We start from the raw sequence: 72,089 nt of genomic DNA on the forward strand, positions 1-72,089 counted from the left end.
AGGAGGTAGGGGCTGGTGAGGTTGGGCAGAGATATACAAGCCTTGTGGGGCATATTGATCCATAAACTTGAAAGGTTGAGCTCCACTCAGCAGCAGCCTGGGCAGGATGAATAGTGATGTGCAGATATTTGCAGTGATGGACACTAACATGTAGCTTCTCTTTCTCCTGGAGTCAATCTAGTGATCTACTGCTAATAGTACCTTTGGCTTGACCAGAATGAATTGTATTGGTGCCTCTGGATAGGAATCCTATCAAGTATATCATCAAAGCATCCCACAGCAGTCATAAGCTTTGCTCCATGAGAATAATACACCAAGGCAGCTATGCCACCTAGTGATGCTTGCATGTACTGTTCTCATCCGGAAGAAAGTGGGAGAGGCTTCGGGGAGGCCTGGCATTTGCTATTTCTGGCCAACACTCCTCCGTGCAAAAAAGTCTGAAGTCTCCGTCTTGGCTTCAAAACATTCCTTGTGGCTTCATTAACCATTCCCTGCGAAACTCAGAGGATATGAGTGACTTTGTGCTAAGTGGGAGTAGCCCAACTCTATAACACTAATTACCAAAGAATATACACTAGACACGCACGCCTATTTCAGATTCCTTGCAAGAGGTCTACTGAATAGCTAGAAATCTAGAAGTCTGGATGACAAAGCCTCATGCATAATGCTTTTCATCCTTCAAAATACAGCCTACTGTAGCAGTACCACTAACACTGCTTTCAAATAGTGGTTCTAGTATCATATGTCGCTATTATAATAAGCTATGACTGTGTGTTTTCCATAAAGAAGGAAAACATCAGTCCAGGAGAGAAATGGAGGGTGAATGACATTTATCAGATTGCAGTTTCTGAAAACGGATTTGCTTCACTAGATCAAAGACAGCTCGTTTCTACACATCATCACCGATTCTGTGGGAACCATTCCAGATATTCTGAATGTTGTGTTGAGACTGGGTAGTTGGTTCCCACACTGATTGTTTCTACCCTATATTATATCTCCGTTCCCTCTCGATTGTCTTGATACAGTTCATCAGGAAGACGAAAGCACAAAAGGTGTACAAAAAGCCCAACAGGGAAGAGAGAGGCTAAATGAAGACTTCAGGCAGCATGCCATGAACAGCTGGTTATGTTGTGCCCTGTACAAGAGTGTGCAGCCTGTATCCTACTACCTACCTGTGTACCTGGTACAGGATTACAGAAGGGACACCTTTTTCTAATTCACTAAAAGTGCTTTTCGGGGATAAATGTAGCATGGTATAAAGTGTCCTAAAGAAAAATAAATCTCATATTTATGCTCATTAATTTCATATGATTAAAGATTTAACCAGGTACATCATTCCTGCTTCTGTCCCTGGAACGACCAATGCCTGTGTTGTCAGGAAGAGACAGATCTGATTGGAACTACTCAATCACTTGGTCCTGGGTCACTTGGTTTTCACCCAAAGCCAATAATCTCGACTCCCAATACTTTAAAATGCTCATCGCATTGTACTGTTACTGTTTGCATACAGCTGTCAGCTGCGAAAACATTCTTTTTTGGACACAAAAATCTGGCTTTTGCCCCTCTTCCCCCAAGACTCGAAGGTGGCCTACTGACTCACGCTGAGAAAAAGGACAAAGGTCTTCTTTGCTCCTTCCCTGTCCAGATGTAATTAGGCCTTGCCCAGGTGACCCCTCAGCAGCAGAGAAAGCTCAGGGAGAGGGTTCATCATTGTGAACGCGGCTTCACGACGGCCACCACGCGGGCTCTGAGCAGCTACAAACGGGCGGACGCCAGGACGGTCCTCTTGATTCCCCTGGCTCTGAAGCTGGCGTCCAGGGAAGAGCTGAGACTGGGAGAGAGAGGCAGAGCCCCAGCAACAGAGATGGGATGTGTGGTCTTTGAGAACGCCTCTCGAAAATAAAATTCTTGCTTCTTCCTTTTTGAGGGGCTGCAGTGAGACAACACAGCTGACGGTTATTTTTGTAGCCAGAAAACAAGTAGAGTAAGAGTCAGGCATGTGTTCAGACAAATGTGCTCCTTGAAGGCGCTACTCAGAATCGACACCGTGGTGAACCAGGGTTAGTCTTCATTTGTTCCTTTAATGGTCCCAAAGCATGATATACCTATGGCATTCTCGGAGGAGTGTTTCCTTCAGAAAATGCAACACTTAAGGAAAAGAGGGAATGGGAGACAGCTTACTTCTATATTTTCTTTGTTTCCTGCAAGGCTATTTCTTTAAAAGAAATCCTTTCAAAGTACAATAGACTACATTACATTTTTATCCCAAAGCTGCCGGGTGGTAGGTGTGAGTTGGAAATCTGCCATTTGTTTCAAGCAACCACTTGGGTTGAGCATGAAGGGGGAAAAAAGAAAGCGAAAGGAATGGTGACAAATAAATGGAAAGGTTTAAGGATGGACTTAGCCAGGATCTTCATACTTAGTTGTTGCTTTTACATGTATGTGGTTTCTCCTGAAGACAAGAAGACACATATTGTCAAGTATTTTCTTTCTGCAAGAAAAAGGCAGGAAGCAAAAATAACCATCAGCTGTGTTGTCTCCCTGTACCCCCTCAAAACACTTGAAAAGAACTTTTATTTTCCAGACAAATATTCTCCCATAGATGCAAGAGAGTTCATCTTTATTTCTTACCACAGCCATACTCTTTCTAAAATGTCTCAAATGATGTCTGGTGTCTTTCCACAGAGATGGAAATTAGGAGGAATGGAGACGATGAAGCCGGAGTACAGCATCAGGATTGGAACCTGCAGCCCTTGTATTTCTCATCCCACTGAAGCAAAGAAACACCTGGCCTTCTGATTTAGGCTTCAAGCAATACTCAGCGTCCCAATAAAGCCCCTTCAATGAGTATTTTTATATTTCCTACCGTTAACCATATTATTTTTTGTTTTTTTTGCAGGGAAAGATTCCCCCTAAGCTAACATCTGTTACCAATCTTCCTCTTTTTTTTCTTCCCCAAAGCCCCAGCACATTGTCGTATATTCTAGTTGTGAGTCCTTCTAGTTTTTCTGTGTGAGCTGCCGCCACAGCGTGGCAACTGACAGATGGGTGGTATGGTTCTGAGACCGGGAAACGAACCCAGGCCACCCAGGTGGTGAAAGTGCCGAGCTTTAACCTCTAGACCATCAGGGCTGGCTCTAACCGTGTTATTTTAAATACTCTATTTTTGAGGAGCTTGAGGCCTGTGAGCAAATGACACGACCAAACAACGCACTGTTTATGAAAAAGGCTCAATTCTCCAGGCTCTACTAATGAAGTAATGGTTGGCCCTCCTTCAACTTTCCTGCGTTTGAAACACTGTCTTGCACTTATCTGAGATCTCCCACAGGGCGGCTAACGATGCCACCTTGACCATCCAAAGCCACCTCTTCTTTTTCCCAGTTGTTTCTCTTTTTTAAATTTGAAGTCTGAATTCCCCCTTTCTGTAGCAAAGTTTAGTATTAATATTAATAAGCTTTATGGGATGGTTTCTGTTCAGATTTTTCCTCACCCTGCATTACAGCAGTTCCTGAAGTAAGCACGGCTTCTCTGGGCAACCTGGGCCACGGTGGGGATTAATATTTATTTTTGTGGCTGATGTTTACAGAGTACCTGAAGCTATTCAGTGGAAAATTACTTCATTTCCCAAAGAAAACAGATTTGCCTACTTCTCGTACCATCTCCTGGCAATGCCTGTGCAGGTGTTTCAGCTTCTTAAGGTGTTTCAGATGTTCAGGTCATCTGCAGGGCCATTCTTAGGCCCACCATATCAAATAATTTTAGAAAGAAAGAGGCTGCTTCAAAGATTCCAGCTGGTTTTTGAAAGCAATATTTACAGAAAGTACACAGGCAGAGAAGGTTGATCATCCTGAACTTTTATCACACATCAAAATCTCCTTTCTATATTTTTAGAACCATCTTAATGAAAGTGTACAACAGCATGGCTAATGTCTATAGGCAACAAACAGAATCATTAGGTTTTGAGGAATGTTTTCAGAAAAAGTGGCCTTAAATAATTAACCACATGGCACTCTTCCTCCCTTCTTCACCCAGGAGAGTAAATGTCTCTTGACAGGTAATATTCCTTTATGTGAGACTCTAACTCCAGATTGTTCAAGTTAATTGCATTGTTATTGAAAAGCACACTTTAATTACATACAATGTCTTAGAAAATTATGATGTTTATAAGTAATAAACAACTCAAATATTCAATTAATCAGTTATCAACTCAAATGCATAAAAAGATCCATATACTACTTCTATTGTTTAAAAAAAACAAAGGAAAAGACATATTAAGAATGAAAGCAAGTAAAAAAATAAAAGAACTAATTAAGAACATATGGAACTAGGAAACAACATCAATAGTGGACACCAGTTAGGGACTGTGTATTATTAATTTGCTGGCTCCTACATTCCATGCTCTTAAATGGGCTTTCTGATTTAGCCTAAATCCTACGGTAGGTATTAACATCCTTACATCAAATGAAGAAACTGAGGTTCACAGAGGTTAAGTATCTTGTTCAAGGGCCAAAGCTCTGAAGTAGAAGAACGAGAACTCCTGTCTGGGTCTCTCTGAAGCCAACGTTCCTCCCACTATTCACAAGGCCTCTCAAACGGAAAAAAGGAAAAAGGGAAGAATTGAAGCCTGAGCCATCCAAGATGACAAAATCCAGGATTATCCAAAGACAGTGAATTAACCATATTCTGAGTAAATATGTGTTTTCCAGCCATTGGATCAACTATGATGTGATTCAAACTGGCTTTTATGAAAGCCAAAGATACCAGATGGACCGTCTTTCAATCTGGTGTTTTTGTCATCTAAACATGGTCCTAGAAATCAAAACAAATAGAAACATAAAAACCATTTTTTAAAAATATGGGCAATCTCTATGCTAGAATAAAGGCAAAGAATGAAAAATAGTTACCAAAACCAGTCCAAGAGTAGACTGGGCCTATTTTACTGTTAAAAAAGGCAGACACCCACCAGGTTTCCTTCTGCCAATAGTCACCATCCCTACTTGTGCTGAGTGGAGATAAAAATACCCCGATGCGGTTGTCCAAAGGGCTTCTGACAGTATTCGGCCTGTTCAGCCTTTGCATCTGCCTTCCCTCTTGTCCCCTGATGCTTTTTAGCTGTGCCATGAAAAGGTGATGCCTTTAATGATCTACACTTGACAAGACTTGAAATTAACCTTTTAGTGAATCTTTCACATTCAATGCGAAACAACAGAACCAGCGGTGATGTGACATTTTTGGTAGGTGAGCACATCAAAGGCGCCTGCCTCTGACGATCTCCCTGAACACCCAAGGGTATCTCAGGCTGCCAGGTCTCTTTAGACTCGACAAGCGAAGGAAGAGAGAGGGAGGAAGCATGAGCAAGCTCACTAGATACTCCACAGAAAATGAAGGTATTTCAACCCACTTCGCATTCAGTCTTACGCATTTCATTACACCTAGCTTTTTAATATTCAAGTATACAAGAAAAACACAGGATAAAAGACAAAGAATATTATTTCTGACTGCCAAGCCCTCAAATGCAGAAATACCTGAACACGTGACTTGTAGCCCCTACACACTCAACCTTGATCTTTCTGCCAGCATTTCTCAGAATGATTGTGTTGCATAGTTTCTGTTGGGAAGGCAAGCGCCTTCAGCATTTCTTTAGATGTCATGAAGCATTTTTAAACTGAAAGCACATGAAATTTGGAGTCAGCTCGTAACGCCGTCATGTAATAATGAAAGTAACAACAAATAATTATGCTCATCTCCAAGGTACCCACCTTCTTGCACCCCCATACGCAGTATCTAATGGCCCCCTCTGAGGCGTATACATCTGTAGAAACACCTCTAGTTTCTTGTCCCCTTCTACTTTCCTTAAAACAGAGAACTCAGGGAGGAGAAATCATACAAAAAATATCGGTCTTTGTACAAGGCCACCTTTAGGACTCATCACTTACACTTGAGAGTCTAGCCTAGATTCACTAAACAGCAGGGATTAAGCTAACAGTAGATGACTGACTTGGGACTCCAGAGTTCCTGAAATTTCTTTCTTCATTCAGGGATCTATCCTTCTGGAGAAAACAGTTGTTAAAATAGACCTCTATGGATAGGGAAGTTAAACTGAACAAAGTTTAAGAAGAGATTTAACAACAGATTCAGTGGGACTAGGGGTTCCGTGGGCCATTCATACATGAGTATGGTTGGCCACTGATTGGATAGGGAGTTTTCCATTGTTCAGTTCTACCCCCTTATCTAAAGAAGTCAGGGAGGCCTCAGGGAAGAGGAAGGACTTCAGTCAGACCATGGTGAGGTATCTGGATGCCCTAGTAGAGAGCAGAACAAGAGCAAAGGAGGAGACAAGAACATAAAAGGCACGACGTGAGACTGAGAGGAAAAAGTATTGGCTGGAAGGTCACATTTAGAGAGGGGAGATGAGGTCAGAAAGGCAGGGTGCGGCCAAACTGGAGAAGGTCAGGCTAAGGTTTGAAGTTCATCCCCACAGCCATGGGGAGCTTTTAGTCATCCTAAGCACCCCTTACCCATTTGCTGAATTAGTGAACGTGAAGGAGACAAAAGTTCAGGAGGAAGGCAATATATTAAGGAACATTCATCTTGTCACAGGGTCCAGGGTGGAGTTGAAGAGAGTCAGTTCAGGGGCAAAGAAATCAGCTTAGGAAGCAAGGAAAATACAGGTGGGAGGTAGTAAGGCCCTTGGTTCAGACAGTGGCAGAAGAAAGCTAGGAAGGTACTTTGAGGACTGTCAGCAAGGTTATAGACTAGTTGAATATCTTAGGGTGAGTTGGGAAAGAGGACAAAATTACTGATAACCAGTTCTCTATGCTGAAGTGACCAGAAGAACGATGACAGCATTGACAGAGACAGGGAATTCAAGGGCACTTTGTCTCAACCTCCAGGATCTATCACTGTATTTTAACCAGATAAAACACATTGTATTCTAATTAGCTGGTATTGCCCATTGGACTATAAACTAGGCAAGGACAAAGCCTGCATCTCACTTGCCTTCATATGTCTCAAGCTCCTGAAGCACAACACGTAACACAAAGAGATGGTCAATAAATAGCCAGTGGACAGGGAGGCTCCATTTTGGAGGAAGATGAGGTAGTTGGTTGGAAAGTCGAGTGAATTTATGGTGATAATTTATAGTCATTCATTTATTATAACATTTCCATAGATGTGACTAATGTTGAAACTTGGGAGAGAGGTCATCTTTGGTTTCTTCCTTGAATACCAACCCTCTCCCCCCAATAATATACAGTTACTCCTGCATCTTTCTTCTTAATGTCTGTCAGTTACATCCTTTCCTTTCCAATAGGCAGGTGAATGTTACAGCTATGAGGATGGATCAGTGTCCTAGAGAGAGAGCAGAGACAAGACAAAAAAAGCCAGTAACTGAACCTCAGGGGTTCAGGATGAAGTGCTTCCATCTTGGCAGCAGGAGGAGAAAGAGAAACATAATTCTCAGTTGCTTTAATAGAGTCAGAACCACCAAGATCCTTGCCTACTGAAGGAAACATAAAATGCAGGCAGTCTGAGCCATCGGCAGATGATCTTATAGATGCTCAATGCATACCTTAGAGTGATGTTTACTCAACTGTAAATAATGATATTTAATTGTCACTCTTTGAAGGATAGTTCACTTTATGTTCCCTGTCTACCAAAGAGTTATTCGAATGCACCTATTTATTACAAGACCATTGTATGAGCAATTACATGTGTTTCTGGAGGAACAGAGGTTTGCAAAAATCTTCCCTACTCCATTCAAAATCTGCTTTGAGGTACACCATTGTGATTTATATCAACAAAACCGTTCCTTGCATGGGGAAATTAGAGCCCAGGATTTCCTACTGTTTATCGGCTATAATAAAAGATTCTTCTTCTCAATTTTCTTTACCTATCCTGTCCCTAAGTAGGGATCAGCCTAAAAGCTGGGACAAGGACAGATGGTAGCGAGGAGAAAAACTAAAGTAGATTCGAAGCTCTAGTTTTGGCAGCCAACAGCTCTAATCAAGAAAGGGGATTTGGTTACTTTGGATAAAATAACTCATAAAATGTAAAAGATGGATCAAAACATAGTTCCATATTTAAAAAAACACGCCTTTCTGGTAAGTGTCACCCAATGATTAGTTCCATGGAAGCAGAAGGGTGTCTATATTATCTGATTAATCCTCATCGCCTAGAGCAAGGTGTGGCTCCAGAGAGGTACTCGGTCAATACATGGTGAGTAGATTGTCAACTAACTCCTTGTGGGGAGAGACAGATTTCACATTTCCCAGGCTGACCCACCACACCTGGCATCATGCTGTGCAAAAGTGAGCACCTGATAATCATGTTCCCTGGTCCTCTGGCATCCAGACTCTGGTCTCCCATATACTCTTCGCTCACCGTCACCTCCCCAATATGCCAGCTAAAGTCGATGCACTGGAGGAGCCGGCTTCTCCCTGGCCTGGTCCCATGTGGTTGCCATGACAACACACCCTAAGAGCAGGCACTTGACAAGGGCCTTCCCGGTACACCTCAGGACAGGACGGAGTGTGGGAGGCCCCGAGGCCCACAGCAGGGGATGAAGTGAGGAGATCCCATCCACAGTTGGTAGCACCTCTCTTGGCCACAGAACACTGTCAGCTGCTCAGTGAAACTGGGGACTCCATCATTGGAGTTTCCGCTTTCTCACCCCAAAGAACACATGGGAAAATTAGCTTGCGATGTGTCAGGGGTCACATCACCTAACTCTTTTTATTAAAACAAGCAAAATGGCTAGAATCTGGCGTCAAAGAGAATTTAAAATATCCAGCCTGAAATTAAAAGCAGGTAACCCCAAAGTCTTTATGAGGGACTCTTCCCCCTGGAATTTGGCATCAAATAGCATGGCAGGAAGTGCTGATGTGGAGGTAATGCTGGTGCAGGTGGTAGGCATATCTGTCGAGCGCTGATGTGAGGCAGGGATAGTGCCAGTGCCTGTTAGTGGCACAGGGTAGACAAGCTTCTGGCCTCATCCCTCATCCTAAAGTGTAATTCCCAAATTTTAAGTTTTCTTATGCACAAGCCCTAAAGCCCTTTATGATTTACTCATCCCTACGTATACTGAAAATAATTCAGATTTACACAGCCTTTCTCTAATTGCAAGAGTTAAGAGGAAATTTCAACTACTGCTTTAGTTGTTGGGCAGAAGGGGCTTGGAAAGAATAGGCTATTATGCATCATTGTATCAGCACCCTGCCTATAGGAAGTGCTCAATAAATGTTAATGAGTTGACTAGAAATACTGGAGGTGAAGCCAGCACCCCCACCCAAGGGGCACTGCCACCTCTCCACTAGGTCTTCTCAGCAACTTATGCCTGACAGTGCACAAGAGTAATACCACGCCTTCAACAGGGACAAAGGCACATGCCCACACACAGGGCTTTTGCCATTCTGTTGGGCCAAACTACAGAACTAAGGAGATGGCCTTGGGCCATGCTTTCCATTTCTTGTTTCTTTCCAAACCCCCCTGTTCTCAGATGCCTTCTCCTTCCCTGCACTGCTGCTCTCTGGATTCTGCATTTCCTTTGGAACTCACAAAGCCCCCTTTACCTTCTGAGAGTACCCCATCTCTCCCCATTTAGGTGATGAGCTCCAGGAGGGCCATGCAGTGGCTCCTAGCCAGTAATGCTGATGAGTCCAGTCCCCACACCCCAAGCAAGTGGCCCAGACACTAATGAAAGAAGAAAAGTATTCACTTCTGCTCCCTTGGCTGGAACAAGGGCATTTCTCTGGATTGGTGTTTCCCTGGAGAGGCCTCTGAGAACCCTGAAAATCAGGTCTGGCCAAAAAGATAAAAAATTATAACCAAGCACAGTGTGGAAGCTGACCAAAATCAACACAGAGCAGTGAGCAGCGAGGAGGGGCACTCCCTGCTTGGATGGAGTCAGGGAAGAGGTCTCAGAGGAGAGAACCTTGAGTGGAGTGTTGAAAAACAGGAGGAGTAAGCCCAGTAGAGAAGATCAGGGAGGGTGTTTCAGGCAGAGGGAAGAGCCTGGATAAAGGCTTGGCACGTTTGTGACTACTGCTTCTCAGATGAGCAGCCTCAAGGAGTCCCTGGGCAGTATTTGCATTGCACGTGTATATTAATTTACTCATTCAGCGTCCACATGGCATTCGTATCTGGAGTGATGATAGTGGTTACACCCTGGCCTGTCCCAAATGCACAGGGATGTGACAGGAGCTCTGTGTCTACAGGGAAATGCAGTCTCCATCCCTGTGTGTGGGGATTCACATGCTGACTATCAAGGTCCAGGGACATGCTCCCTACAAAAAGCCTGGGATGAACTATGTGGTAGGATAAGGCCTTCCACTTCATGTGAACTCTTTCTCCATACTTGATTTTTCTAACTTATTCCAGTCATCTGAAAATGATAGAATTTACAGTTTGAGTACATTACCTGAGACTAGGATCCACAGCACAAACGGATTGTAATGTAAGGTGCGAGGAATGGGGCACTCAGAGCCCACATGTTCACCAGTGTGCTTGCTGACCTGAGGACACAGCTGCAAGCACCATGCTGGCCTCACAAAGCCCACAAATCAAGACCCATCATTCAATAGCATCACCCATGACAAAGCCTCCCCTTAGAGACTACATCATGTTAGATGCCTCCACATTGTGGAGCTGCTGTTGTTCCTAACTAAAAATTCAGGCTCCAGAAAATACACATTCTCTTCATCTTGAGTTATTTCATAAAAATGAAGCTTGTAAAAAAGATGGGGCAGAGGGCAGGGAGGCAGACAGAAGACAGCCACTGCCAAGTGAGAACACGCTTGAGTGTTTAAGCTCTATCAATGTAACTTGATAAACCAAAAAGTGTGTCATCTAGAACCTGGTGTACAGTAAATGTTGAATATGCTTTATCTTTTATTCTCTAAATGTCAAGAGTAATTCAGATAAAGTTACCTTACCTTGTGTCTGTACAAAAGGAATTTTTGTACAGCCATGTGTCACTTAACGGCAGGGATACCTTCTGCGAAATGCATCGTTAGGCCATTTCGTTGCCGTGCAAATATCACAGAGTGTACTTACACAAACCTAGATGGTATAGCCTACTATACATCTAGGCTATAGGGTACTAATCTTATGGGGCCACCGTCGTATATGCAGTCCATCGTTGACTGAAACGTTGTTATGCAGCACATGATGGTACATCAACATAATCAACTAACAGTCTAATAAAATATAAAATAACATCCTGGAATCAGACTGGCCTGGTTGAAATCTTTGGTCTCCTATTTACTAGCTGTATTTCCTTGGAAAGATTCTTGAGAGTTTCTAAAGCCTTATTCTCCTCATCTTTAAAATGGGGATATTTACTTACCTCCACAGTTCTGCTGAATTAGATGGTTAATGCGCATAAAGTGTTTAGTGCACTGCCTGGCACGTGGTATGTGCTCAATAAATATTAACTATCGTGATTATAAAAGAATAAGAACATGAAATGACAGCCAGCTTTTCAACTTAAAAATCCCAGGTGATTCCAATCCAGTTTCCAGTGAAAAATGAGCCAGTGTTGCAAAATAAAATAAGAGCATGTTTGGCTTAGCTATGGACAACAGAACACACTGGGGAAGCCAAGTTCTAGTCTTGGTCCTGAACTACCTTTCTGGGAAGGCTTGGACACATCACTTCACATTGCTGGGCCTCCCACTCGCTTCAGAACAAGGCTTTGGTGGAGTTAGTGCTGGATAATGTCTCAAGCTCCTTCCAGCCGTAACATTCTGGAGTCCACCTCCAGGGCAGCTGTGATGGCAAAGGTCAGCACAGTACATTTTATAAACCATAATTAGAGGACAGAGTGATGGGGCCTATTGGCTGCATTATGTAATTAGCCCTCTGCCTCAAGGGAGGGAGTGTCTGTGTGCAATTATGCAATCACATTCTGAGAGAAAGGCACCAACTCACATCAAAGCACTGAGAAGAACAACTATGATTCATCTGAGCCACAGTTCCCACCTAAGAAGGTTGTCCAGGTAATTTCAGTTTGTACCTTCTTAGCACCAAATATTTGAATAGTTCTTTGTTTTTACAATTCCTTGCAATATAAAGGGCACATTGACATGGCCCATTCTTACTGGCTTTCTATTAGACTGGTGAGCTACATCTCATTATACCTGGGCTGTAACCTGGCACTCCCACACAGCCTAAAATCCTAGTGCCAACTTCAGGGTTTTCAAACTTTCAAGTACATGAAAGTCACCTAGAGAGCTTGTTCAAAATACAGATCCTCTCCCCTCCATACTGATCCTACAGGTCTATTGTAGAGCCTAGGGATGTGCTGTTTTAACAAATTCCTCTGATGTCAGTGGTCCATGCTGTGAAAACCACTCTCCAAGATTCATTGTGGAGAGCTTTGGGGAGACCATGTGGATGGCTGAGCGACCACCATTACCTGAACTGAGGCTTCTGTGCTTCCCCTAGTCATCAGGCAGCCAGAAAAACTAATGCACGATCCACCCATTCCCTTTCCTGGAAGAGAAGTAGAATTCTCGAATTTCTAAGATGTAAGCCCACTTTAGAGCAATAAGCATTCCCCAAATTCCCCACCCCAGCCCTTGTCCCCTCATACCTAATGCTGCCTCAATGCTTGCCCTGAGCCAGTTACTCACTCGTCCTGGTCTCCCCCTCCAGAGACTAAAAAACAATCACTCAATGTTCCCAGTCCATCAAGCGTGGAGAATCTGAGTTCAAAGCAATTAAGTAAACAACGTACTTAAGGCTCCCGGATGTTTCACAAATCAACAGTAGGATTATCATTCAAAGCTCAGCTCAAATGTCACTTCTTCCAGAAAGGCTTCTTTGAAGGCAGTCTCGCCCCCCAGAATCTGTTTTTGATTTCCCTCCTAGGTGATAACATAACATCCCTAGGAAAACCTTCACCACAGGTAGCAGGTATCATAATGCACCATAACTGTTCCAGACTGTGAGCTCCTTACAGGTAGGTGCCATATCTATATCAACTTTACATCCTCAGGTCCCCTCTGCCTAGCCTGGTTCACTGTTAATGATCTGGGCTGAACTGCCATTTCCCCAAGAAAGCCTTCCCTGACCCAAGTCCCTCCTCACTACAGATGCTCATGCCACCATCTTCCTCTCCTTTGCAACGCTTAATGCACCTGCCATTTTCCACATGTTTTAGTGACTGGTTGACCAATGTCTTGGTCCCTGACGAGTTCCATGAAGGCAACAAAGAGGATTAACAGAAAGAAAGTACTCAAAAAATCTCTCGTGAACAAATGAATGGCTTCAGGAGTCAACAATGTCAGCCTCCGAGAGGCTGGTGAGAGAATATGGGGCAGAGCTGGATACCTGGATGTTCTACCTCTGACAGGTTGTTTGATCTTGGTTGCTTCCTGCTCTTGCATTCAAGGAATCCAGTATAAACCCCATGCTGGTATAAGTGTGACTGCAAAATTGGGAGAGACAGGGCCTCTCAGAACATAAGAATGGTATACGAAGACCTTGTTGTCATTGCATAATCCATTTTCTTCATGCAAGACTCTGGTCCTAGTTCTTTAGTCTGACTATATTTCATATTCTCCAATGACTTCTCTGCTCTACCCTAAAAGTAGAGAATTTCTCTCTCTACCATGGTTGGTGTTCCCTTCAAAGTTGGCTGCAACATGAAGTATCTTAGTAGGAAGTGAACAATCGAATCAATGCTCCTGTTCCGGAGTAGGATTAGGGCCTTTCACTTGTACTTTCCTGTCTGAGAAATTTACTAAGTCTAGTGTCTTTTGATTGTAAGGACTCATTTTGCAGGAGTTTATTGGCTCTCATCTACACTCCAAGCGCAACACGAGCTACCCACTTTTACCCATCGTCCATCAGCTTTTAATAGAAGTTAATGATTCCATAGTGGTAGACAGACACAGTGGAACCAGAAATGGAAAGGAATACGCAACATGTTCATTATCTCTAATAAAATTTCAGAACAAAAACTTGAGGATGTTAAGTATTTACTAGAAAATTAAAGTTTCACCAGGAGAAACTGGTTGTTTGCTTTGTTTTTTTGGAGCAAACGATCAAGATCTGGGCAGCCTAGGACCTATATGATGGCAAGAAGAGAAGGCATATTTCTCAAGAATACAGAACATGGTTTCAAGAAGTTCCAGGTCTCTTTAGAATCAAGTAGGTGAATACGTGGTTTTTCAAGTCGGAGGGCCCAAACCATCCTTCTTCTAGATTCATGTGCTATGAAAGGAAAGGGTTAATAAGGCCAAAAAAAAAAAAAAAAAAAAAAAAGTGACTAAGATAGGCCTTAGTCCACTGCAGCACTGACATTTTGGGCTGTTGCGTTTAGGCACACTTGTGGGAGGAAATGAGTGCACAGCTCAATTTCAATGTAAAAAGGCAAAGATTTAGCCCACAAGCCTCTTGCTCTCCCTAATTAATTTCTGACATGTTATCTATACATCAGTCTCAATTTGTAAACTTTAATTTTTAACTTGTACAATTTGGTTTAAATGTGCCTGTCAAATTTTATTATCATTAATTATAATAAAAACAAAATACTGATGATGTTGTTGATGACCACGAGGGTGATGGTAGCCATTTGTGAAATATTTTACTAAATCTCAATAATTTTGGAAAGCATTCCACATACACATCTAATTTAATAATTGTAAAGCTACTTTAAGATTACTTTCTCTATTTTCAGATAAGAAAATAAGAAATCAGAATGATTAGGTAAAATGCCTAATCAGACAAACAAATGGCAGAACAAGGATTTGAACACTGGTGTTCTTATCCAGCACACCATGGTGCCAGCCTCAAAATATATACTGCTGCCATGTTTGGGGGACATGTGTAGGTTCCTACTGTCCTACCCTCTGTGATCTGATAGCTCTTCATTCCATCCATTCTCAACTTCCTAAATAAAAGGTACTAGATAAATTTGCCTTCGTGTGGTATATCTCAAATCCCTGAGCTACATTACCCCTCTCTGAACCTTCCTTGGTTTTGTCAGATTGTTCTTAAGGCATATTGGTCCAGCTATAGATTATATTATGAATGGCCAGAGATACGCTTCTGATTTTGATTCCAGCATCCCTTATGATTATCTCCAATCTTTGGTCTGCCTTTTTGACCATAACCACATTTCAGTCAGTCTTCTGAGAACTGTCTGCAATGATTTGTAAACCCATTTACTGGGTTATCACCTATAATTCTGGCTGCTCATCTCCAAGTGCAATTTGAGTTATTTCTTCTATATGCTTTGTTCAATCAGAAGCTCTTCTGCCTTTTTTTAGCATACTTCGCTAATGACAGCTTAGTGTTTCACTGTTAGAAAGATCCAGAAGTTTCACTACACACCAATTATACAAAAGTGTTAAACTGGATCAGCCCTAACCAATGCCTAAGGGCCTGTATTGTTTCTAGTTCTCCATTCAGAGAAATGACATTGTATATCTACCCGTTGTTTCCTGTCTCTAAGATAGTCTCCACCCCTGAGACTGTTTCAACTCTGATATCATGTTCATTAACAATTGTAGCGGGAGGAAATATCTGGAAAAATTCACTATGTCAATTGTATTTATTTGCCAAATTCTCATGATAATTGTTCAATTGTTCCACGTTCTTTGACAAGTCTAAGGACTTGACTTCAACTTCAGAATACATAATTGTGCTGTGCGTCTAAGTCTACACAAGCAAGGCAGAGTAGATGGCTGCACAGTTGTCCCATAAATCTGAGCCATCCATTTATTCAATACAGACTACTCTGGGAAGAAGAGGATTGCTTTGCCCACCTCAAGAGTCTCAGCCATTGAGCAGGACCACATTCACGCATGCATCATTCTGTGCAGTCCTATTCTTTGGTTTAGCTTATTCAGCTCTAGATCTGCGGCCCATCACCCAATGAAATAGCAAAATTTTATTGGGCATACAAGCAGTTAAAGCCATTCCTCCATTGGGTAAGATGAAGAAACAAGTACTCTTAAAAAAACAAAGAGAAACTAGTCTGATAATGAAAAACCACTGAAAGCAATTTACAAACCATGCCCCGACAGTATATAAACTCTTAATATACTATACATAATTCAGGGTCGGTATTTGATTCCTCCCTTCTAATCATACATCTTTCTAGCAGCAATGAGCAATAGAGACTGACACCTCAATTTCTTTTTCTCTCTGTTTCAGAAGGATATACAGTAGCAAACACAGCTATGCATTGAATGAAGCTAATGGCTTATATTGTTTATTCAATAGAACGTCTCTGATAATTTTTTTAAAAGTTAATCAAGAAGTCATAAAACCAAATATTCACAGAATCCAAGCATTTGTGTAAAACTTAAATTTGTTGTTGCTTGCCCTTAAATAAACAAACTACGTGATCGCCACAAATAAAAGGGAACTTAAGTGGTAAAACTACTATTTCCTTAAAAACAATGCAAGCCAAGAAAAAAGTTTTGGAAAATAAAATTGGGTGGAGGATATAATAAATGGGGAGCTGTGGTTTCCCAAAGGAGAGAAAAGCAAAAAGAAATTTCAGAAAGGATAACAAATTAGTTTAGCAAAGTCACAATGAGAGAGGGCAGACAAAAATAAAAGCGAAGGATGTAGCATCCAAGGGAAGAGGAAGGGGCGAGTGGAAACAGCTGGAATTGTTCAGCTGTGTCAACATTCGGCTGTTTCACAGATTGACTAGCAAAGTGTCATCTGAAACCAATTACATTCCCAAAACCCCACGGACCCAGTTCATAACATTGATTAATCCACATTGTGAAAAAGTCCCCAAGCAAAACTAGAACAGCTGTCAGCCCTTGGAGCTCAAAAAACAGCAATTGCTTAGGAAAAAAAAAGAAGAAAAGCTCCTCTTGAAATTTTAGGGATTTTTCAGAAGGTATGCCTACTGAAATAGAAGATAGATTTAAAACTGGTCCTACCCATGTCTGCTTGAGAACAACTGACTATAATTGGAAAAACATGGATCATGTTAAAATAAACCCAAAGTCCATTACCCAAATCAGAACACAACCACCTCAAAGTTTGGAATATCTTGTGTCTTTTTGCTCCATTCTGGGAATAACATTATGCATTTAAATTTTTTTTAAGTATGTTTATTTTTTTCCTTCTCATTATTTTAAATGCTCTACCCTAACTCCTTTGGGCCAATCAAAATGTAGTTACATTTATGGGCCGGCCCAGTGGCTTAGCAGTTAAGTGCGCGCGCTCCGCTGCTGGCGGCGCGGGTTCAGATCCCGGGCGCGCACCGATGCACCGCTTCCCCAGCCATGCTGAGGCCATGTCCCACATACAGCAACTAGAAGGATGTGCAACTATGACATACAACTATCTACTGGGGTTTTGGGGGAAAAATAAATAAAATTAAAAAAAGAAAATGTAGTTACATTTAATATATTTTCTAATAAAGAAATTTTTTATAGCTTTGGTACATTTCAGAGAGGTAGAAATATACACAAAGTCCTTGATTTGCAAATACCTAACTGAAACATACAAATGGCCACCACACTCCTTTGATATGCCTATCACCTGTACAGGAGCCTGGAAAGGTATTCACAAAGCCTTGGCCTTGCCTCTGAAGCTACTGCAGCTAAACATCCAGCCACCAGCTGCTTCAGAGGAGACCCCAACGCCATATAAGTGGCCATAGAAGCCTCCTTAAGAAGTCTCCATTTCTGTAGATCCTGGCCTGAAATCTCCACCATGAGGCTGAAGAAGTTGTAGGATGGATTTTTCCCATAGAAATAAAATACGTGCTTATTCATTCAGCAAACTCTACATCAAACAGCAAACATCTACATCTGGGTTTCAGCATGTGAATTCTGTATATGAGTAAAACAAAGCTCAGAAAGGTTTAGTGACCTGCCCAGGACCATACAACTAAAGAGCGCTACAGTTTGGACTCAAACTCAAAGCTGATACCTAATTCTGTGTTCTTTCCAGAAAACCATGTTATTACATTATGCTTGACATAGATTTTCCAAGCTAGGTGGGGAGCCCAAAAGCATGAAACTATAGTTCCTATGGGTAAATACATTCCGAGCTTAAAACTGGGTATAAATTGGACTTTCAGCACATAAGCTATTCATACATTCAGATTCCACTCTGCTTTTGCTCCCTCCTCTGTAAATACCCCATTAGTACTCTAATGGTCTCTGCTGAAATGCTACTCGGTAACTCCAAGTTTTATGAAACTGAAGTCTGTCTTTGATACATTGATCATGTTCCCCCACATACTTAAGCTTGCGTCTCATGGCACTAACCAGTACTAGCAGGACCAGATTGTTTCCAATTCTAACCATTCAGAGAAATACAGACCTTGACTCCACTGGTACATCCTCAGATTTGAAAAAGAAAAACCATAACCCACAATTCACTGTGGCAGGCAAAGGAATTCAGGCTTATTCTTCTTTGGATCTCAGAATTAAGATCAATGTTAACAACAGCAACAGGTGACTTCAGATGTGAAGAAATAGTGTTACTAAATACTATTCTACAAACAGGAATAACGTTTTCAGAGCTCTGCAGTAGGTAACATCTGCACTGAGTTTTGAAGGATTTGAGGGGTCTCAACTTGGAGAGATGGGGGTAAGGGGCAGGACACTCAGAGACAGAGCAATAAGAAACAGTCTGTAGACAGATTCTCCAGTTCTTTCTTTTTACTACTTTTGTTAGTCTAGAGGATATTTATAATTATTGTTTTTTAAATGCTCATGATGTCACAGATAAAGAACACCAATTGCTCCCAACAGAACTCTTAACTACAGTACATGTTTATAAGAGCAAATTACTGTTTATATATGGATGGGATTGTAAATGAGGGGAAGAACATTACAAATTATATGTTACTGAAAGAAAGCCAAAACATTTCCATTTCTTTCTTTTCATGAAAAGATATCATTACCTGCATCATGCCACCTTCTTTCAGTCCCCTCAATGGACATTGGGATTGATAAGCCTATAAGAAATACAATAGTAAGTTTATATTTTTATGTTATTATTATAGAACACAGGGTAATACCCAGAGCAATGGGAACAAAATCACTCACATTTCCATATTTCAAGCTACTCTAAGAATAATTAGAGCAGAAAGATTACAACTTAAGTGCTGAATGGAGAGATCATCTGTACACACAGCTATGACCCTCAAATAAATCTATCCTAAAAGATCTGCCACTTAACAAAAAAAAATTGAAACTTAAAAGAACCCAAATGAAGTTTTACGTAACGTAGTCTTTTCTCTGCACGTTTTGATTAACAAAAAGTTACCATAAGCTCCATTGTTTTTATTTTCTTATAAACAATTCTTATTTTATAAAGCCCAGCCCTAATCCCAGAAATAGTATTTTTGTGAACTAATGGAGGGTCATGGTCTATATCTATATCTGTATCTATGTCTATATGTATCTCAGGCTACCACATGACTCTAAGGAGGACTGAAGGATCATAATAATAGTATTTTTCTCATTGGTTCTAATTCTGTTTTGAGGATTAAATGAGTTAGGACATCTAAAGCACTCAGAACAGAGCATGGACAGTAGTAAAAGTGCTGGAATAACGGTAAGTGGTCAAAGTCAGTGTTTCTATTCCATTGGAGTACCAGGAAAAGTGAGTTCTAGGAATTTAGTTCTGGGCAGTCCCAAGGTGGTTTTGTAGCAAATGAAGAAAGGACTTTTTTATAAAGGTGTGGGCTTCCTATCCACATCTCACCACCATCAAATGCATATTTTCTTAACTCATTGCAGAAAAGAATTTGATCAGGAGTAGAAAGTGCAGGTCTGCTCTGAACTACAATTGACAAAGGCCTGGAAACGGTCTCCTCTCCCTTGCTTCTGTGCTGTAAAGGGCTCCTCTGAGCAGTTTGTCAAAATCCATATGCTCAAGGGCTTTTGTTTGATTGTGAGGCAATGTAGACGGCAGTGAGCAGGTGTACCATTTGTTACAACAAGCTTCCTTACTGTTCCTTTTTTATTTAAAACCAAGACACTCAATGACCTTGTGGGATTATTAACAGCTCACATCTCAACAGCATGGACTCTCTCAGGGTGGGAAGGGATATTAAAGGTTGTCTAGGCCCACTTCCTCACAGCACTATCAGTCATTGCTCAGTGGTTCAAATTTCTCAAATGGCACCAACTCCCTAGCAATAGTACCACTGCTTATATTGCAGGTTTGTGACTTGCCTCCATCCAAGGGGGTTTCAATGATATTGGCCTAAGGGATAAAGGGAAATGGACTTGTGGAGTGAGTCAGGAAAACCCTAGAATTGAAATTCTCATCTCAGTTCATCAGGTAAGGTAAATAATAAACAGGAACTGGGCATGTCGCCTTCTCAATCTACTTCCTACGTCAATACAATTATGCTTCACCCATCTTCAGACTAGGGACAGGCAATCCATGGGAGATGTACTTGAAAAAACCGTCGGGATTTTCTGGAGTTACTCAACTTCCTTATGTTTTCCCAACACAAATGCCAACCATTGCCAAATTCAGGGCTAAATTTCCAAAGGCATTCCCTGGTTATCAGACTCATTAGTTTTCCAGACTATCAAGCAGTCCATTTCAATTAACATAAGATACTGTGTCTTAGTTTCTTACCACCAAAGCTTTGCTTTACCACTCATAACCAGGCTTAACCATAAAACATGGGATGACAATGAGGCTCCAATGACTTACTACTTTAGAACAATGCTATCTAAAGAATGGAGCCTAGGTACAAATCAGCAAGGGTGTGTTTACTATTATCATGAGGAGTAAAGGACCCCAGGACCACCCCAGTCAGGCCAACACACTTTGATCTCACTTCTCCTTGGGAACTCTTGAAAGGATAAGTTGCACCTTTAAATGCAGCCTTAGCTGCAGTGCTGGATGTATTTATGCTACCCTTTGCCTGCAAACCTAAAAGAACAAGACTAAAGAATGATAGCAGTGCCAAGCCGGCACAAGATCTGAATAGACATTTTTCCAAAGAAGACATACAGATGATGAAAAGATGTTCAACATCACTAATTATCAGGAAAATGCAAATCAAAACCACAGAAACCAAGCTCATAGATACAGAGAACAGATTGGTGATTGCCAGAGGCAGGCAGGTGAAGGGGGTAAAAAGATACAAACTTCCAGTTAGAAAATTAATAAGTCATGGGGATCTAATTTTCAGCATGGTGATTATAGTTAATAATACCGTATTGCGTATTTGAAAGTTGCTAAGAGGGTAGATCCTAAAAGTTCTTGTCACAAGAAAAAAAATTTGTCATAACGTATGGGGATGGATGTTAACTACACTTATTGTGGTGATCATTTTGCAATACATACAAATATCAAATCATTATGTCGTATACCTGAAATTAATATAATGTTATATGTCAATTATGTCTCAAAAAAAAAGTTATGGCATGAGAAGTAGCAATGCAATTGAAGCCATTCTGTGTGTCAGGATGACTTAACTAAAGTCTTTCTGATGGCTGTTTGGGAGGGGGGAAAAGAACCACTATCCACAAGCCATCCATGAAGGAGTTATATAATTAAAAAACATACATACATTGAGCACCTACTCTATATGAGACCCTGCTGTGAAGCAGCCAAAGATCCACTGAGTGATACAGACATGGAAATAGACATGGGATATGGGCAATCATTCTGTTATGCCAGAAAGAAATCACTGCTTCTAAACTAAACTACAGGAAGCAGATCTGCAGATGGGTCCAAAGAGATTCTTGGCCAGATGCTCTGTCCTTTGGCCTGAAATTGATCCTGATATTGAAATGTGTATAAGGAAACAAACCATGTCTACCAATTCTTTATGATTTATCAAAATCACCTTCCTTCCCCAAAATGACCTTCCTTCCAATAGAAATGGGTAAAAATTCTCATTGTTTTACTGGACTGTTCCAGGGGAAAGTGTCATGAAGGTGGTAGACTCCTGGAAATGTTTCTCAATGGTCTGAGCTCCATCTCCTTTGCTTCAGGTAAGGTTAAGGCCGTGGTTCCGAAGCTGTAGCCTGAAACAAACTCACCGGAAAGCCACGGGATATTTTTAAATTTCCACGGTAACATAGTGACATCTGTCAGACACAGCAGAGACTACTACTATTAAGGTCTTTGAAACTAACTGTTAATAAATGGAACCGCTAGGTATTTCTTCTGGTCTAGGGGGTGAAAAAGTTTCTGAGACACAAAGGCACCATGAGCTGAGTGAGAAAGTCTGGGGACCCTAGGAATTTGTGGGGAGGAGGATCTCTCCATCAGCCCTCAATGCCCTCCTCAAGCAGCAGGCTTAAGAGTGTCTCTGCCCTTCAAGGTCACCTTGAAGGGATCTGCCAAGAGAAACTTAATAGATTTCATCACTGGGTGACATGTCACTTCAGGAAGAAGAGACGGTCCTGCCAAACTGCAGCTACAGGAAGTCTCCAGATGCCCCTCAACCATCTATGTGCCTGGCTCATAATATGTGCTCAATAAAAGTTAGTAGTAGCAGGGAGTGGGGGTGGGGGGGTGATGTTCATCATCATTATCTCCATCTAGACTTAGCTGTTGACTTAAAAAATGCAATCTGTCTGAACCCATTCTTTTCTCATTTTTAGCCCAAGAGCAAACTTTGTAAGGAGCTGTGGAGCTGAACAAAGTTGAGTATGTCAGTCTAAGTAATAATATGCAAAAAAAGTATGACAAACTCAGGTTTTATCCATAGCACTCAGGGCTGCCACAGGTGTTTACACACTAGATACACAGACCACCATGTAGAAGGCACCCTCTCAAATTGTCTAGTAAACCACCTGTACAACCTTATGCAGCCATCCACCGCCATGTGACAGATGAAACATAGTGATGGGTATCTCCAGCCAATAGTCAGGTTCATTACTGGGTGAGTGTTAGCACAGTGCCTCCAGGCAAGTAAAAATAGGAACCCAGACAGCAATGAGGGAACAGGGCCAGAGTTTGGCCACAGTGAGAGAGAGCTCTTAGGAACTCGCTCAGGTATGCTGGGATGGAGGACAGGCTCCAGCCCTGGTAGGTGGCAGAGCATCACAGTTTAAGCAGAAGAGCGGCTGTGGGACCAGGCACACACACAGAGTCTTGAGTGGCTACAGTTTGTAAGCTGGAGGAGTGAGGGGGCAGGGCCAAGACACACTTCAGGGCCCACCTAGTGGTGGGATTAGGATTTCTGACCTGCTGCCAGGTTAGGCCAAAACACTATAACCCTAGTATTTTAAACCTGGCAAACCGGCCCTTTCAACAGGCCCCAACTGGCTGACAAAAGTAAGTCGCAAACACCAGCCACCGTTTGAGGCATTCATCCATAAGCCCCCTCTCACCTCATTTCAATGTGTGCCTCATCCTATTTGATGACCCTCATTCATACTTCCTCTTGATCTTTGCCTTCCCACACCATCTTCTGTTCTGCTCACTCCCTTGGAATTGCCTCAGCACCACTGGCCCAACCAAGCTGGGCTGGCTTGCTACCCACCCCTGCCACTGAGCCCCATCGCTGCCCAGGAGATAGGGCAGAGCCAACCTACCAATGAGGATCCTCAGGGCCTGCTGATAGTCAGGGTACTCAGGGACTGAAGAAAGGAAATACTAAAGTAATACAAAATTGCACACGTATAAATTGTTAGCATTTTCAGAGTGATTGCTTAGCTAATGAGGAAGGAGGGAACTTCTCCCATCCTCTCCAGTGTTTGTACTACAGTGGAGACCTTTTCCCCTAGAGAGTAGGAGCGTTCTCACCTTTGCTCGGAGTCTTGCAGGGATTGCTTCAGACCTGCATCTCTACCCTCCACCCCTTGCTTGCTCCTCCCACAGGACGGGGCATGCCCCCTGTGCTGGGCTGGACCTGGCCAGCACTGGGCCAGGATCACACGGGTAGGACTGCTGTCCTTTCACTCAGGCGTCTAGGCTCACCTCCCTCTGGCATTTGCACTGGGCAGGCCCAACTCAGGTTCCTACCTTTGTGTGGTCATGACCCCCTGACCTTGGTCATGCTTGGGGTTCCAGCTCCTCATGCCTGGGCTAGTTGGGTAACTGGACATAGAGTCTGACCACAAGGTGGAGATGGGAGGCCTCATTCAGGCTGACATGACTCAGCCTCGTGTTCTACTATGTCTTACCACATGGTGTGTGCACATGTATGTGTATGTAAATGCACAGTTTAACAAATTAACAAAGTATTTTGTCTCCATTGAGCTATGATTCTTTTTGGTAGGGCACCTTCAGCAAGGAATCTGAGTGGAGAAGTGATCGAGTTTGGGCAAAATCCCACCCCAACCCCCTATCTCAATTGAGCAGAACATCCTATGAAACAGACAAGGCAGGTATAATGAGCTCTGTGTTTGAGACGGGGAAACTCAGGTCCATCTGAGTTTAGTGAGGTTAATGGATTTTCCCAGAGTCCCAAAGCTACTGGAGCAGAGCTGTGCCCTGATCTGAGTCTTCTACGTCTCAATTTCCTCTCATCACACCACAGCTGCTTCGATTTTTGAGCCAGAATCAGTGCTCTTCTCTGCCTCAACACTCATATTCAGTGGAGAAGACATTCTCCTCGAGGCAAGAATGGTCCGATACCACACCCACACGATCTTGTGGAACTATTTGGCTCCTTGAGCTCCTTAAAACATCCAAAGGAGGGAAGTCATCATGTTATCACCCTGTGGAGGCAGCTGGGGGGCTGTGTCAAAGTTTATCCTCACCTCAAGGAAGCTCAGTCCCCACCCCTCGAGTCTTGCTAGTACCCAAGGTCTCCTCTTCACAGAAGAAAGTCTGTGGAGGTGCTAGACGGCCATGAGGGGTGTAGACGAGTGCTTCTCAAACATGAGCATGCATCAGAATCACCTGGAAGGCTTGTTAAAGCACAGATTGTTGGGTCTGACTCCCACAGTTTCTGAGAGTCGGGCCAAAGAACGTGTATTTCTAACACATTTCCAAATGATATTAATGCTGCAGGTTCAGGGACCTCACTTTGAGAACCACTGATATGGAGTGAGCTGTCTCTTCCCAGGGCCTGGCTTATTGCCCCACACATAGACACTTATTGAGAAATATCGAGGAGAGCATCTGTTGATCATCTTAATGAAAACATTTAAGCAGCTTCAGTCTTCGGCTCTATTTTAGACCCAGTGTGGTATAAATCTGATAAAAATCTCTGCCTTCTAGGAACATATAAGCTAAAGATGGACAAAATTCACATAGACATGCATAGAAAGATAAGACTACCATATTCTGATGATAATAAATCCCCCGGAATAAAACAAAAGGCTTACAATGGAGACTGCAAGGTTCCTTGGGAGGTCTCTGAAGTTTGCATTTTCTAATTTTCAGAGACACCATCATCATGCCGTGGATCACAGAGCAGCTGGTACAACTGTATTTAATCACAGTCCTAAAGTCAGATTGGGCTGCTCTGACCTCCTGACATGTGAGTCCTTGACCCCATGGAGTTGCTCTGACAGGCGGGCGTGGCTGCAGAAGGCAGTTACGGAAATGGGTTTCAATGTGGGGAACTCATGGTATCAAAGATCTGCGAACTGTTCAGCTACACAGAGGAATCATCAGAATAATGATCATTTTTCACTCCACCCACTCCCTTGCTTGTTCAAAGAAAAAAGCTCTTAATTGCTTCTTGAACTACACACAAGTGGGCCGTTGACTGTGACTGTAATTCAGCATGGAGAAGCAAGGAAAACTCTAAAAGAGATTTTGTTGAGGCAATGTCTTCAACGGAGAAAACACTGCAGTGGGATCAGCAGGCACAGGGTACTGCTAAGTAGAATGGGATCGTCTTAAAGAATAGCTCGGATATTGTCAGCAGTTGAAGTTATCTTTAATTGTAGATGATACCAGGTATGATCAAAGGGGGGTATATCTTTAAAGTGTGAAAGGGAGAAAGAGAAGGAAGAAGAACAAATAGAAATCATTTTAGAAGAATATCACATTATGGATGACCTAGCAGATTCAGATTCCTAATAAAGATGACACTGTCTAGGGAGACCAAAGAATTCTGCATTCGGTCATTTGCTATTTACCATCTACCCACGTCCATGTCCCAGGCACACTATTACATCTTGAGAAGTCTGAATCATTTCCTTCAGTCTAGATTGCATGTACCTAGAAAGGGTTATGGACTTGAAGAGGCAGAAACTGTTTGCCCACACTGCCCAGTTCACCGCCATTCCATGCAAAGTCATGGCCACCTCTGCATAGGCAGCATTAGCTGCAGGGACTAGAAAAGGGATGCCCACAACCAAGAAGCCTACAGCCAACTACGTGCCTTCTGTAAATATTTCTCTCCATGTTTATCTAAGGAGGATGCAGACCTTCCAAGGAAACTCCTTTTCAAAAATGTGCCTTCTTACTTCTCTGTGCTGTTAAATCCCTGAAATAAAAATAAATGCCCAGTTCTTCTCTGAAGCCTCCCACCCCACTCCACCCAGAGCAATCTCTTCTTTCCTTTAATGTCTTTTGCACTACCCTGCTAGGTAGTTGTTTCATTTCTGTACCATCGTCTGGCCCTCTCACCTGACTGTCTTACATCCCCTGCCCTGGGGAAAGATTAGAGTGAGGGGTCCCACATCTGTCCTCCACATAGTGCCTATCACATCCTCAATAACACTGAACTGCAACCTTGTTTGTACAGTCAGCCTCAGCAAAGAGATCAAGACCTCTCATACGGGAAAGGGCCTGAGACTCACTTCCTAGTAAAGCAACCACTGGATAATAAGATAAGTAGCTGATGATAATTAGCATCTATTGAGTACTTACTATGTGCCAAGTCCATACTAAGGGCTTTAAGCAGATTCTCTTAGTCTCAACAATAACCCTACAGGGTAGGTACTATCACGATCCTCATTTTACAAAGATGAAGACCGATGTGCAAAAAGAGTAAGTAAACTGCAGAAATCATAGTGATGGTGGTAAATTCATGATTTGAATCCACATTTCTCTGAGTTCAGTGTCCAAGCTCTTATACTCTGTTTACAGCTAGAAACTGTCCCACAACTAGGGTGCATCCTACACAGGGACAATTTGAAGGAGGGTATGGGTTTTCATCTATCTCTTCTATAGAATCTCTATCTATAGAATCAGGACCCCAGTGACTACTACATGTTGGGCAATGAGCTGGTTATTCTTCAGATACTATTTCTAAACCTTAAAACAATACCAAAAGGTGAGCTGTTTTATCCTCTTTTAACAAACAAGAAAACTCCGAGTTCACATGACTGAAAAACGTGCCTATGCTTCCACAGGTGGTAGGTACAGGAGATTAAATTAGAAAGCGCACGTGCATCTCACTCTGCCTTCTTGGCTCCACTTGTCCAAGAGCCCCTGGTTAACCAATTACAGATTTATGACTCTACTCCTCCTAACTAGTGGAAAAAATACTAACTGCAATCCAAGACTATTCTAAGACCATACCCTCAAAGATCTTATATACACTGAGCATCAGAAATGATGCCACCAATTCATTTAGACATTGCCTTCAAATTCTCATATAAAAGGTACTCGCTTTAAAAAAAGCAATAAAATTGAAATGTATTAAAAGATGGATTAAAGAGGTACAAACGACTTCCAGGCATACCTTAGGGATATTGTGGGTTCAGTTCCAGACCACTGCAATAAAGCAAATATCGCAATAAAGTGAGTCACAAATATTTTGGTTTCCCAGTGCATATAAAAGTTATGTTTACACTATACTGTAGTCTGTTAAGTGTGCAATATCATTATGTCTAAAAAAACAATATACATATGTTAATTAAAAATATTTTTGCTAAAAAATACTATTGCTAAAAAGTGCTAACCATCATCTGAGCCTTTGGTGAGTCATAATCTTTTTGCTGGTAGAGGGTCCTGTAAAAAACGCAGTATGCAAAGCCCAGGAAAGCAAAGCATAATAAAATGAGGTATGCCTTACTTCATTACCACATCTTAGATGCAGATCAACATTGTCCATCCAGTTTGTAAAACCTCTTCCATGACATAAGCCTGACTATTCCTCTGGAGGCAGGATAGGCTCTCTCCATCTCCAGCAATTATAATCCCACTTGCATAACCAAGTAGCATACCAGGATTTCAAGGGTCTCTTAATAGTAGCTAAATTTCTTACACCTCAACTAGTTCATCTTTTACTGAGTCACCTACCCAGAATTACGTAAAAAATGCATAAGTCCAAATTTCATTGTTGAATTCCTTCTAAACTCTTGTAATAAACATGGAAAAAGGGAAGGGGAGGTGGAGTAGCCTTTCAGTTGGCAAGTGTTTATTGAGAAGGTATAACGTGCCTGCTGCTTTGTAGGCACAGTAGTGGTACCCAAAGAATAACCCTGTTCCTCATCCTCAAAGAGCTGGCAGAGAGTTGGGGATGGGAGACACTCAGAGAATACAAAATTATCAGGTTCCATGAGCTTCACTCCTTCTGGCCTGGGCACTTCTGGATGGTGGTGGTGCAGAGTCATAATCTGAATCAGACCTGCTTTGAAACCTGGCTCTGCTACTTTATTTACTGTGTAACGGTGAGCAAATTATTTAACCTCTTGAGGACTCAGTTTCCATATCTGTAAATGGAGACAATAATATTTATAATAAGGTGGGAAGGGAATCATGTACATAAATAGGCCAGCATGTGACCAGCACATAGCCAGGCTTATAAAAGTCAAGGATAGCATGCAGTTGAGTGAAAGAAAGCTGGTTCACCCTCCACTTCACAGGCAGCTCAGGAAGCCATCAGCTACTCAGAGCTTTCCTTTCTTACTCCTCCAGGGCTTTGCACTCCTTCACGTGGTTGCAACTTGCACTTCCCTGCCTCTGAACCCCGTACAAACTTCCCTCAGTTAACTTCTATTCATTCTTCTGCCTAACCTAAACCTCCATTCCCATTTCTTCCTGAAACTCCCACTCTACCACAAGAGTGATGACTCATCCCATATGCTCTCAAAGCACCCAAGTTTACCCGTATGTCAGCAACTGTCACTCACCTTTGAGAGTCCTTATTTTCTTGCCTACACCCCCTACCAGAGTGTAAGAAACTGGAAGCCAGGACCACGTACCAGTGCTCTCTCCCCAGCTCCCAGTACAGTGATGGACAGTAGCAGGTGTTCACTAACCATTTGTTTAGAAGATGGATGAATGAACGCAAATAGATACCAGGTCTAAACCTGCATAAATCTGTCCTTAATAAAAAGCACATGGCTCAAATGCGGCATCAAATTCTGCTGTCTGGTCTTATGCCAGTGTCATTAAATCTCTGGATAAGAAGTAGAAATGGTTGTGGTATCACTTTGAGGCCTTTCTACCACGACATCAGCTGCTTGTCCTGCAGACGCTGGGTATAGAGTACATTACGAGGCTTGATTGACTCTCTCGTAAGTAAGTTCGCCATTGCTAGATAATGTGGATGCAATTCAGGTGTTTATTCATGTCTGGCATAAATAAATGTAGACAGAATTCAGGTCAGTGCAACTATTAGTAACAATATCTTCTTGCTCTCCTGGGAGCTGTTGCAGATTTTGGCTTCATCCCCACCCCCGCATAAAGAGACCAGGATAGGATTGCAGCTTCTAGAATTACAACCACTTTGTCAACTTGTCATTTGACTTACTGTCTGGCCAGTGCCTCTCCCTCTGGGTCTGGAGACATTTTGCACAGGAAGAAAGCAATAAAGTGAACAGTCACAGGGCCGATGAATTCTCCAATCTTCCAAGTACCTTGTTCTGTCCCAGAGCACATACATATTTCTGGTAAGCACCATGGAGAACCTCACATCTGTTACCTTCTGCACTGCTGGGCATCAAAGCATTTACCCCCACAAGATGTTTTCTAAAGGCCCACGGGCACTGGGCCATCTTATCCTCACTCCATTGGCGAGCTTCCCTGACTACATGGAAATACCTGAAAAGGCTAACTTTGTTCCTTATTCCTTAAAAATCAGAGTACTCTTAACCTTTAGGGATTTATATTTGGAAAAGGGAAATGAACTATATATCGCTTATAAAAAGGCAGGAAGGTGAGTCAATTTTAAAATTATTTACAAGTTTGGGACCAAAAACACATATATTCAGATACTGAATGTGAACTGATCTGATTAATCATTTCTCAGTGTTTACCCCTTTCCTTGGTTACAGTTTACTTTTCAAAGAAAACTGAGTGGAACGCTTAGCAGGGGATAAAAACCTACTTGATTAATAGAGTAACCAGGATTTACAATCAGTAATTAGTTAGAAGAATTATCCCTGGGAGTAATAACTAGAATTCTAGAAAACTGGGAGACAGAAGACCCACATTTAGATTTCCGCTTTACTACTTACTAATCATTTCCAAAATGTGGTGATAACATACAGTCATTTCACAGTCTTGCTGTGATGATCATATGTAAAACAATTTTCCGAAGCACTGTCCTTCTTAGTAGTAACAGATCTTTCTAGTTCCTCATCAGGATTGAAAGACCAATGCAAATGGGATTTCTCTTTCAGGGAAAGTTACACCAACATATTTTTTTTAATGTTAAATCATGTTTATAAATACATCTCCATCAATTATTTCTTTAGTTTTCTTTTGGCTAGGACACTCTAGAGCCTTAAGAGAAGAGGCAGAATACGAGTAATTTACTTGGTCAGTTTAACATTGAGTCAAAGAATCAAAAAGTGTGTCATTAGAAGAAGCTTAGAGAGCATCTAATTCTAACCCAACCCACTCATTGGACCGATGAGGAAAGGGAGGCAGAGAGAGGCTGGATGAATTTCCCAAGACTACACCGAGAATCACAGAACCAGGTTTAGATGGAAGGGCTTCCGACTTCTTCGATGCTCTGATTCTTCATGCTAAACAAAACCTTCCTTTTCAGCTTTCCACATGAAGCCAGTGTCTGGGACCACAAAAGCGTCCCTCTCAACAAGGTGTGGAATTGCTGTGTCTGGCAGTTGAGGGTGGCGCCCAACTGTTCACTGCAGCATCCTCTCTCTGTATCTCCACAATAGGCAGACAAGACTGATGTCCCTTCGCTGAGACCCAACACGGATTCCCTCTCCGCCACCCTCTCTCAGCATCTGAATAGGTCACATCAGCTTCACTAATAGTGACCATGTTATTAAAACTCCAGGCAGAATCCAAAGGGGAAGACTGAGATTATGAAATGTCTAGTTCCAGTAGAAACCTGTTCCTTTAGCTTACTTGGGCTTAAAGCAGTAGTTCCCCAATAATAAGCCATGCACACCCACGGATGTTCTGGAATAGAGTAATTAATTCCTTAGCCTCTCCAAATCTGAGGCTGGAGATCTCTCTTTGTCCAAAAACCCAAGGTATTTCACAAAATCCTTTGGTGCAGGAAAAGCCCAATTTAAACAGACCCAAATAACCTCAGAATACACTGTTGCCGACACATCTGTTGCAGTATTTGTTTATCTGGAAAAGGATTCTGTAGTGCTCTAATACTAAAGGGGAAAATTAGGAATGGGAAAGAAAGACCCCTGGGCCAGCACCTCCCCCACAAATCTTCTCCCTTATGGGGATTGTTCCCCCCCAGGAAACAAAATAGACTCAGCCTCATCAGACAGGACAAACAGAAGATGAAGTACATAGACCTCTTTTGATTGTCAAGTCCTAAAGCAAGCAGAAGAATGAAGGGAGAATACAAAAATAAAGGATAACTCAAGAGTCATTTCTGTTTGGCTCCGATTGATATTAAGAGCACATGCAAATACCCCAGCCACTCCTGCAGGGAAAGCCAGGGGCTGTTTCCACCTCTTCCTGGTTTAAGCACTGTTTAAGGCCCAGGAATGAGCTGGGCAGAAGCAGGCAAAAGAGTCTCCACCATGGAGATGATTCCAACCTGAAGTGAGAGAATCAGGAGGGTTGAAGGGAGCTCTCTCACCTCAGATTGGCCCCAGGAGGGACTTGAGTTTTCTGCCACACCTCTCAGTGAAGGCAAATAAATTATTTCCTCTCTCTATTTTAGAGTGCTCTGGTCTATTTAGCTCTTGCAGCCTTCACTGGAAGAGCCCAAGATTCTTCTAGACTCCATTTACCATGCTTGTGAGAAGCTGTCAGGCTGAATATTCACCCCACATGGCAAGAACAGACCTTCTAGGTGCCGACCATACGCCAAAGTCAAAGAGTGGGAGAAATTCCACACCCTTTCCGGAAAAAGCAAAACATTACCTTGCTGAGGTCTCTTGTTCAAGTCGAAGGATAATCACAAGAGTTGGATAATGTATTTGACCTTTTCCAGAGGTCCCTAGATATTGGGCAATATCTGACACTTTCCTTTGGGACTTGTTGCATCTTTTTAGAAGCCTGTGTGTGTGTCTCATTTTCTAAATTTCAAGCATTCTCTTGCCAGTTTGAGCTCTCTTGGCAGAACCTTCAAGTGTTCTCAGTAACAGATGCCTGGAGGAGAAGGATGCTAGGAGTTCTGAAACAGAGCAATGCACAGAGTTGGGGAAGCAGCTGCTCTGCTCTAGTCACTGTGTATACAACTTCACCAAAAGTGTTTAGGAAACAGATCATTCTGAAGCCTATACCACCTATTCAAAATTCAGGCCCTTTCAGTTCCACTCATACTTTTTTCCTATGCTGTTTGTTTTCTGCCATGAGTTTTAGCAATCTGTTTATGGTTGTGTGCGTGTGTGCGTGTGTGTTTCCCTCTCCAGCCTGGCTGAATTATCCCCAAGTGACTCTTAATCCTCAACCGTAATTCCCAGTGATTGCACTGACATGATGATAACGGGGGAGCCCATTCTCCTCCTACCCCTCCTCATTCCCTCCCCTCTTGTTGCTAAGCTCAGCCAAGGATGCTCTAGGGAGCTGTTTATTTAAAAGAGGAAGTTCCACAGCCGGGTCACCAGGCTCTTAAATGGAGAGAGGCTGCCCAGGGTAGGAGAAGAGCTCACACTCACAAACCCTTCCATTTCTCCTCCAACCCCAGCGTCTCTCCACTATGGCATGAATGGCGATGTGCAGACATGGGTCCCAAGTCATCACTCTTTCCAAGGCCCTTGGTGTCCCTGCAGTCCACCTAGACTGGCACCATCACCGAACAGAGCTCTGAACCAGGAATCAGACCGTGAGGTCCCTGCCTCCAGCTAGCTGTTCGGTGGTGGACAAGGTTCCTGCTCTCAATTTCCTCAACCATAAAAATGGACTAGACAGATATGACCAGATGGTGAATCAAGCAGTACTATCTCATAGTAAAGCTATGGATAATCATTATCTGAAGACCTTGTTAAAACAGAGTCCTGGGCCCACCTGCAAAGATTCTAATTTAGTAGGTTGGCCATAGGGCCTGAGAATTTGCATTTCTAACATGCTTCCTGATGCTGATGCTGCAGGTCTGAGGTCCACACTTGGAGAACCACTGGCCATCTTCCCCCTCAAATATTCCACTGCTCTATCCCCATACTCAATGGCACCTGAGAGGTCAGAACTATTTGGCGTTGGTCTTATGAAGAATTCCACAAAGGGCTACAAAAGTCACAGGCCTCTCCCCCACTAACACTGTTTTTCTCTTGCCCCCAACTTCTGTTGACTTATTTGCAAAGACAAGCAGCCAAGAGATGGATGATGAGTGCTACTGGCTTAACTGTAAGCTGTCCGCAGTTGCTACACCTGCGAGGGCATCTTGAAAACCATTTGAAATTATAAGACGGAAATGACTTTAAACAGTAAAGAAGGAATAAGAATAAATTATATAGGCTCTACTTGCCTAGGTTGTTATCCTGGGTCCTATTTTTGCCAACTGCATAAATCACCTGGAACAGTGCAATGTAAATTTGGTCGTCTCAGACACTGTTTGGAGAGTCATAAAAAATAACTCCGAAGCAAGAGAAAAAGAAGTATTACAAGGTATACTCTCAGATATTTACCTTGCTCCTAGCCCTATAATCCTTTTTAAACCACAAAACCAGAAACCTTTCTGCCATTCAGCAATCTGATGATCACCCATGAGATATCTGCAAACTCCTGCACATGTCCATTCTCACAGGGTTATATGACCCAGTGTGAAATGGAGAAAGCACTAGACTGGTGATGCTGGGATTATGTCTAAGAAGGAATTCTGTTCTTAGCTCCTGCTTTCAGACTCCTAAATATTCATGCCTACCTGAAATTCTACTGCTCATGCAATAGAATTTGCACTCTACTTCTAATGCAATTGCTCATGCCAAGACAGAGTTTTAAAAGAGAACTTATAGAACATAGAGAAAAGAATTCAGAGTAATGCCACCAGACCAGTGTTTCTCAGATCGTCTCCTTTTGAAAGTTTTTCCTGTAGTGAGCCACTGTTACTAGAAATGCATTATATGCATTAGATGAGCTAAAATCAAATAAATATTAAGAATCATTGGACTAGGATAAAGAACAAGTTTTTTATTTAAATGTTATACTTTAACTTAAAATTTGATTTTGCTACTTTAGAAATTGGCAAATGGAATGGGAGCCAGATAAGAGGTCCATTCCCAAAAGGTCTGAAAAATTTTTTTCATAAATTTCCCAATAGCTTTTTGAAAAATCTGTATTTGTTTGAATCAGGGGTGAGCAAACTACAGCCCGCTGCCTATTTTTGTAAATAAAGTTTTACTGGAACACAGCCACTCTCATTTATGTATTATCTATTGTCTCTGTTCTACAACGGCAGAGTTGAGTAGTTGCTACAGAGAGTGTATGATCCATGATCCACAAAGCCTAAAATATTTACTAACTAGCACTTTACAGAAAAATTCTGCCAAACCCTGGTTTAAATAATAGAAAGGAAATAACGACAGCAATTTAAATCTTAGGATGTGATGTATAACATGTATACTCCAACCAATTACCTTGTAAATTAATTACAAACCTGTTGGATCAAAAGTCCCATCAGCCAATATCAGAATCGATTCCTTTTTGCTAGCTCTCAGTAGTCCTCAAATGTAAAGTAATAATGCTTTGAAATTTACTCAGCTGTTTAACAAACTTTGAGAGCCTATTCTATCCAGAGTGCTAAAATCAATCTAAGTAAAGAAAATTTATACATACCCCATATCCACCAAAAGATAAAAGCAGAGTCACACTAATCACAAATTTCTGCATGTGATTTGAGTCATATAAAAACAACATAAGAGAAACAGGGCAAATTGAGTATTTAGAAGCCATAAGTCTGCAGTTGGCAGATAAAATGCCAACTCAGATAATTACATTTGATTGTCACTAATGTTAATATATGTCGCTAACAGTCGAGCACTGCACACCAGAGGTTAGCTTTACTGCTCACATGCAGATGTTTGCAATACTGAATCTCTGCCATAACCCTGTGGGAATGGCATTTTTTATGTGTTCTGTGGTGAATTTATGGCCGGGGAGCCATAAATGTTATAGTTCTTCAAACCTTTTGCTTGTGGAGATTATCACAGTGCTTGAGAAGTAGAAAGACAGAGATGTCTTCTGTGAGCAGGCCATTTCTAGACCTGCTCAAGGATACAGCCTACGCCAGCTCCTGAAGATCAGGTCGTCTGTATTATCAACGCCACGCAGGTTTGAAATCTCCCACTATCGACTTGGTTCAGTTCAGATCTACAGAGAGTTAGCAAGGCCTATATGTGCCAGGTTCTGGGCTAGGCCCCAAGACAAGGCCCTGAGCCTCAAGGCACTCACATGTTGGCCAGGGTGACAGACCATACATACAGTATGACATGGAAAGTGCTATGATAGAGTTATGCAGAATGCCACGGGAGCCCTGCACAGACCAGAGCAGGGGCAAAGACAAAATCTTATGGAAGTTTGCTTGCAGGAGGTCATGTCTGAACCAAGACCAGAAAGATCAGCACAAGGAACATAAGTCCAGCAAGCTGCGTGTCTATGTGTGTATGTTTGTGTGTGTGTGTTGTTCATGCAAGAAAAAGCATGAACAGAGCCACAGTTGCAAGAAATGGGCTGATTTGTTCCAGAATGTCCATGTGGTTTAGTAACGGTGTAGCATGGAGTGGCAGGGGTTGGGGGACACGACTGTGTCGTGTGGAAAGAGTACGGGCTCGGGAGTGAGATAGATCTTGGTTCAAGCTCTAGCTTTATCACCTACTAGCAGCGTGACCTTGAGTGACTTCCAGAATTTCCAGAACCTTCAGAGTCCTCATTAGTAATATGTACTAAGGTCGGTATGAAGATCAAGAATGGCTCGGTCCTGAGAGCAAAATGGGCTAGTAAACTAACAATAAAGCCACCAGGATGACATACATCCATTCTATAGAGCAAGAAAGGAGCTTTTTTTTATTTTTATTTTTTTTAAAGAATTCTATCGATAGCCTCCTCCATCAGCACTGAACAATGACGGAAGGAGTATTTAAGAGAGGAACTCAAAGGCACAGCAACACTGCTCCAATCTCCCATTTTCCTGTGTCATCATCATGCAGGTGAAAGAAATGCTCTCAGGGAGACGATGAATCACAAATATAATTGACACTGTTCAAAATGGCAGCCTCATGAGCACCTACCTTCCCCAATGTCTAAACCCAACACAAGCTATTTCGCGTCATTTGTCCCCAGCACCGTCGGGGGTGCAAAACAGACTTCCCCTTGAAGTAACACAAAATCCACTGACACACCAGGAGCTACATGACAGATGCAAAGGTTCTTTCAAGACAAATGAATCAGCCCCTGGAGCATAACAAAAGGAATTAACTTAGAATTTTCTGTTAATATGAGCTTTCCCGGTTTCTCTGAGGGAGAATAAAAAGCCCCTAATGATTACGAGTAAATGCCTGTGCTCTGGGAAAAAGTCAAAGATTAGTGGCTATTCTTCACCAAGGCCTTCCTTAATTTTGTGTGAAAGGGAATTCCACAGAAGAATACAGACCTTGCTAACTTGGGAAATCATCCTGTTTCTTGCAACTATGGCTCTGTTCATGCTCTTTCTTGCATGAACAAGACACACACACACACACACACACACACACACACATAGAAAAGAGAATCATCATGTCTGCAGGGTTGAGACTTATATCTTCTATACACGTGGTGCAAGGTGGAAGGGATGCTTTTCACATGTCTGTATACACAGGCCATCCTCGGGGACTTCTAAACAGTGTCCAGGCAGAAGCCCCTGGGGCCCAGGAAGAGAGTCTTGGCATAGCCACAAATGGGGAGGTTGCCCCTAATCAAAAAATTCTCCTTCAAAAGTTTCAGACCCACTTTTTTGGTAGAGGAGGGTAGACCCATCCAGCTGCAACAAAAACCCTCACTGCAGCCTCTGGGCCCCGGAATGAGGATTGGTTTGCAGGGTTCCTCTGTAGCCCACCAGCAATGACCAGCAGCAGGCTCCAAGTAGCCCCTGGGGGAGCCACTGCCTCCTCGCACTGCTGTTAAACACAGCTTTCCAAAGTTGAGTGGTTAAAAAAAATTCCCAATTACCATGCTTATGACCATTCTGAGGGTGGATCTAAATGAGCCACTCAAGGGCAATCCCTAACCAGATGGCCTGGGGGCTGGAATTCTCTCTAGCTCGTGTCCCTACTTTTAACTTTCAAAGCATCAAATGGGGCAAGCCTAGAATCTTCTCCCAAGCGACTTTTCCCCCAAGAGGGGACTCCCCATTCTTGACCTCCAGTAGGTGAGAGAAGGATGAAGGAGTTTTGCCCTAGAATGGGGCAAAGTGGGGAGGGCTCCAGACATGAGCCTGGTTTCTGGGGACTACCCTTTTACCAACTGCTGGGTAAATCACTTTGACCTCATATATTTTAGTCTGTTCACTGAGGAGTTTGGATCAGCTAGATGATCCTAAAGCTTCCTTCCAACTCTAAGTTTGTTCCACGACGCTAAGTGAAAATAACCCAAATCAAGTTGTCCCTAAATGGATATGAATGAGGCAGCTGCCAACACAGTTTCATGTGAAGACTCTGAAAAATACCCAAGCCTCCACTGGGGATCCCTGAAAATCTTGCCACCTCATGACTCCTGGATGAAAGATTGAAAGCTGCTAATATGTACTCACTGTGTAATCTTGGAATGTGTGACCATTAACCCATTATCAGCCATGTAGTCATCTACATGACGTAAGCCATCCAGTAAAACAGTCAAAGGTTAGGTAATTTTTGTTGGGGATAGTACAGGTCTTAAACCTCTAGCCCAGGAAGATGACAGCAGCCACACTCCACATATGGTGAAATGACTATGGAGCACTAGACAAGATGCGACAAGAGACAAGCTACTTAGACACCGAGAATCCCAAATCTCTCCCTGTAAAGCAGGAATCAGTGGTCTCCAGATCATCGTGATCTGCACTGTAATTCGCCTGTTTGACACCTTTTGCCACCCCCAAAATGCTCCCCAAAATTCACTGCCTCGACACACACAGTCATTTGTGAGTCTCAGAACAGCCAACAACAGTGTCCGAAAACCTGCAGTACCATTCAGTCCTTTCTATTACCTAAAACGGTCCACTGTTCCATTTACACAGGCTTTTCTTCAGCAGATTTACAAGGTAACATCTGCTTCAGAAACAGATGTTTATGCCAGAATTCTCTTCTGCTCATTAATGCTTTTCCAGTTAACATCTAACTATCTCACTCATTAGTTCTTAATAATACTTTTTGTATCTGAGCCATGCCAAATACGCGCTCTTTAGAGCTCTGTATTATTGTTGCTTCTGTTGCTGTTGAATTACGCTGCTGAATAAAGGAAAAGTAAAAATAAGCCCCTCTAAGAAGGCTGCTATGTGTCAGAGCTCTATCTTTGTGAACTGAACAAGCTGAAATCAATTAAAAGTGTGTGTTTAGAGAATGAATCTCAGCTGTCTAATTACACCACCTCTGCTTTAGGGCCAAAGTTTGACTCCCTGCCAAATTGCCATCAAAATGGGCGTCCGTTAGCGCTGCTACAAATGCCACAGCCTGTGCGTGATTCGAGGGCTTCTTTAATGATGGAAGCCCGGTGCACTCTGGGGGTTGGTGCACAAAGACTCCCACTGCCCAGGGCAGGCCTCAGCTATGGTGCTCCAACAAAGGACACCACAAAGCCCTCCGGGATGTGGGTCCTGGGACTCAGTAATTTACCCCACCCAGCTTCCTCAGCCTAACAGTCTTAGTAGATTAGATATAGGAAGCGTTCACAGGATGTTCTCTACTGATCCACAAGCAACTTCACATATGGAGAACTACTTCAGGAAAAGCAGAGTCGACACACCTTTGCTGCATGCCTAGTGGTACCCCAGACTGCTAAGTACTGTTGTATCCATCCATTACTAAAAACATAAGGACTGTTTCTATGGATCCATACCCAATAGAAGAAAAAGGACTACGGACGTAATTTTCAGTTTTTCCTGATTTATAATACAATGGCATATATTAACATTTTCTTTGAAACACTTTTCAAGAACACTTTGAAACAAAAACACTTTTAAACTTGGTGGTGGTCCCAAGACTGGCTTTTGTGTTTCAAGAAGCCCAACACTATAGTCAACCAACTGAATAAGCCAAGATATAAATAAGGCTAAAATTGGTCTATATGATAAGGGAAAAGCCAACCCTCCAGGGCACTATGGCCAACACACCATATTGTTTGGGATCCGGAGAAAGAATGCTTAATAAGTCAACAACAATAGTTTCCATGGTTATAACAAATGTATTGTCACCTATATTTTTCAGCTTGGCATGACCAGTCCTATAGGGAAGAGACAATCAAGGGCTGTGGTGATAAGCAAATATGGAACTCATTTAACTTAAAGGTTGGCAAACTGTCCAAAAAAATGAAATAAAATATAAATTTAAGTCTAATCAAGCAAACTTTTAGTTTCCAGACTTCTTGGTAGCCAACATCTATTGGTCCCAAAGAACTCTGCTGCAGCTCCATTATATGCTCTGTTCTTTTTATAGTAGGCTCTTCCCTTTCTGCCGAAGTGGCTGCTTTTCAGCAAAATTACTTGACGAACAGTGCTTTATCAAGTATAAATCAGATATGCTACTCTGGAATCTAAACTCACAAAAAATATGCCCCATAACACTACATAACAATGAAAAATAGAAATACTTCATTATTGCTGCCAAAAGAAATGGAAAAATCTGAATGAAAATGATCGCTGGGTGTGTCTTCCATGAGATTCCACTTAAATAACAGTCTTCATCTACTTAAATCTCTACAATCTGATGGGCTTACACATTGCAAAATGAAATAAAAGCATATTTTAGGAGGAAATTAAAATGTTATGAACTGCCCTGGGTGGTGCTGGCATTGTGTGAAGAATGGCGATTACTGACCACAGTCAAAACCTCTTTCCCCTCCAGTCAACAGACACCATCTGAGGTTCTGAAGCAATGTGCTAAGGGATTTCAAACTGGAGATCTGGCGGCTTCTCCACAGCTCCTCTCTCCAAAAAAACTCCAGAGGAAGCCAGGTGACTGTGTAGGTGAATGCCGAAGTCGGTGCAGACCTACTCTGACATTTTACCCCCAGGCCTTTTGCTGTTTAAACACTCCCCACCTCCAGATCCACTATCCTGCCTCCTTCTTTACTTGCTGTGAACACTGCTGCCTATTCTTCTGGACTTCTCTTCTGAAGAAGTACTACTCTTGCTGTTTTCTCAGACTCTCTCTCTCACATGACTAAGTTCATAATATTTACTCAGCTACCCCACAAAGAGATAAGTGAACAAAAAACAGCAATATTCTTCTAGCTGTAATAGTTTTCTCAAATCCCAACTAGAAAGAAAAGCTTCCTTTCCTATGAGTGGGTTCCCTTCCACATGAATACATCAGGTGCCATAGAGACCATCCTGGACTCAAAGTTTCTTCAAGACACAGCTCAAGGTCTTGCTCCAGGCGGCCATCAGGTATGGGGCTGCCAAGGGCACAAGCCAAACAAATGATGTAGGCACAAAGCCATGTGGTAGATTATCTGGGCATTATCCCCTAAGGCTGGAGACACGGGCCAACAGTGCAATTTTCTCTCCACCACCAAAGACTGTTGATTTTTTTCATCCTCATGTTGGACAGAGCGGAGATGCAGAAAACCATTTGAGAGAGTGACCGACACATAATGAATTCCATGATATGGTGGTGACTACAGGTGGGTCCAAAATAAGTGAGAGTGCTCATCTGGACTTGTGGAATTGTGGCTCTTCTTGAGGAAAGCACATTTCACATCAAATCCTGGGAGGTGGTGACTGTAGCAAAGCTGTTCTCATCATGACTGATAACCTGACAGCCATCTCTGAAGCCAACAAACTGAGAAGGCGAGGAAAGAGCAAGGCATAATCTTTCTCTTGCCCCACAAGGTCTAGAAGTAGTCTATGTGCCATCATCCTTCACTCATGGTCCACAGAGGTCCAGAGCTCCATTAAATAGGGTTTGAGCTGGGACGTACTAAATGAAAATGAATAATGTCTACCATACTCATGGGCCCACAGAGGACAGCAATTACTCCAGAGAGAGAACTACAGACTTCCCTGCTTCCATTGCCAACTCCTATGAGGAACATGATGGCCTGAGATCTTCACTAAGGTTCAACATGGGCCAGGGCTGTGCCTCACCTGTAGGACTTGGGCACAGGAGAGAGCCTCATGCTGATGAACATGGTAGGTCAAAGTGTGACATTCATTGGAAAGACCCAGCTTTTTCTCCTAAGGATAGTGGATCAAGAGACACCCATTCCTGCAGTTACTATTCCTTTAGGTGTTTGAACAAATATACTGAGATTTCCATAGATTCCGAAGAGATCTCCGAATATTGAGAATTCTCGCCGGTGGCAAGATCTATAGATTTTTGGTGGCAATGATTCACCCTCCAGTTACAGGAAGGAAGATCTAGACCATGAAATTGGCCTCAGAGTGATATTTTCCCTCACCCACTCTAATTAAATATGACTACAAGGTACAAACAAGCAGAATCCACGTAGCAGATACTTCAGCTGTTGCCATCTGGTCTATTTTAAGAGATGCCAGTACAGAGCCCAGCTTGTTCTCTGCCCCACCCCTAGGTGATGTCCACCCACTGGCTATAGGACACACCAGGAATACATTCTCAGCAAAGGAGCCTCCTCAGCAATGACAAAGCTCTCTCAAACAAGATGTGATAAGGTCCACAAAATGCTCCCAGCACATCTTGTGCTCACAGCTCTATAGGGAAGACAAAGATGCATCAGGCAAGTGACCAGCCCTCTGGGAGCTTACATTCCAGCAGCAAAGAGAAAACAGCTATATAAATAGCTATTTTAAAAGTGGAAAGAGAGACATGTCATAAAGGGGAGGGATACGTTATTTCCAGTTCAGATAGGAAAGATCAGCGAGGAGAGGGAAATATTCTTTAAACAACTAGTAGGTATCCAGGGCTGGGGTGGATGCTGGGGATACAATGACAAATATGACCCAGTTGCTGACCTTCAGGGGCACAGTCCTCCCAATAGACAGCTAACTACAGTAACTTTAATGTAGAAGAAGAATGGGTATATGTGCAAAGTGCCTCAGGAAGGAGAGAGGAGCTCCCTTGCCTAAGTAAAGAAGGATTCACAAGAGGTGCTATCTGAGCTGGTAATCGAGAGGTGAGCCCACATTTTACCAGGCAGAGAAGAAGATTCCTGGGAGAAGTCACTGCATCTCCTTGAGGGCTCCTATTTTTTCTTTTTCCAACATCAACCTTGACTCTTCAGTGCCCAGCACAGGGCCTGAAACATCATGAGCACTCAATAAAGGTTACTGAATGAGTCAGAGAATTCAGGGATGGATGGACAGATTGCCCTTTGGGTGTAAAGCTGTAATCAGGGGAGTCACTGATCAGGTCCTCGTTTCTGAAAGATTTTTCCAGTGGTCTGGAGAGTGGGAATAAGCTGGCTTGTCCAGGGATAAGCTAGAATGCCCAGGCAGGAGAATGTTGCACAGGATCTGAAGGGCAGGGAAGACTGGGACGAGCAGATATCACACCAGGCAGCTTCCTAAAGTATTTTAGACACTTGTAACAGGGATTTGTTTACCAAAAAGATACTTTTAAAAACATTTATATATTAAAAAAAGACAACACTTTCTAAAAGGCTTACTTTCTGGAAAGAAAGAGCTTTTAATAATATGTACTGATTTTAAAGGAAGCCATATATAAAACACTAACAAAAAGACTTTGCATAAAACTGAACAATGTCGGCAGCTACCCATCTGAGAAATCCTGGCAACTCTGTAAATATCAACTCAGTCTGGGGGCTGGGCCCTGGTGACAAATGCATTTTCCAGTTTCATGGAGAATGAGATAAGACAGCGCCAAGGTTGTGCAAGGATACAAAATCACAGAGTACATAAAGTAGAGGTTTTAAACACTTTTTTTTTTTTTTAAGCAGAACTCTTTCCTTAAAATCTTATGCAAAATTCTGTAGGCAAGTCAGAAAACAAATAAGGATGCTTGTTTGAGATGGAGTTAGTAGGGGCTTGGGGACCCTACAGTCCACTATTTTCTGTCCCCTCCTCACCCTTGGAGGCAGCCCACAGAGGCCCTGAAAAAACACTCAGGCGTCCCCAGGGGCACAAAGTACTCTCCAAACGTCAGGAAAACTTCCAAACTGACCCATCTTTCACACCAAAAAGGCAGTCCTCAGAATGACAAGATATATCCCAAAGGCATCTGGATTGTCCTTTCCCGCTGCTCATTTTATAATCACCAGGAGCTTTGGAATTATAAATCATGGGCCACAAAGAAAAACTCCAAAAGAAGTTGGCCTCCAAGTTCTAGAAGTGAAAGTAGCCAAGACTGGCTCCTCTTGATGAGTCACAGAGCTGGGATTTTGCAGATGAGGAAAGCAAGGCCAGAGGGGGCAGCACCTTCCCCGGCCCACGCCCACATGGGGTAGGTCTGTGGCAGAGCCAGGTCTGAAGGCTCGAGAGGCTTCCACAGGGCTCTGGGGAATGGCTGTGTACACCAGTGTCCCTGACGGAGCCGCAGCCTTCTGAGGAAAAATTGGAACTGGGTTCATTCCGTATGTAGCGCTCTGGTATAAGTACGCAACGCAATGCAGCGTGGGGCAAATCCAAAGACATTTTGTTCTTTAGCTGAGACCGACGAGCTCATTTAGTCGCAACAATTCGCAGTCCACAGAAAATGCTGAATCTCACTTACAGGCATAGTGAAATTCAGGCGAAGACAGCCAAAAAGCACTGGAAGCTATTTTAGACATGCATATTTTAATACCATAAAACTTTATTTTTCTTAACAAAATAGCCCCACAAAATTATCTGTTACAATGAAGGCCCTGTGAGAGAGATTATAATCCCCATTTCTGAGATGGAGAAACTGACATGTGCAGACTCCCAGAGAAGAGGCCAGAGCCAAATCTTCCCGACACACGGCAGCCCGCGGAGCTCACACAAAGAGCTTCCACAGTCAGCAAAACGCAGCCTCCGGGTGTCTAGGGAAGACGGTTCAGAGTCATTAAAAATCGGTGCTGTCCCATCCCAAAAGGACATCTGGATAAATATGCACTGGGGAGACATGACTAGCAGGCTTACCTGAGGAATTTAATCCAAGGTTGCTTTAAATTCCCAGTACTTATGCCCTGGTCTGCAGTTTCCTTGCTGATAGAGTGGCAATTCTTACAAGCACTTCACAGGAGAATTTACCTTACATGTCTTTCTCTCAAACCCTTCCCAGGAAATAAAAATTAAAGCCACTAACTGTATAAACCACCCCATCTAAACAGTCTTTCCCCATTCTTTCTGATTTTCTTTTCCTGATCCCTTTTTAAATGGATTTCACACTCTAAAGGTTGCCAGGCTGACATCCTTGGGGACCAGTCCTATCCATTTATGTGCAGAATCCACAAAAGATGCTCGGCCCTTCTGCACATAGACTCTACGCAGAGGTGGAGGAGGGCGGGAGTGCGGAGACAGCAAGAAAGATGTTAACCCAGCTGCAGGGTTACGAGAACCCGGGGGCTGTCCTGCTGAAAAGCACTGTACACTGTTAAGAGCAGCTCTACTCTTTAACTGGCTTATTAGCAAGTCTTCTTTGGAATAGCAGGGACTATTTTCTAAAACAGCTCATTATGACATTGATTTGAATATGCAGCAATCTCTTGCATATTTGCATAAAATGCAGTGGCTTGAGAAAGAAGCTCATGAAAAACTCCAAACTCTTTCTTACTCAGAGGTTTCTTTCAAGCTCCTTTAGATACCACACAGGCCTCTACAATTTGGTCCTGGCCTATCTCTTCAATCTCACCTTTTCTTCTTTCTCCATCTCCCAACATCCTACATCCCAACTGCACTATTCCTGGTGTTTTTCTTTGTCCCAAAATGTCCTTCTCCAGACCACTCTCCTGCCTTAAAAGCCCAGCCCCTCTTTGGCAAAGCGTTTCCTGACACCCACCAGCAGATGTGATCATTCTCCCTCTAGGTAGCCATGATACCTTGCACACTCCTCTGGTCTAGCTTTCATTCACTGTGTACAATTACTTAGGTAGAGCCAACTCTCCCACCAGATGATGAGCTCCTTGGCAGACCAGGCAATATCTAATTTATCTTTGTGTGGTCTAGAAAACCGTGGAAGCCAAGTGCCAGACACACAATAGGTGGACAAAAATGCATGTTAAAAAAAATGGAGAATGCACTCATTTTGACTCAGCAAAATATACCATTTGAGTGGTATAGTGGTATGTGAGAAGAGTTCATTATAATAGCAAGAAATTGGAAACATTCTAAATAGCTTTCAAAGGGCAAAGTGTAAATAATAGACTATGCAATAATAAATATGAAGCAGATCTTTATGTACTGACATGGACAAAGGGAAATGGAATACCAGTGTGATCAGGGAACCAAGCAAAGAGTTAATGAGGATTTTATCCATAACTAATATGGTCTGTCAAATATTTTTCAGAAGAAGAAACTATATGTTCTGTTTTGCAGAAACCGATGTCCCCGTTTTGCAGATGCTATCTTACAGAGAAACTCACACGCTTGTAGCAAGACCCCTGCAAAATGTTCCAGCTCCAAGCGTCCTAAAGTTACCTGAAACTCATTAGCATCTTAAATTCTGTTCCTTTGAGAGCGTCCAAGCAGCCATGTTCAGATCATGAGATGTATGTAGTAGCACGTTTACCTGCTACACATGTGCCCTGAATAAGCACAGTTGTTACAAATAAACCTGTTATCCTCTGCTCTCTGGTGTATAAAGTCTCCACCTGCACTGAGCTGGGAGAGACACTGCTTTTGGGAAATATCCCAGGTGTTCTCCATTGCTTGAGCAAGCAATAACCCTGTGTCTTCACCTACTTCTGCCTTGGTTGTGCTTTTCAGCTCCACATTCACCAAGAGGGGAACTCGCTGAGTTCAGTTACACCAGGTGAAACATTCTGGACAAATAAACAAGGAAATCTTAGCAATAATTACCTCTGAAAAAGGGGATGATATTGGGGATATGAGGGGGTGATTTTGAATTTTTATACTTTATGTATTTTCTTAAATGTTTGAATTTTTATAAGTATGTATTATGTTTGGAATTTGAAAAATGGATAAAAATGCCCTTCCTTGAAGTAGAATTAAATTCTAAGTTTCCAGGTTAACAATCTTCTCAATCATATCCATCTAAGGAAATGAAACAATCTGTAATGCACCCATTAAGTTGCTTGAAAAGTAAAGACAAATAAAATAATAAAACCATTTTGTTAGTGCTCATAATACGTTTCCCGTCATGCTCTCAGATCAGCTTCTCTCTGGTGCCAGTGCTTTGGAAAACTATTCCCTGCTAGCCTGATATTCAGATTTGAGTTATTTCAACTCAATAAATATTTATTGGACATCTCCCAGGTGGAAGGCACATGTGTACAGCAATAGACGCAAAAGAAAAAGTCAGTAACGTAAGGCCCCGGGCAGCCCAAGGCTCCCATTCTACCAGTGGAGACCAACACCAGAATTTAAAACAAGGCAGAATGTGAAAAGTACTATAAAAAGGAAAAAGCAAACAGGAAGGGGAATAGTTCCAAACAGGAAGACTGTGGAGGATCTTGTGGAATGAGATCGGAGCAGGGTCCAGAAAAACAGGTAAGACTGCCTGACTGGCAGAGAGCAGCGAGGAGAGCGCCTGCCCTGTCTTGTATGCTGTCCTGGCACATGGGAGTTGCGGCTAAACATCCTAACTTTAAAGGGCTTTCTGCACACAAAGTAAATAAAAGGAATTTCAGAGGCCCAGGATAAAATCGAAACCCTTTCCCCCCAATTACAAGGCCCACACGTTGCCACCTTGCCTCTTTCTGCAACCTCAGTTCTGGCCACCTCCTCCTCCCTCCCCTCACCGCAGCCACCCTGCCCTTCCAAGCCCATCCAGCCTCCAGGACTTTCCACTGCTGTTTTCCCTCTGCCTGGAGGGTGAATTTCTTCAAAGCAGGGCCTTTGTCTCCTTTACAATTTCATCCTTACTGCCTAGCACACAGTAGGAGCTCAATAAATATCTGCGGAATAAATAAATGGATAAAATAAAGTTCTAAGCTAGAGTAGAAAAGAACCAGCAAACGAACGAAGAAGTTGTCCTCGGATAACTCCCCTGGATATTTCTTTTTAATTTTAAATAACTCTATCTGGGCTATAAATCACTTCGCCGCCCTAAACCACAAGGGCTATAAGGAGTATTAAGCCTGATACACTGTTACCTTTCACACAGGGTACTGGTGCAGCTCTCTCAAACAGGATCATCTCAGCCCACACAAAAAGCCTTGGTGTTTTAATTCTTACTTCACAGTTGAGAAAACTGATACTCAAGGTAAACAACTTTCTGGGCAGAGAGTCAATAATTGTAGGAACTAAGACTCGAAGCCGAGTCCTCTGCCTCATCTAAATCCTATTTGCTTCTACTAAACCCCAGCTGATATGTTGGGCTTGGAGGAGAATTGCTACTCTATTCTTGACACCAAGCTATAAAGAGCTTCCAGTCTCTGATGATCTAGAAAGACCATCAATGAAATGTATCAACAAGGGAACGTGGTCTGATTGGAGGAAAACCTTCCCCTACAAACAGGAAATACTAAGCAAGTTTTGACAATTACTCCTCATTTGCTTTGCTTTAAAGCAGGCATAACTCCTCTTGATTACTATTATTGGAATGTCTAAACTTTTTAAAACAGTAAGTACCATTTAGGAGCGACTGCTATTTTAACTGTGAATTAAGATCATAAGTCTTTTGTGTAAAATGCAATCGCGTTTTCTACCGAACACTTCCAGAGGTGCAGGGCTGTAATTCCCTTGCAGGCAACGTATGCTTCAGTGAAATATTTCATTTGCAAATTAAGTTAGTTTATGGCAGAAAAGGAAAAGTCATCATCAGACAGACCCAGAAATGGGGCCTTTACCTAGAAGGAGCGATTAGCCGAAACATCTGTGGGGAAAATTTATCTTTCATATATTGTCGATTTTAAAAAGGTGTGAAAATCATTCTAAGACATCTCAAGAACACACCTAATTATGGTTTACCCCAGTGACCATTCATATCTGCCTGTTTACTCAGTTTGAAATGGGAGCTGCAGACATCCTTGAATGAGACGACACCCCACAATATGGGATTCCATGATGCGGTTCCTGTTCACAACTTGCCGGTGCAGGGTTTGGGCAAATTTTGCATAAAGCTGTCTACACATAGGCAGATGCCCCTGTAAATGTGGGTTACAGTTATCTCCAAAAGGACAGTCTATCTTGTCCTCCACCAAATCCCCAGGAGGGAGGCCACGGCTTTCTTGGAACATTACCTCCCTTGTTTAATTTTCTAGATAAATTAGGAAAGATACAAGGAGAATGGGAGGTTAGGGTCATACTTCACAGGCATTCTTAATAGTTATTGGACACTAGGCTGTTAATCAGAAACATGTTGGTTCTTATTTATAAAATGTTCCTTATTACTTCAAAACTGAAACACACACACATCCCCCCTACAAAAACAAAAACAAAAAACTATTTTCATCAAGATTGTGTACCATGTTCAGCTCCGACCATTTTTCTTTCCAGCAAGTTGGATTCATTTCATTTTTAGTGGCAACTCCTTTAGAAAACACTCTTAAACCTGTGTTTTGAGAAATGAAGTTAATAGGCCAGAACTGGTTTATCATGAAATACTCATCAAGTCAGGAAATAAAGTTCACCTTCTACCCCCAGGCGAACAGAAACCCGTTCATAGGACACTCTTAGAGTAACGATCTAAAGGTCATTTTTCTGGAGTTTGTGAAGAGAGTTCTAGAAATAGTAAACTTGGATTCAATACTATTATCACTTGTCATATACATAATTTTAAAAGGCAGGAAATACATTTAATCTATTAAATCCAATAAAGCGCTCAATCATCTTAAATTACAGGCAGAATTCAAAAGAACCCGAGTTACTCCCTTCTCTCTCCCCACCAACACCTAGTTATGAGTGGTCAATTTTTAAATGCCCTCACAATTTGTAACAGCATTTTGAAAAGCTAAAAGAACTGGGGTTCTACGTGAAAGCAGCAGAACGGTTTGCCTTTATCCCCTCCAGGGCACCTGTGGACCATTCATGTGGAATGAGAGCCTCCACTCCCCTAGAGGGTGAGGGGCCCTGACACACATCTGCTCTCCCAGGCTCTGGTTTTCAATATTCCTTATCAGCCACCAGTTATCTGTCACCAGCACATGCCCGCATGTTACAATTAACTAGATCACAACTTATCTTACACTCCTCACAGTTTAGGTTAATGTCTTTCTGATGAGATTTGGGAATGGTTAATCACTTCCTTGGTATGTTGATTCTTACCAGCTTTAATTTCAGCAAATTATACTTCATACGCTACTTGGAATACCAGCACAACAGACTCTGCACCCAGGCCACCTGTCTACCACTCTCTTACAACATTTCTTCCACTTTGGGGAATATTAGCTTATTCTAAGGCTGTCTCTTCCACGGTATCCCCTTGAACACAGGAGATATGCCTTATTCTTGGCTTGTGCATACTCTCCACTCATTAAATGTTTGTAAAATGGACAAGTTAATAGCTAATGAATAACTGCTTAAATTCATCTACATGGAAGCACAAACAGGGACATAGCAACCTGCTATAAGGTATTCAATCATTCATTCTTTTATTCAATCTATTTAAAATCAGTGGAGAAAGGGAAATGAATAAATCAGGCATGGCCCCTGCTCTTTGGATGTTTATGGTAAATGGAGAAGATAGACACCAAGCAAGTAATCACACAAATGAAGATCCAATTGTAAATTGTGACAAAGTGAATGGAAGAAAAGTAAGAGTAAGTAAGGGTAATGAGAGACTATGAGACACTGAAGAAGGGATTATATTTCTTCTGAGACTGGAAGGATGAGTAGGAATTAGCGGAGGAGAGAGAGAATGAGAAGACAATGTTTTCTAGGCATTGGGAACAACATGTGCAAAGGCCCCAAGGTAGCAAAGAGCTTGATGCATTCAAGAAACTGAAAGGTCAGTGTGACTAGAATTCAGCAATAGGCAGGTGAAGCAGGAGTGACTGTGGAAATCTAATCTCTCCTTTTTTCTGAGCGTCCAGTAAATATCCCCCCTTGTAAATAATAAAATCACGCAAAGCTTTGTAAACCTGTTGAAGGGTTTTTAATTCTGTTCTCAGGGTAAAAGAAAGCTTCCAAGCAGAACAGTGACAGAACCAGATTTGCATATCGAAAGGAACATTCTCCCTGTTGTACCCTGGAGGAGGAGAAGGTAGAGAGTAAGAGCAAAAGCAGGAGGCTGGCCAGAGGGCCGCTGGGAGTCAGTGGGCCCTGGGCCAGGGTGGGGACAGTGGGTAGCTTTGGTATGAATGTTGGAAGTAACTCTCAAGGTCTCGGGTGATGGATTCCACCTGGGGATGAGGCAGAGGGACAATGTGCATCTGTGGGTTGATGCATTTTCGAAGCTAACCTAGACCACCAGGGGGGGTGGTAGCAGGCCATCTCCCAAACCATCCCCCAGGCACACACCTGGGACAGGAGCATTGGTTGAGAAGGCAGTGGAACAAGCCCCAGGTTGTTCCCCGGGATCCTAGAACAAGCTGCATATACATTTCTCCCAGCCCTTGTTATAAGGTCCTATACCCTGGTCCAGGTCCTGGCCCCAGTGAGGAAAGTGGTTGCTTAAGAGAATCCATGTACCATCCTTGTCAACAGTTGTCAAACAGTGTGCAGACCTCCATTCTTGGGCTTTCCATATAAGAAGCCCCCTCCTCTTGACATGCTACCGACTTGACATGCTCAGTGCTGCCAATGACTGACTCCGAAATGTCACCCAGACGGTGAAACCTAATCTTTCCCTCTTCCTTGAGAGGCCTATAAACATCCTTCCTCCAAAATAACAAAATAAAAGCCAAGCTTCCCAGTGTGAGTTCTGGCCTTGGCTGCCCCAACTGTCAGGGCCACAGCTGAGGACCTCTGGCGTCCCAAGCTTTTAGTTTCTGCTCTGTATTCCCTCTGCTCCATTCCCCTGACATCCAAAGCTCTTCTTAAAACATCCTTTGATATCCCATTTCCCTTTTATATGGCCCCTACTGTCAAAAGCACAGTTTTGTTTTCTTGCTGGAGCACTGATCCAAATTCTTCTGCTGCACACCCACCCCTTCCTGGTTCTGCTCCTACACCCCCACACCCCAGTGCACAGTCCTCACAGTCCCCCAACTTGCTCTTCTCCAGTGCAGCCTCCTACTCTGAAAGACGCCCCCACCTTTTCTTCTGTTGATAGGAAACAGTCCTCTCCTTTCCTGCCTGACCACTCTTCCCGCCTCCATGACAGTATTTCACAAAATCAGATTCCCCCAGCTAATGGACTGGATGCTTTTCCAAGCTCCAGCAAGAGACCCCATTCCCCTATTTCAGAATCAGTCTGTACTCTGAATCTGACCATCTCTTAACTTTGAATACTCAGTGGGGTTAAAGCTAGACAAAAATTACTGCGTGCCTACTCTATGCCTGGCACAGAGAGATCCGTATAATAGATGTCTCTACTCAAACACCCCCGCATCTCCATGCTCCTAAGTCTTTCCGCTGATTTCAGGTGAGTAACTGGAGGCAGTGTGCGGAGGGGGTCAGGGAGGAGGGAGAGGAGGGGGAGGGGAAGAGGGAGGGGGAGAAGGAGGAGTGAGCAGTGTGCTGGCTAACCACAGGAAGGCACAGAGGGACATGAGCTGCCCTCCCCTGGGGGCGGGCCTGAGGAATATGGCAGTAGAGGACTGACACTAAGCATCATGGGGAGAGGGGGGCATAACCATGATTCCATGGGTAATCAGCCGCCTGATAATGGAAAGTTAACTGGATGCAAACTTGGGGTCATTCATACCCCTGTTGGCCCTCCCTGCTCCCACAATCCTGGTAAATTGAGGGCTGAGAGTGTAAAGACCGCCACTTGCATGATGTAAACCACAAGTTGAAGGCTTTCTCCAGGCCCTCACAGGGAGGGTGGCACACCAGGAAGCAGAGCCTTCCCCATATCCAGCTGACTTTGCAAAACAAACACCACCACAGACACCAGGACTGCAAGAAGGACCACCAAGGCAGCTGTCAGCACCCATACCTTCCGCAGTGTCTGGCTCCGCACTCTGGAGATTCTGCCTGCCACTGTGGGGAGATCTGAAAGACCCAAAGGCAGTGGGTGCAGATGGCTCAGGAATCTATTCTAATTCCCACAGCATTCACACTGTCCTGGCAACTCACCCCCCACAACAGATCCCAGACACCGCAGCCAGCAATGAGCTCTAAGAAGGCAACACCGAGATAATTTGCATGCAGGGGAGAGGCCATTCCTCATGCCTTCTATTTACACAGGCAGAATGTGCCCTGAGACTTGGAGCTAAAGGGCCCTCTGCAAACACCACAAGTTTTTGAAACCAAAGGGGAACAACAACAAACTCAATGAATCAGAGGAAAGAGGAGGAGGTTTCTTCCCCTCCCCTGATGTTCACACTGTGCCAGATATAAAGTAATTCACCAATTTCTTTAATTTCCTTGGAATTCTGAATACCCTGGGTTCATAAAAGTTAATTCTGTGCTAGGAGAAAGATGAATCTTAGATAAACAAGGTTGCATTTGGGAAGGTGGGAAAAGCCACACCTGTTCTAATCTCCCCCTTCCACACAACTCACCTGTCATCTTCCTGCACTTCTTCATTGCAAAACCAGCATTCCTCTCACGGTTGGCTATGCACAAAATATCCTTCTGTTCTCCTAGTCACATCAAAGCACCTTCACGCTATGCAGACAGGTCATCGAGGGAATGAAGAAAATTAACAAACCCACCTAGGTTATTTCTATTAAAATTAGCCCCTCAGCCTGTAGGCTCTGTCAGTTTCCATAGAACACCAACTCTGACAAGTCTGTTGAAAACTCTTAACCTTTCCAGGTTGTGTCAACAGCTTGCAAACACAACAGGAGGATGGCGCCTCTGACTTCTGCCTTTTCTTTTGAAATAGAGGAACTGTCAGGGTTCAGTCACTATCAGCTTTCATGTTTGTCTTCATCTCCCTGCTTATCACCCACTGCCACCTGAGGCAGTGGGTGCATACAGTAAGGAGCATACAACCACCTTACTGGATAAAGACCGACATCTTCCAATTGTCTGTAAGGTCCTGAACAAGATACAGCTCTTGTCTACTTCTCCATCCATATCTTACCCCACTCTCCCCCACTTCATTGTACTCAGCCTCACTGAAGGCTGCCTCCTCAATTCTTCAGACAGGTCAAGTTCCATCTGCCACAGGGCCTTTGCATACACTATTCCTCTACAAAGAGCCTTCTTCTCACTAAGTTAACCCTTTGGGTCTCAACTCAAAAGTCACTCCCTCAGAAAAGGGAAGGCCTCACATTTACCCTCTCATCGCACTTATACATTTATTTTGAAGCACGTTCCACAGTTGGTAATTGTACATAGTATTTATGAGATTATTTAACTAAGGTCTATCTTCTCCACCAGAATAAAAGTTTCATGAGAGCAGGAACAATGTACAATTTGCTCCAACACAGAATTTAGCACATAATATGTGCTTAATAAGTGTTTAATTAGTAATTTTATCACATCATTCCTCTAGTTAAAAATTTTCCAGTGGCTGCCAAGACCTTTCATAGTCTGAAGTTTTTCAGAGTCCTTCATAATCCCACCAAATCATAGGAATTCCAGATTATTTCTTATCAATCCCCTGAAGGTACTTTCTTTTCCTGCCAAGGTCATTGCCTTGATCATTGTACCTCATCTGAAACGGCCTCTTTTCTCCCCGCTGCCTATTCAAACCCAGTCACCCATGAAGGTGTCGTTACACAGGAGGCAGCATAACACAGGGGAAAGAATGCAACTCTGGCCTGGAATCCTAGGTTCAAATTCAGCCTTCACTGCTTACTCTTTGTATGAGCGTGGCCAAGCCAACTGACTGCTCTGAGCTTCTCTCTGATAAAATGGAAAAAGCATTATCTACAAAGCTACTGTGAGAGTTAAGTAAAATGACATTTTCAAGCGGTAAACAGTAGATACTCAGTAACTACTAGCTCCCTTATACAATGTGAAGAAAACACTTCCATTCTTCAAGTTAGACCATCATAAACCAAAGTCCATATGCCTAAGAGCTGACATCCTGTAGAAGCAGCATGTGCCAAGTTCATATACAAAATTAGTTGCCAGGAAAATCAAAGGTTATTTTCATTAGCTGGCATGCAGATCCTCATAATAGGTATATGGGTTCGTTCCCACCAGGGTCAAGTGGATCCTAGAGGTAGGTCTACTCTCCATGGTACCAAAGCAATTCACGTTATAAAGATTTCTTTCTCCAAGTGCCCAGCAAAATTCTAGTTTCTACCAAGGCTTAGCAAGGATGCCAACTTGTTTAATGAGGAGTGTTTAGGCAGCATGTGCTCCATACTCAGCATTCCAGTTAGTACTGTAGAGGATGCAGAAATATTAAACATGGGCCTTTCTCACAAGGTACTAACAGTGTAGCCAGAGAGTGACGAATTTCCTTGATAACGTGAGACAGTACAGAATTCAGTTTTAAAGAGGCTGAGTTCAGTGAAAGAGAAAATCAAAAGAATCATTCATTCATTTAATAAGCATCTAATAAATACCTATCAAACACCAGGCAATGATTTAAAAAAAACAACACATGCCTTCCTGTTAGGAGCTCATAACTCTCACCACCTTTGATCCCTTCCTCCGCATCCATCCAAATCCTGGTCACCCATCACGGCCTTGGTCAAACCACACCTTCCCCATGAAGCCTTCCTTAACCATTCTAGACCAGTTCTACCTTCCCCCAACCTTAACTTTTAATTTTCTATTTTGCGTACCAATTTTACCACCCACTCAGTACTGGCATGGCCTGTGCTGTCAAACAGTCATCCTTTATTACATAACTCATTTCATTTTTTCTCAGTATATATTTTTTCCATCTGGTTATGAACTCTAGGAGGCCATGGGCCCTTGACTCTTCAGCAGCAGATTTAAAGTAAATGTCTTTTCATTTAAATTAAACTAGGTCTTCCTAAGAGCAATTGAAAGTAGAAAGAGAAGATAAGGATGGAAACTAACCTTTATGGAAAACAAGCTATGTGCTGGGTCCTTTCCTCAGACTCATTTAAGTCCTAAAAATCCTAGAAGGTGGTACTGAGTCTTCTTGGAACCCTTGCTCCCCTCCTACACACATCTTCCTGAGCACGGTCACTGAACAGCCAGCATCGGCCCACCTTGGCCCTGGCTACATTCATTTCTCAAGTGGGCGTATATTTAACTGTTTCCAACATCACAGAAGAAATTACTTGCTGTATCCAATGGGCTGGAATCACCTCTGCTCTGCTTGTTCCTAATATACCCATCAACCAAATCTAAATACACAAGAGACCACTGATAGAGAAGAACACAGGCATTTTTGCATGACTGCCTATTTGAACAAATTCACAAAGGCCTCAAAATGCAAGTCAGACCATCTAAGAATATACAGGTTTAAAAATGAGTGGCAGTTTTGCCAGTATGTACAAAACTACAGTACTGTTTTTATTTTTAAAGGAAGTCCACTATTCTCCATTTCCCAAAAAGTTCTTTATTCTTTTGCTCTAACAAAATAAATTATTCCTCACCTTGGGCAAGTTGGTAGGAACGTGAGAAAATTACATTAAATCCAACATCCTTGAGATCAAAATAGATTGGAATAGGGGTTCTCTTTGTTTAAAATAGTTCTTCAAAGAGAAAGCAAAAGAGCTTAAGGGAAGAAAAAGTTGTCAAATACCCTCAAGCACTTTGGAAGCACCTAAGATCTACAAACTATTGATATGTTAATTAAATTTACTTTTATCTAGGATAGTGTTTGCTGGTCATGGTCCCATTACCCTATGGCACTTCTGGCCTCTTGAATAAAATTTCATATCTTGAAAGACATTGGAAAATGCTTCCTTTTCTCTATTTCAGAGTGGCTTCCTCTCCCTTACTATCATTCAGTGAGACTTCAGTCTAGTTTGCTAATATTATAAAGCTGATCAAATCCCAGGGAGAACATACAATTCATTAAGTTCATCCACCATCAGCCTTCTGGCCAGACCAGGAACTAACCACCTCAGAGAAGATAAGGAGAAAGTCAGATTTAATCAGTGAGTGATTAATAGTTGTTTGTTGACTTGCTGCCAGAGTGGGGCCTATCTAGAGTTTAAAATGTCTAGAGAAGGAAAATCCTTTCCAGCCATGATCCTCCACAGTAATCTATTCCAATAATGCAAAGCCCTCACTGCTGAAAATTCTTCCTGCATCCAACATATATTCCCATGGGACAGTTTATCTCCTCTGATTCTATCCCAGGAAAGATGCCTTTTCTGGGGTTCTTGAAATTTATTCCTTGCACCAGTCTCAGTCTTGAACCAATGAGGAAAGAAGGTCATGCAAAATAGGAAACAAAACTTCAAGAGTCAAATTCAAACTTTTAAAAGTGTCTAAGGAATGTATTGTGAGTTTGAAGTGAGTTAATGTTATTTTGTTACGTTAGTTCACGTTTTCTTTTCTCTTAAAATGCTGAGGCCATGCATGATGTTCTCGCTAACAGAATACTTTCTTCTTGAACAGAGGTTGGCAAACTATGACCTGTGGGCAGAATGCCTGCTCTTATAACTAAGCTTTACTGGAACACAGCTATGCTCACTTGTTGACACACTGTCTACGGCTGCTTTCTTGCTGCAGCTGCAGAAGAACTGAGTAGTTGTAACAAAGACCACATTGCCCACAAATCCTAAAATGTTTACTATCTGGCAGTTTACCGAAAAAGTGTGTAGACCTTTGTTACCACCACCACATCACTGTTAAAATGCATAGTATCAAAAATACTAGTCTAATGCCCACAGAGAACACTTTGACTATCTTAAGAGCTGAGGCCAGCTGTTGTGTGATTAATTCAATGGTGGCCATCATGAAGACCTCTAAAGGGCCACAACCACCTTGTCGTATGATCTAATTTGCCATCAGCATCTACAAATCCTCTTTTGCCATCTTATTTGACATTCCTCATCAAAAAATTAGGAATGTGTCAATGCCACCTGTAAAAAGCACTGAACAACGGCATTGTACAAGAATAAAATTAACAGATACTATAAGCACTGTGCTAAGCAGGTTACACATATTATTACAAAACCAGCACGTAAGCTGCACGAGGGCAGGGTCTTGTCTGTTTGGTTCACTGCTGAATCCTCACTGGTTAAACAGTAAGTAGCACATTGTGGTTACTCAATAAATACTTGAAGAATGACAGAAAGTTAGTTCTCACAAAGATGCCACCGAGTTTGTCCTGGTATTAGGCAAAAGGGAGATTTGAAAGCAGGTGGCTTCAATCTCTTAATACCTCACTGCTTGTCTTCATACATGGTTCAATCAGCAAGCCCTCCTCCAGCCCATCTTGTTTTCAATTAAATAAAGACCGTTTGGCAATGGGATAACTAAATCTAACCTGAGTAAATGATAAGCATTATTAGGGGTTGATTTACTTGGTATTATATTAGAAACTACAAATCTAAAAAAAACATAAGATGCTTTTTGCCTATAGCACATGCAGAATAGTATAGTTTTTAAAAACACGAACTCTGGAAGATGGCCCAATATTTGCATCTTGACTCCATCACTTATGTGCTATGTAACCTTGGGCAAGTTATTTAACCACCTAGTGCCTCTGTTTCTCCATCTGTAAATAGAGACGATGATAATATTTAAGAGAGTTGTTGCACAGTTCCAGTGCTTGGCACATAGTAAGTACTAATATATACCTGTGAGTGACTTATGATTATTATTATATTTACTTAATTCTTTGATGGGGAAATAAGAAACTGGCACTTGAGGCAATTAGTGAGTAACACAATACCAGATTTTATAATCCCATGTGTTGGAAGGGCTGATGGTTAGAGAACAGAATCATCCATAAGTCCTAGGAGACTCTTCCTCCAGCACGTCCCTCGGTTAATTTCTACCCATCCTTCATGTCTGAGCTTAAATGTCACTTCCCTGGAGTAACGTTCCCTGACCTCCCATTCTCCGACTGGGTCAGTGTCCACCACACAATCCCCATACTCCTTGCACCCTGCCCTTCCTTTCTATAGATGCATCACTCCTGTCATTACTTGTGTGACAGACTGTCAACGACATGTGTGTAGTTGTTGCTTCTGTGTGCCTAGTTCATTTCTGCACCCCTGCTTCACACACAGGAGACCTCCATAAATGTTTCTGGACTGAATGATTGTACAGTGTGGACCCCGAAGGAAGGAGAGATTACTGTGGGCTTGAAACGTCTGTGGAGAGGTGAGACGAGAAGTAGTGAGAGAGGAAAACAAAGAAAGCTGAATAGTTCACAGGTCCTGATATTTTCCTTTCAGGTAAGAAACAACAGCAATATGTGATTTCCAAAGAAGAATGTATACAGCTTATCCTTAAATCTCAAAACCTCCTTTAAGTGGTTACAGAGGAGGTTGAGCTCAGTTTCTCTCCTGTTGAGTTAGCAGCAGAGATTATTGGAAAGCATCCTGGCTAGCTGGTGCACCGGTTCCTTTCCATATCTCTGAAAATTACCAGAGTGCATTCCTCAAGGGGGAAGAAAATCTTGGGCGATTTTGTTTTCATCCAACATTGATTTGGTGATTGAAGGCAATACTACAAATTAAACTTACACTTCTGCTAATTCAAATATGGTTATTGAGTTGTAACTATTCTTGCCAAGTTCATATACATATAAGTATATAATCTCTTCCTTCTGCTCTCTAATTAGCAATAATTACATTCAGAAATCCTGATTCTCACCTGCACAAGGTATGTGTTCTCCTAAGACTCTCATCTATGTCTTATTTCTCAGGATATTATCAAGTATGCCCATACTCTGGTGAAGGCATAAACCTTATCTTGATTTAGCTATCAGAGATGGAAAATTTAAAAAACTAAGGAAAAAGAATGAGTCTTAATGTGCAATGCAAATGAATGAATTTTATAAAAGGCAAAGATAAAAAAATTATAATCCCTTTGGCATGCCATTGATTAAGAAAATTCTTCCTGAGGACTACAAGTTTTAAATATGCTCTGAACAATCATTTATTCATTCATTCAACTAATGTTTGTTGTGCATTCATTTATTCATTCATTCAGTTTAACTAATTTATCAAGCACCCCCTATGTGTAAGGCTCCTGCCAGGTGTGGGAGGTTGACGTCACTGGATTCAACGTGTACGTGAATAACCGTGCCAATGGAGGCGGAGATGAGGTAACGGCATGATTCAGAGTGTGCTTCATGGACCTCGACTGGTCCTCGACCTGGTCATTAATGGTCTGGGGCAAGAGAAGTACAGGAACTGTAAAGCAAGCCTTTAAAACCTTTCACATAAATTTGACAGTGTAATTTTATGTCTGGTAACCCCAATAATAAAACATTGGGGCTGATATTTTTTAATTGCTTTTTTCTTTTGAATTGTACCTTATATAAGTATCGATCCATGATGGACTGAAGGCAGGGAGTCTTGAGGAGCCTGGCTTGAGGAAAGGAAAGGTAGCATAGAGCTCAGGAGAGAGAGAACGGGAGAAGGACAGCAAGAGTGAACATACTTCCTGCTTCCGGCTTCCGGCTGGGGAAGGGAAGCAGGAAGCAGTGCAAAAAGGCTTCCTGGAGGGAGTGGCACCGAGCAAAGACTAACGGACGGGGCAGGATCTGGAGGCAAAGATAGGAGAAATGGCCTTTCAAGGGAAAGTGAAAGGTTAAGGCCAGGAAGTAAAGGGTTTATACAGGGTACAGTGTGTATTTAAGTCTCTGTAAAGCAAAGGGCAGGTGCATAATAACAATAATGATAGTGGCTAACATTTATAGAATACTCACTGCGAGCCAGGCTCTGTGCTGGGAATATGCTGGGAATTATCTCATTTGTTCCTTCTGACTACCCACAGGGACAGTGATTTGTGAAAACAGTTCCCAGACAGATAAAGGCTACTAAAGGAGAGCTGAGGGAGCACCTTGGGAAAGCAGGAGACAGGCGCCATTCAGACAGAGGAGCACCAACTCTACTGTCTCCTCCTGGATCGGGGTGAGACTGTAAATACGCTCTTTAAACGAAGGACGTAAAATCGTCCTGCAGGTTCCTTTGGGATCCTGACATGAGCCCAAGGATGAATGGGCAGCTGAGCAACAAGCATCAGCTTCCCAGGTCCAGCAAGACCCCAGTTGCTGCAGACCCCTTCTGAGTGACCGAGCTGCCTCTGACCCCTGCTATGAGCAGCCTCTTGCTGGTACGGGTTTGTGCCCCTAATTAAATATAGCCCTGAATCTAGCCTTACAAGAGGTGTGTCCTGCTCCTACCAGTTAGGACACAAATGCTGCACTTGCTTTTCCTAAGTGTGATGTGATTTGTGTAGATGACTCGAACTCAGGCCTGGCTGCCTCAGGAGAGGCAGGAAGTGAAGTGAGCACAATAGGGGGGAGCCAGGAAAGAGATGGAGGTCCTGCCTCCTCGGGGCTCAGGATGCAGACTTGGAGCCTGAAGACAGTAGGGAGCTAATGCAGATGGATGGAGCATAAAAATCATATGGGAGGCCTTCACCTCCACAAAGAACATTCCTTGGCTCAGCAGGACAATGCTGTGGGAAATGATAAAGTTACTCATGTGGGCCTTGGTCACGGTCCTCTTGAGGACAAAAAATGGGCAGAAATTGTCAACAGAGTCAGCTCTTCCTAAACCAGGGGCCTCCGACGCCTGCAGTCATTCCCAAGTCCACGTTTTGCAGCCAGGGTCTTAAAATGTCTAGCTAGGGAGTACCTGCTTTAAAAAAATTAATATATGTATTAAATTATTAAATAATATGTATTTGTAATAAATAAATATAAACAATTTATAACATTAAAAATATATACACACACATATACATACACACACATACACCTCCCTCCATCTTTTCCTGGATTCTGCACAAAAGAACACATATTTGGTCTGGTCTGCTTACCAATTTGTGAGGCACTTCAGCAACTTTTAAGATGTCAAGCACTATCAAGTCAAAGTCCCTGTTATTGTGGTAAAGTGGCCATCGTTGCCAAAGCAAAACTAGAGACAGAGTTAACCGTGGCAGCCACGAAGAGCTGTTCTTTGAGGGCCAAAATCATGATTTTCAATGTTTTTCCATCTGAAATAGGGGAACATTACTCACTCGAGCCCAAAACCGTTTCCTGCCCCATGAAGCTAAATTCCTATGCCAGCAATATGGTCTTAACAGAAGCCCTTAAAACAGAATTGTCACTCCGCAAAGTTCTTATTTCGGCCAACACAGCTTTAGGTTTAAACTTAACTGTGAAACTGAAAATTTGGCTCACCGCAGAGGCAACAGGAGACCTTTTTTTTTTTAAACGCCTGGAGACTGATGTCACTGTTCTGTCTATCCAATGTCACCATTTCCCTCTCTCCAAAACCCAAGTGAACTCTGGAGAAAGTGACAAAGGGCTGAAATTTCAGCTTTATCCCATGGCTAGCACACACTGCCAAAGTCCTTTAGGGCTCAGGTAAGTTTCAGCTTTCACAAACTTTGTGAGGAAAAAGACCAGATAATTTACTCTCTTAGCATCTGTTCTATGAAGGGGGAGAAACAGCTATATTAACAAGATCTTCAGCAGAAAAATGCACTGCTGCTAGGCCTGGTTCTCATACAGATTTCTTCACTGTATCCATATTAACTAAAATGTTTGTTGCTGTAACTAAAAGAAATTGGGCATAACATTTAACTCTGTTGCCTGAAAGAATTTACCAGAGATTCCTCATGTGAAAATTCCGTAGAGGAAAGCTACACCTGGAAAATGGTTTAACAGGATGCTGGCCTGTAACTGTCCCCAGATGAAGTTGATTATATAATCGGCTTTCCAGTGAGGACAGTTATGCCTACACCTTGCTCTTGTCATGGCAATCAGCCCAAGTGGGCTTACTCCTTCTAATTTAGAGCCCTGGCCAATGTTTATGCACACAGACATGGCCCAAGACAACTCTCTGGGTCTTTGTACATTAGCTCTTTTTTTTTTTTTTTGTGAGGAAGATCAGCCCTGAGCTAACATCTGTGCTAATCCTCCTCTTTTTGCTGAGGAAGACCGGCTCTGAGCTAACATCTATTGCCAATCCTCCTCCTCTTTTTTTTTTCCCCCAAAGCCCCAGTAGATAGTTGTATGTCGTAGTTGCACATCCTTCTAGTTGCTGTATGTGGGACGCGGCCTCAGCATGGCCGGAGAAGCAGTGCGTCGGTGTGCACCTGGGATCCGAACCCCGGGCCACCAGTAGCAGAGCGCGCGCACTTAACCGCTAAGCCACGGGGCCGGCCCTGTACATTACCTCTTTGCCCAGAGGGTGTGAGAAGGCCTTTATGACATTGTGGGAGATCAAAATTGGCCACCCTGAAATATATCTCTTCACCTTGATTATTTTCTCTGACGGACATTTGACCTCCCCCAAACTGCCTACAGAATTTAACATAGAAGACCTGTTCTAGGAAGGAGATACTATCATATGATGGCTGTAATAGAATGTAAAATAGATGTTACAATAGGAAAGGCACCAACAGGCCCATCTTATCAAAAATTCTGTCTCTCCCAGGCCACATTCTCTAGGTGGACCTGCAAAGAGTTGCCAGACAAATACTTACATTTATAAGGGAAATCTCCATTTGTAAAGATCTCCCTCTCTGTATTTGGAAGAGGGGGGATGGCCTTATCTGTGGAAACTCTTATCAGTATGGAAGGAGAGAACTTAACTCTGCATACCCTTGATTACTGTAATTTCTGTCTCCCTTCTGTCTCCCTCCCCACCCCCAACATCCTCCTTTGTCTTTAGCTGCAGATAGTATTTAAGATGAGAATCTCTGCCATTTTGTTGAGAAACTCAGTTTCCCTGGTTTCTCCCATGTATACATGTTATTAAACTTGGTATTATTTTCTCCTGCTAACCTCTAATTATTTGCCCAGCCATAAGAACCTTAAGCGAAAGGGTGCAGGGAGATTCCCCCTCTTCCCCGACAACATCAAAATATTATGTAGACTTCCACATCAGAGTTATAATTTTAGCCCATTAAAAATTGTGACAAGTTATTTTAAAGCACTGCTAAATAAATATTTATAAATCCCAAGAGCATCTACATTTATTTGAAAAAGAGGAGTATAGAAGATGTTACATGTGCAGAGCACAGGTACCATTTGGTGGTGGGAGGTATAGGGATTCCTACATGTACCCTAGTGAAGACTCAGAGATCCACGGGGATTCAGCACCCACAGGTTTGGAATCTTGGGTCTGGCCCAATGAAGACACTGCTCTCTTTCATATCTCCAGAATGCATGAAGGATCAGGCTTTCAAGTCTTTTAATTTTGCCCCTGTTACTGGGAGGTGCTCCACTATGAAGGCTTTGTAATGGATATTCCAACAAAATGCAAATACGAGCCACATTCAAGGGCACCATTTAAAATGAAAACCCACACAAGATCTCTCAGCAAACCACTGGCTTTAAAGGGAGCTTGGCTGACTTGAAAGAAAGGACACTTGATCCTCGACATGCCGAGCCACACAGCCTCCTGCCACAGCTCTGCTGGTTCTGACCATGGAATTTCCAAAACAGACTCCCTCCAACAAAGCCAAGAGCACATTTTTGTGGCTTTAGAGTGAAGTGAGGTTTCTCTTTATTAGAGAGAGATGGCATTGCTAAATGGACTCCTTTTCCCTCACATGGTACCAGTCTCACAGAGTTGGCCTCCCCATAGAAGTGCAACAGGAAAGGAAATACCTCAGGTAAGGTTCCACGTGGTTTGGGAGACTTACACTGGCCCCAAATAGCCTTGGGAAGGAGGAAGCAATTTCAGCACCACGTTTCTGAAGCCAAGAGGACCTCGACAATGTGGGCACCAGCACAGAATGATCCAATAATTATTCTGCAAGGAGCACCCAAGGGCCAAAAAGCCAAGAAGTAGCCAATAAGGGGCCTCCTTGATGGAAGAGTCATGAGCTCAGTTCTGCACTGGCAGAGAGGAAAGCGACTTGGGTAGGGCAGAAAAGAGTAAGCCACTTGTAGGAGACAAAAGGTAAATTGGTTGGGCGGCTCAGTGTCAAAAAAAAAGACCCAGCACTAGTGAACAGCATTTGTAGGCCAGGCAATTCAGAGGTGATCCACAGAAATCCACTGTTGGTCCTGCAACATTTTCTCAAAAAACACTGACTTGATGGAAGATGAACCATTTTAGCAACGATGAGCAAGATAAATTGGGAAGACAAGACGACTAGTTACAAATCTGGTAATCATTTGGGTGTGATGTAGATGGCATTAGAATGAAGATAGTGAGTATGGAAACATAAATTAATAGGCACAACTAAGAGATGACCTCCTCCTGAGCAAGTCATCAGACCTACTGCCCAACTGTGGATCCAGTTTTACTATTTTAGGTGTAGACAAAACAGGATAGGGGACAGCCCTGTGCACCACTGGCCTGAAATAGGACCTACTCTTGTTACCGTAGAATAATAGGAGAGCAGCAGTTGAAGGACCCCCACTTTCTTCTTCTCCTAATGACCTCACAGCACAGTTACCTATCCCTGGACACTGCATTCCTGGATGTCAGATACCAAGCAGCCATTCCTTTGAGGTGAACTGATATGACACAATAGTAAAATAGAGAAATCACATTGGGCCAGCCAGGTGGCATATTGATTAAGTTTGCACGCTCTGCTTCAGCGTCCCAGGGTTCACAGGTTTGGATCCTGGGCGCGGACTTACACCGCTCATCAAGCCATGCTGTGGCAGCATCCCACATCCAAAATAGAGGAAGATGGGCACAGACATTAGCCTCAGGGACAATCTTCCTCACAAAAAAAAAAAAAAAAAAAGAGAAAGCACCTGTATGATTACAAATATCATTGAAACATGAGATTTTGAAATAAAGCTCAAACAATGTGCTCATTTCATGACGGAGGCGGTGGAGGCTGAGTGAACGGATGCGGTCTTCCCCAGGCTCCGCGAGGTGGACTTGGTGGTGCTGGGTAAGCTCTGCTCCTGGCTCCATCACTGACACACTGGATAAGGCTGAGAGAATTATTCTTTTTTTCTGAGCCTCAGATTCCACATTCGTAAATAGACAAGCTATAACTAAATGGCTCCTAGGTCCCTGCTAGCACTAACTTCTTGTGTGATCAGTGCTTCTAAAATTGTGTTGTGTCCAGGTGGGGAAGTTCATTTACCCCCTATCTGGTTTATGCTCACTTAAAGGAGTGCTTTCTTTCCTCTGAGGCTCTCATCTTGCCCATTATTCAGAGTGAGCTGCCTCCTGGTGTGCTGTCAAAATACATCAGCTTCAAAGACAAACACACACCTTTCAATCCAAGGCTAAGATAGTTTACTGTATAATTTATGATAATGTTAAGTCTGTTTCTCATAAATGTTAATGGTGCCACTCTTTTTTTTTCCATAGATGGGTAATTCTCAGAAAAGCAGCTGGATGTTAAAAATTACTTATTTTTTTTTAAACATAACTGCCTCAGCCAACAAATACGATTAAAACAAAATAAAACTCCACTGGGTTGCAGGCACAAAGATTCTGTAAATGGCAGTAAGTAAATCCAAAATAAAACCACTGAAAGATTCTGTTCTCATTGTTTATCTACCACGATTTGGTTAAGTTCACATTCACAGACTTTTCTCCACTTTAACGTGTAGATATTAGTAGAGAAAGAGTTCTTTACCTTAATCCATCTTCTTTCTATACCTATAAATGGCTGAATTTGTTGCAAATTGGTATTAATATAACACAATATGCTTAAGTGTCTCCCAAAGTAAATTCTCTCCTGCTAAAAATATTTTGCCATCAAGTATTCAACCTTTTCTTATTTATAGAATTAGCAAACTTTAATTTGAAATAGAAATATAATCACTTCATCTTTTATACTCTATAGAATTGTTGTGACTGCTAAATGTGTTTGAGGAATTTTCTCTCAGACACTGGGAAGCTAGATTTTGAAATCACTTGAATGTTTCAAAGTCATTCCCTGGCAAAAGAAAATGAGTCAATAATTTTCATTTAGCTACTGTACTTGGGATTCTGAAATTCTCAATTTTCTATTTTGAAGCATCATACCATCCATCAAAACTAAGAATAATTATTGATGCTGTAAAATACAATAACAAATTTTGACATGAAAAGATTTCAAAAGTCCATCATAAAAGAATTAGGTTAAATGTCCTCAAATTGCTTGGGCTCAGGACACCGGGGTTCTAGTTCCTTTTCCACCAATCTGATTCATTCCTTCTTTCTTTAATTCGACAAAGATGTACTGAACTTGACAGCATGGGACCACGCTGGGATTGGTTATAGAGAAATGATACAAGATGGTCTCTACTCTCAAAGAACCCACAGTCTAGAGAGAGAAAAAGACATACAAACAGGTAATCCTACAATGGGGTGGATGCGGTGATAAAGATACACAGAGAGTATCAGGAATGAAGACGGATGGCAGTGGGGGGGGGAATGTCAGTGTTGCAATGTTTCTTAAAAAAGGTGACACCTCCACTGCATCTTAATACCTGCACTGTCTTGGCTTCACAGGCCAGTAGTGAGGCTCTTACAAGATAAAAGCCTGGGAAAGGGCCTTGTAAACTAAAACACAAAAGAGCTGGACTGTAATTATCTTCCATGGTGAGAAATAGCTGTAGCATAATGAATGAGTTCTTTTGCGTCTCTGGCTATTAAGGAAGACATCCAAACATGATTTGGGAGAGGGTTTTTAAAAATCCAGTTTCAACTGATTTTCTCAATCTTATTTGTATTTACAGAGGACTTAAAACGAAAGGACTATATATCTCCATTTCACAGATGAGGAAATTTAGGCACAGGGCCTAGAGAGTTAGAGAAGACTCTGCTAGGAAAAAAAAAAAAAGCCTCCGTTGGGGGTCTCAGAGCAGCTCAGGCCTGGGAGTGGTGCCGGTGGGAGATGGCACTTTGCTTCCATCACACGCCCCTCAAGGATGCCACTCCTCCTGCCAAAAATGGGATGGTGATTTCCTCTTTTTTTTCTTTGTTTTTTCATAAAAACAAGTCAGAAAGGAAACAAATAAAATCCACATTTAAAACTTCCAAAATGTTTCTGAAACAATTTTTTTTCTCCATTTCTTTCAAAGGCAGGCAGAGCAGATACTAAGGCTCAGTTCATCTCTCATGTCAAGCTTGGCCCTAACAAGCTCGTTGTGAGCGACCGTGACGTGGACTTCAAGTGCAGGAGGAAATAAAAGAAAAAAGGAATCCGTGAGGGTTGGGGTCCTTGGAAGATACTAGAAAATGGGATGTCGGCATGAGCTGGGCATTGAAGTCTAGGAAGAGTCAGTGCAGAGAGGAGGAGGGGCAGCTGCTATGGAATAGTCGCTATGAACTAAGGTGCAGGGACAGCACTGGGCTTACCCAGAGACACCTTCCCAGAGACGTCCTCAGAGCTAACGTGCGACCAGGGCTCGACCCACTGCTGCTCCCTATGAGGGCCACAATCAAAAACTGGACTTAACTGCACCCAGTTCCTCCCATCCCAGTTCATCCTTGTGGGTGAAACAAATGGCAGTAGGGGTACACCAGAGTCGACTCATTTGTTCCATGCATGCTTGGGGATATGAAGAGCCAGAGAAATCCAGTCTCTGTGCTGGAGAAGCTCCTAGCTCTACGGAGGGGATGGACACCTACCCACTCAACTCTGGAGTACAGAGTGTCCAGGTCAACAAAAGAGGTGTGTCCAGATGCTGGGGGTACACAGGTGGGGACAGACAAGAGCTTTGTGAAACAGCAGATGGTAGAGAGAGCATGGGCACAGGGGTGAGAAACACACAGGGCATTTTGGGGAGGGAGGAAAAGTCAGTGTCATATCCAGCGTGGATGGCCATCTGCTTGGGAAGTGGTTCTCAGCCCTGGCTGCCCGTTAGAATCATCTGGAGAAAAAAATACAGATGCCAAATGTCCTGTATGTTGATACGGGTGGTGGTTACATGGATGTATTCCTATATAAAAATTCATCGAACCACACACTTCAGATTTACATACTTTACTGTCTTAAAGCATACCTCAAAAAAATTAAAACACCAATCTCCAGGCCCCATTCCAGACCAAATAAGTCGGTAAAGTCAGCATCCAATATGCAAGCAGGGCTGAAGACCATTATTCTAGGTGGAGAATTAAAAAAAAAAAAGTCCCCTCACTTAAAGGCAGCAAATCTTGTAACAGGAACCAAAGCCTTATATTCTACTATTTGTTAGGGAGAAATTAGGAAAAATAACTAAGATTTATTGAGGGTCCTGTTAGTGCTTTTTTTAAAAAACAAGCATTCTCTCTCATCCTTTAAAACCACCTTGTAAAATAAATTAGGTTACAAGAGTCCTGTTTTACAGATGAGGAAACTGAGGCTCAGAGAAGTTACTCCCTTGCCCCAGGGCACACAGCTAGTAAGAAGCAGAACTGGGGGAGCTGTGTGTAGTGCAGGGATGTGTAGTTTCTGAGGGAAAGATGCATTCTTCCTGAAGGGAATTTCCAAACACCATCAAATTACTTTGGGAGTCCACCACCCTCTTTGACTCAAGCTCTAATAACTTCTCCAAGTGGGAGCCTTTTGCTGCTAGGGAACAATTTCTGCGAGCCAGTAAGCCTGAAGTCAGCAATGATTAAATTGCCCCTTGAAGCCCTTAGCCACTTGCATGTCTCTTTGTCTTTGGGGTCTCATCTCAGCAATTCATTTAGTTTCAGTCTGCACCAGAATCTCAAATCTGTCATGCTGAGGGCAAGAAGAAATGCCCTCCTAACAAGACTCTGGGCATTGCTGGGGCTGTCTGCAACCCAGACTTCCAAAGAGTCATATTCTTCATGAGCAGGTAACGAAGCTCATAGGAACAGCAGAAACTGCACAAAAGCAGAAAATGACAATTCAGAACACACACCCATTGAGTGACAGCATTAAGAAAACCCTCAGAGCCTTTAGTAATGTAGCTGCCAAAAGAAAAAAATGACTTATAAAAAAGGCCCAAGTAGAAGTTATAACAAGGATCCATATACATAGTGTAGGTTATGAAAATTATGGCAGTATTAAAAGTGGTAATAGCATAATGTCATCTGGTGTGTATGAAATCCCGGACAATATAAGATGAGTTGCTGAAGTATAGAGCCTATTACTGCTTAGAAACACCAGGGAAATAAGAACTGCATGTGAGAGGAAAAATATTCACTTGGGACTTCTGGATCACCTTTCTCGGTGCTTCCAAGAGAGTAAACAGCGTTTCTGACGGCATCTCAGCAGTTTTCCGCACTCACAGAACTTCTTTCTTTCTTAAGCCAGGCTCTGCTGTTTGAGCTGGAAAGTTCTGGAGGATTTCATTCCGTGTTATTCCTTGGCTCCCCGTTCTATTTCTAAGATCTCACAATGGATAACGCAAAGGAGAGGAGAGGGATTAGGAACGAAGAGAAGCACTTGAAAAAGGGCAGTTTTGGAAAACTGCATGTCTACCATCTTCCCTGAGAATCCAGACACAAGAACTAGAGAGAGAACTATAGAGCTAGAATGTATTTAAAGGTGTCCAGGCTGAACTTCCGATTTTAAAAATGAGGAAACTAGGCTCAGGGCAGTGAACTGATTCACCTGAGGTTATAAAGCTAGCTTCCTGGCAGAACTGGGACTAATAAAGCCCAGTTTTTTTAATACTACTAATTAATGAAATGTAATAACTTAGATTATATATATGGCTCTATAATGCCCTTTCCCAGATACGATCTCATAAATATCCTATTGAGGGGTACCCCTTTTTTCAGGTGGAAAAACCAAGGCTAAGAGAATCTGATTTTTTTTTTTTTTTCCTAAGCTTACACAGCTAGTAAGGGGCAGTTCTTGAAGCCAGGTGTCTGGAATCCTCTGGCATCTAGAAAACTCCCTGTGTTAGGTATGCGGCTAGCAGGCAAACATCCATACCTGTACCAGGCTTCACTAGTCCTGATTCACTCCAAAAGGAGCTAAGCCATTCCTCTCTGCCCACACCCCAGTTAAGGGAGACTGCGTTCCTGAGTGAAATATATTCGGGCAGCTTCAGGCACATGCTGTACTGAGCAAATTGAGACAAAAGGCTAGGGATGTTTGGGCACAGGCAAGAAGCTGTATTACAAAGGTACATCACTTTCCGATTCATTTGCACATTTTTCCTCATAAGAAAATTAGGCTTTAATGTAACCTCAATTTCAACTTTGTTGCTTTCTCGCCTCAGGCCCATTAGAGAGCTATTTCCCAGGGCCAGGAACTTATGATTGGAGGTCAGCAGGCTGGAGTTTTAATCGACTCACGATGAGACTTCTTTCCTGGGGCTCCACTCCTCTGTCTCAGTGCTGCCCTATTCTCGGGGGGATGGTGCACCCTATATGGGCAGTGAGGATTTTTCAGCATGTGTATGTGTTGGGGTTGGGGGGCATTGCAGAGCTCTCACTGACTCACAGACCAATGTCTGTCTAAAAGGAGCAGCTGAAACCCGCAAATGCACCACCTCGAACCACGAAACGGTAGGCATTATCTTGTCTATCTCTTCCTCCTCTTCCTTCCCCTGGGCTAAACCAGAGTGTCTAATCCACTTTAGGGTGCACATGACAAGCTCCTAAAGTTTCCTGTGGCCCATGACAACTGATCCCCCCAAAATTCCTCAGATAAAACCATCTGTAGATCAGGAATACTCTAGCTCCCTGGTTCTTAACCTTAGATCCATATCGAAAGCACCTAGGTAGTCTTAAAAATGCTGATGCTTGCGCTCCCCCGACCCCTCCAGATTCTGATGTAACGGTCTGGGGCGCAGCTTGGACACTGGAATCTTTAACTGCTCCTGCCCCATCCCCTCCTCCCCGGGCGATTCTAATACGCAGGCAAGTTTGAGAAGCGTGGCTCTAGCCTCGGCCTGAGCGGAATTTCTCAGCATGCCTCTGACCTAAAGTGTCTTCCCATCCTCCACGTCCACCCCTACCGGGGAAGAGGAAAGGCTGCAGCTATAGTGTCCACTTTCTCCAGGCTAGGGGCCAACCTTTCCAGGCACTGGATACCACCAGGTAGGAGTCTAGCCAGAAGACAGGAACAATTCACTCTGGACTGCTTCAAAGTCCTTGAAGTCTCTGCTTCCTCTACCAAATGAAATGCTTATCAGGCCTCAGACTTCCGCAAGTACAGGCGAACAGCCGCTGGAGGCCTGTGCGAGGTTCCTCACCCCCAAGCAGAGAGCACCACACTGCCTCTGCTGATTCCCTTCAAAGCACATCTCCCTCGCTGCTCCCCAAGGCCAGCCTCCCGCCTCTTGTCCCATTATGCAGCCTGGCACCCCCCACCATGAAGGTATCAGCTCCTTTTCCTTTAAGCAATTCCCTTATCAGGGCTCAGAGATAATGCAAACACTAGAAAAATACTATTTTTATATTCTAGTGGGTACGGTTTGTAATAATTCATGCTGGCAGGTTTTGTTTCCCATATACTCGGATCCTGACTGCGGTCTCCCTCCAGGCAGGAACAAAATGGATGCAGGCGGAGGCAACCGGAGAGACTCCTCCCTGCATCGGATGCCAGTTCCGCACCCTCTCTGCTCGCAGTCGAGTGGAGTGTGGAGTTGGCCTCACAGGTCTGGCTTCTCAGAAAGCAGCTCAGAAAGACCAACAGCAGAAGAGGGCCGAACTTGAACATGGCTTTCTAGCCAGAGAGTCTC

The sequence above is a fragment of the Ceratotherium simum genome, chromosome 3 (genome assembly GCF_057802395.1).
Source record: "Ceratotherium simum simum isolate JZ-2026a chromosome 3, ASM5780239v1, whole genome shotgun sequence".
Taxonomy (NCBI): domain Eukaryota; kingdom Metazoa; phylum Chordata; class Mammalia; order Perissodactyla; family Rhinocerotidae; genus Ceratotherium; species Ceratotherium simum.